Source organism: Triturus cristatus, chromosome 12 (assembly GCF_964204655.1).
Source record: "Triturus cristatus chromosome 12, aTriCri1.1, whole genome shotgun sequence".
NCBI classification, from domain to species: Eukaryota; Metazoa; Chordata; class Amphibia; order Caudata; family Salamandridae; genus Triturus; species Triturus cristatus.
The window spans coordinates 48,374,974-48,447,062 of NC_140595.1; the positions used below are offsets into that span (position 1 = coordinate 48,374,974).

General features: G+C 48.2%; 1 protein-coding gene across 1 annotated transcript; it reads left to right on the forward strand.

Annotated features, from left to right (window-relative positions):
- Nucleotides 1–364: 364 nt before the first annotated feature.
- On the forward strand, nt 365–29,025 carry TMIGD2 (transmembrane and immunoglobulin domain containing 2). The gene is made up of 5 exons (XM_085638525.1): nt 365–507; nt 6,033–6,422; nt 11,838–11,873; nt 25,145–25,252; nt 27,486–29,025. The coding sequence occupies exons 1-5, from the start codon at nt 459–461 to the stop codon at nt 28,313–28,315; spliced, it is 1,413 nt and encodes a 470-aa protein (XP_085494651.1). The 5' UTR covers nt 365–458; the 3' UTR covers nt 28,316–29,025.
- The last annotated feature ends 43,064 nt before the right edge of the window (nt 29,026–72,089 follow it).

Genomic DNA, 72,089 nt, shown 5'->3' on the forward strand with positions numbered 1-72,089 from the left:
ATTGGCTCCTCTTGTGAGGGAATGATCGAACCCAAGCAAGGATCCACCTACCAATCAGATGCGAAATAGGTGCCTCGGGTCTATTCATACAATTCACCTCCTCCTTCACACTCAGAACCCAAACATGTGTACAAGAGAGGACAATGAATACATTGAACAAGAAGAGACAAGAAATTGGCTGAAAAAAATCAGTTGAAATTAAAATTCAGTAGGTGCCAACGATGAAATTTGTTTGACACCCACATGTGTGGTTGAAATGAGGGCGGTGCAGAAGCTGGCGAGGCTGTCTGAGTTTGGGTCCTGTGGCAGGAAGCCACCATGTGCTGCTGTGGGTGCAGTGAGGAGGCAGGGACTCTGGCCCTCAGTGTGTCGATCAGTCAAAGAGCGAGCACCTCAAGAAGAACCATCGCTTCAGTGGAACGAGGCTGCAGCGGTAAAACGACCCCTCTGGAGGGGCGATGGCGAGACTGGCCAGGGGTCTGCTGCTCGGACTCGTCAGCTTCTCAGGTAAGTGTCCCCTGCACCACAGGCCTCATGACCCGCCTTGTGCAATGCCCAGATCACCTTGCCTCAGGGTTACCACTCGTCTATTGCTGCCCTGATGGTTGTACAACTGAATGTCGAGCCCACGAATATCGACCTACAAGAATATCGTGGCCAGATTATCGAGGGACAAAATATTGGAAGGGAGGTGCATATATGGAAGGATAGAATAATTATTCCGAACGCCACATCCACTTACCTTGAAGATGCATATATCATCCAGGTACATATATGTGGAGTTAGAGTTAGAAAATGTATAGTTTTCTGTTGATATTTCTGATTTTGTATTTCGTCCTCGACAATCTGCTGAGATGTTTTAAGGCATAGACAAAGTGGGCTCTGGCCCAGGGCCCCCACGTTTCTGGGGGGCCCATCATTAAGTTTCCAGGACAGTGGCATAATGCAAAAACGAGGGAGCCCCCTGCACAACATGTGAATGGGCTCTCCGGTTTCTAATAGTTCATATTTAAAGTCTGTGCACTGAATGGGGGGCCCCCTGAAGGACTGGGGACCCCTTAAAGGTTTGGGGGGCAAAGAAGAATGTTGTCAATGATCAGACAATAGTTGCTGAGGACGCAAATGAGCTAAAAAAAAAGGTGTAATGAATTCAGACCTGTTCCAAGCAGGGGGGCCCCAAATTATGTTTGGTCCAGGGCCCACAAAATCTTTAAGATATCCCTGACATTCTGTGCCATTGATATTCTGTTTCGATATTCAGGTGGCACGAGTGTGACTGTGCGCCAGCCCTGGATATCCACCTAACAGCACAAAGCATACTGGGATTTGTAGTTTCTTTGATACCATTATAGTGGTACTGACGGGAAAACCAGGACTGGCTGAAATAAAATGGCAGCGAATGTTCCTCGCTAGGAGGCACCGTCATGTGTAGCATAATTTGAAAATCTGTAAAGCAAACAACATTAGGACTCTAGCTACACATGTAGTAGCGGTAGTGCTTGCTGTGTACGCACTCTGAATACCGCATTACAAATATGGCGATACCACATCACAGCACAAAAAAAAGTGTGATATTCTAACCACAGCAAGTTATTCCTGATTTATGGCCCAAAAAACCCTAAACGCTGGAGAAAGAGTGCTTCCTGAGTGGTAATATTGCCAGTTAATGCAACTCTTTTAGAGTTGTGTCTCTGCAAAAAGCTGAGCTACTACAAGCTACTTGAAGAGGTGGGCCTCCATTGTTTTCCAGATTCCACATATGTAAGAAGGTGGAGCAGTCTGAGTGGGCGGGGCCTGCAGGAGGTTTGAAAGTGGACTCTCCTGTGCAAGGCCTCAGTGTGTTCTCCAGTAGGGACACTCACTAGTTGCCAAACTTACTGATGCCAAAGGGAGGCTGTTGTTATGGCAACAACGCAATCTACAGATTTCTGAGTTACCCAACTGCTTCTATGGAAGCTGTGGCGTTTACCTGCTCCCAGGTAAATCCCAGCTGCCTGAACATGGGGGCTAGCAGCGACAACACATGGATGCAGTGCAGTTGTTTGAAATGCAGGCCTGATAACTGCTACTGGAGCCGCACACAATGTGGTACTGATTTAAGGCTGGTTCTTACGTTCTGTTATTTACAGCCTGATCCGCTGGAATTATGGGATTATGCGGCTGCAGCATTTTCCGCATAAATATGGATTTGCCACATGAGCTGCATGTTTTACCCAAAAAATAGTTTCTAGCTCAAACGGATGACAACTTAATAAACATGCAGCAATACCCAGGGGGAAGGCCCTTGGCAAAAGTCGACGGGTCACCTTTAAATTGCCTATTGCTGTATGTGAGCGTTAAACTGGTACTAATGAGGTGGGACCTTTGCCCAGCCAGTGTTAACGTGTAAAAAAAACAAAATAATGCAATTATTCTGCCACAAAATGTGCCGCATTATGCCGCATATTTTGCCTTTTCTTGCTGTCAACCGTGCCGCATAAATTATTCCTCCCCTGGGGCATAACTCCAGGGGCCCTGTATATAGCTCGTGATGGTTTCTAGTTTAAAAGCTACAGTCGTTTCCTCTTATCTCAGGTCATGTGTTTTTTTTCTGTGATGTCACTGGGGAAGCAAAGGTCATGGTGGCGTGTAATTTCTGTTCACGTCATAAGCATGTTAATTAGTGGTTTAGAAACCAGAAATATTCTGCATTGTTTTGGTAACAAAATGTTGGCAAGTATCATGTTTACTCTAGTGTAGACATACACAAATGTTTTGTGCCCCAGGAAGGTTCCTGGGAAGCTCTGAATGCAGTGTAGTCTTATTTAAAATCCTACGTTTTTTTTTCTTCTTATTTTGTATTTATTTTTCCAATTCTGCTCTTAACACTGGAGACTCCATCAGTGCTTAATTTGTAAAAATAAAATAGTGCTCATCAGGAGGCCACTGTAGCTTGCACCACACTTTGCCGCTGCCAATGATAGTACCTACACAACTACTAACCATCACACTGCTACAAGTGTGACAATTCAGACTATTGAACACCCCTAAAGCTATGAGAATTGCTTGGGTGGCAAGTATTTAGGCGTTTTTAATGTATATTGAATTAATAAACAACGGTTGTTGCGCTCATCTATAAATTAGACAAGCAGCGCCACCATGAGGCAGATTGTCATAAGTGCCAATGTTGACATTTAAGCGCTGGTGCAGAGCGCCGGAAACCACTGGCTCAAATGAAGCACTGCTCCTGGTGCTGATGTAGGTAAACATCACGTGATCACACATTGGAAAAATCCTAGAGGTTGTAAAGTTGTGTCTTTGGGCCTTTCTTAAACGGATATTCTAGTTGTAGATGTATGAGGTTAGTGTTACATTTCTTTGCCCTGCTTACAACAATGTTTGTCACTCTCACATATTTGAACAGGGGTATGACTCACAGTCCTTGGTATAGTGAGCAAGCGCACATCTCTTTAATTTGGCTGCCTAAAACGGGGGCAATGGGATAGGACAATGATGGGGAGCCCTCACTCCAGACCACTATGGACACAGTCTGCAGTCCTGAATGTTCCACCCACAAATCATTGATTTTAGGTGTGTTTATCTAATAATTAAATGGAAGCTAAACAAGACTACAACACCCAAAATGCATTAGGCTATCTCAGAAAAGTCCATGATTGAAATTGTCTCTGTAATGACCTGGAGGTAGGTGTTCACTATAGACGATAATGGCTTCATGCATAAACACAAGCGTCGTTTAAAGGGTTCTGTTTTGATCGGCAGAGAGGCTGACACCTGATCGATCGATCAATCAATCAATCAATCAGGATTTATAAAGCACAGCTAATCACCCAATAGGGTATCCAGGTGCTTGCAGGTACAAGAGGCTTATTCGAACAGCCAGGCATTGAGGGCTATTTGGAATTCTGGAAGTGAACATGATCAAACTTGGATAAGCGTTCCAGTAGTCCAGCTCTGCCATTTTGCACCTGCTGTCTTCTCATAGAGGACAGCAACCATTACCACTGAATTCTGAGCTAGAGGGTTCCTGGAGACAAAGAGATGAGTGTATTGCAATTTCAATATTTATTGTCTAGAGACTTCATGATTAACAGCTCTCAGTGTGGCTACCTCTGGAGCATGCCTAACATAATGTAACGTACGATAAGAGCTGAAACACATCCTGTTTTTAATTGTAAAATGTTAATAATGATTTTTTAAACATAAGGTAACACAAGATAACATGACAACAGATCGTGAAGTCTGCTGTCTCTGGAGCCGGTGCTTCAGCTGCTGTGTGGATTGGTGTCCAGCTTTCCCCAGCCTGGTTTCTTGGGACACGTCCTGGGGGTGGACACCTGGAATCCTTCCCATCGCTGAAGGCTCTACTGGAGGGTCAGAGCTCCAGCACATTGGCTGGATCTGGACTGTGGGTACCCATAGAGTCAGGGATGCTGGAGCCTTAGATTATCATCCAGAGCTGAGCATGCGATACCCTGAGCTCAGGATGGACAACACCATGGAGCCGCAACCTGCACTTGGGTCCTGGGGGAGCTCAGAACAGGGAGACGCTTTCTCCACCTTTTTCTCCTGGTTTGATGAGTCAGAAGGACCGGCCCTGTCTGCCATGGAGTCCATGTTCCATTAGTGGGAGACACCTTGGGGAGATACCAGAAGATGATCTTGAGTAGACCCTCCTCAGTTCCCTCAGCCTCTGGTTTCAGCGGGGGGGGGGGGGGCGGTGCCAAGTCATGCTCCTCCAAGTTCTACCATGTCGGGGAGAGCGCCACTGTGACATACGCTTGGGCTCACACACTGGGGTGACATTCCAACAAGGCTGGTGCCACTTCTGTTCCTGAGTGACAGGGACAGGATGGACAGGGACAGGATGGACAGAGCCAAGTCCTCCTCAGTGCCTCCAGTGGTATGGATGAGGACGGGGAGGGCAGGTGAAATGTAACCACAGGGGGTGTGGCTCCCACGCTTCTTTATGCTAAGAGCTTTGTTGCCACTTTCTCAACAGCTTCCTGCACAGAGTGGGAACTGAGTTTAAACAGATGTGCAGAAGAGGGGCCAGGAGATGGGGCTGCTCGGTCAGGCTGGGACTCCGTTAAATACGCCGCAGGAAGATTTCAGCTCTGCTCTCAAGTGCAAATCTCCAGAGGCACTTAATCAAAGTGAGAATTGGTCACCAAGTGAGAGAGGCTTGCCTAAACTTTTGGTAAAAAGGGCCTTCAAACAAGGAAAAAAGGCCCCTATGACTGCTATTGGGATAGTAACATATAGGAATTTGTAGGATTCAATGGGCCGTGGTACTTGATCAGTGCATCCTTACTCTGCAGAAGGGATGCTTGAGTACCTGTACTCTCCTCATGACTTCTTCCTAAAGAGTAAGTACAGAGTCTGGTAAATGATCAGTGCATCCTTACTCTCCAGAAGGGATGCTTGAGTACCTGTACTCTCCTACTGACTTCTTCCTAAAGACTAAGTTTAAAGTCTGGTACTTGATCAGTGCATCCTTACTCTGCAGAAGGGATGCTTGAGTACCTGTACTCTCCTCATGACTTGTTCCTAAAGAGTAAGTACAAAGTCTGGTAAATGATCAGTGCATCCTTACTCTGCAGAAGGGATGCTTGAGTACCTGTACTCTCCTCCTGGTTCCTTCCTAAAGAGTAAGTGCAAAGTCAGGTACTTAGTCAGTGCGTCCTTACTCTGCACGCAAGCCTGGCTGCCAAGCAGGGACATCATAATGATAGTAGTACAAAGAATGCGACCCCATACCTGATGACTGTTTCCACAAACAAGAGATGCAGAGATTATGCAAGTCAGCTGCTGCAGACAGTTCGTGACACGTCACGCATGGCGTGCATACGTGTATGGAATGGAGGCATGCCACGCATGACATGAAGTAACGTAAGGTCCCACCACTAGGTGATAGGATTATTGACACATTGATATGTGAAAGGGTCTGGATTTCAAACTAGGGATGGTTACAGAGCTGTGAGATGTAACAGAATATTTGTTAACTAGTGTAATTTTTCTCTTTTTTTCAACAGTTTATAGTTTGCACGTTACATTTTCTCCTGTGAGTGGACATGGACTCAGTAAACGTGTGGTGCAGACCCATGAACGTCTCCAAGCTAACGTGAGTAGCTTGGTGAGAATCAAGTGCCAGGTGAACATCAGCCGAGGCGCAGAGAGGATCCGCGTGAAATGGATAAAAGATACGCAGTGGAACTGCTCTCACATTGTCAACGACAGCCATCTTAGAAGTGAGACAAGGTGCTCAGAGAGAATACACTGTACCTGGGAGGAGAACGTCTCCACGCTCATCATTGAGAATGCGCAGATAGAGGATTCTGGGAAATACAAATGCGAGATCCTTATTGAGCTGCCCCCGCCTTTCGTAAAGGAATCAGGACTGTGGACTATCCTCAATGTGATGGGTATGTTGAAAGGCTTACCCACTAATGATGGTGGCAGAGAAGGCTCAGTTCACAGTGCAAGATGATAATATACCTTTTAGGCAGTCACATGGGCTTCTTGCATTCTATTGAGACGTATTGTTCAATGGTGCACAAGTTTATAGCAACCATGTGAGATTTTCCAGCCATTTGTTGCCTCAAAAAGAGTAGCAAGGACTTTTCTCTGGGTTTATGGGAAATTCTGTTAACCAAGAAGTATTTGGTGACCTTAGGTACTATCCTCTCCAATCACATAATCTAGATACTCTCTTTGTGTGCTGAACTCTCCATGAGTAACAAGGATTAAGCCAGACACAATAATCACACTGAATAAACTGAATTTTATTCGGAGTATGCCTGTTAAAAAGGACAGGTCTTCACTTATAAGGTGGAATTGTAAGGTAGTTACAAAGTTGAACAACAGATAAAAATAGATGCACCTTGTGAACAGTTTTACCTCCCTTGTTCAGCAGGGCGCTATTATTCAAATAACACGGGTATCGGAGTAGTAACTTTATTCTAATGGCTGAAGGTCGAAAGTTCGCAGTTATCTTCACAACTACTCTTTTCTCTGGAATATGCTGTGGTCTTTGTCTATTAAACTAAAGGTGCCAGATTCTCTGGGGACTATTCGCAAACGTAAATCTACAGATGTAGATTTACCACAAGTACATGTATTCTTACACTTTGGAGTAACTTTACTACTTTGAGCTAGTCACCATTTACGAATGCAAAGTTACTCAAAAGTGCAGAATTACATGTCCCCACTTCCTGAAATAAGGGAGGAGTTAGTAAAAACATCAAATACAACTGTAAAGTTACTACTAGTAGTGACTTTAGGACCGTATTTGACATTCCGCACTCTTGGCTCTGACAAAAAATACAACATACATATAGACAAACTCAGGGAAGGCTGAGTCATTGAGGAAGTGAAGACCTCGTCTCCATCGTGGATCCATATGAGCTCTACCAGCAGCTTCCATCGTAGCTTTCGAGTTACACAGAGTGGACGGCTGACTTTAAAATGAATCAAGGCTCTTGGAAGGGAGGATGCAGATCTGGGAGAGTTGAGATATTACCCCACGCACCGATTAATCACAGCTGTGCACCTAGAGTGGTAGGTGGTGAGTGACACTCGTGTGTGCTGGTAAACTGCTGTTCTCCTTAATTCAGAGGCACGCTGTTAGAATGCACAGCAGACCGGTGCCTCTGAAAACCGGTGTACAGGGGCGTACCTACCAGTGGTGCAGCAGGTACAGTGGCACTGGGGCCTACAGCCCTGAGGGGCCATTGATCCCTGACAATGCTGTATTTTACAACCCTAACCGAAGACAAAGGGGTACATTTCCTTGTTTGCACCAGGGCTCATGGCATCCTTGCTATGCTACTGCCGGTGTGGAAGGGGAACACTTATGCAGGGCTTTAAATGGGATGAAAAAACTGTGGGTCTCTCAAAGGGGTGTGGCCAATGTAATTAAGAGCGTGACTTAAAAACACGTAAGCTAAAAATCTGTGCTTAGCATAGTGTGCCGCCCGACTTGTATTTTGCTGTGTCTGTCATTGCATCCTGATATATGCTACAACAAGTCAGGACTATTGGCTTTGTCAATGGTTGTTAGTTGCATAAGATAAATAAGAAGCAACTACGGCTTGTATGTTATGTTGAAAAAGCTTCCACTTAAAGCCCTAGTGACACCACGGCAATGTTGCTGCTCCTGAGTTTTAAAAAGAGAAGGGAAATCCAGAGAGAAAATGACTCTCTTTGAAGGATTTCCCTTCCCCTACACGCTCACCAAGCAGCAAAAGTGGCAAGATGGCGTTTTAACTTCTAAGACGCTTATGCTAACATAGCAATGCGTGTACCTGAAACTCCGTCTCCACTACAGTCATGCCGTAGCTTCTCCACTAGTGAGAAGTGAGCTGTTTAAGCACGCACACATCGATGTGCCTGCTGTCACTGCAGTCCAGAAAAAAACGGTCCGCCTGTGCCAGGGTCCAAAGCAGAGCCCGATAGAGACCTGTTTTGAGGCCCCCTTTAAAAAACTGCCGGTGCTCAGACCCGGTGAGACCCGGCCCACTTAAAGCCCTGCGCTTATGCCAGTCATCAAAAAGCTTAAATTCCATACAACTCCCACCAATACAGACGGGGCCATTGAAATTATGCAAATCTGCAACATTTTCTTCATAGTTACGGAATTAGCCCACTTGCCACATAATCTAACATCTGCAGCATGACTTGCATATTTGAATAAAGAATACATTTTGTTTTTAATTGAAATGATCATAAGTCACCTAACAAACCCAGTGCAATACCCTTATACTTAAACAGGAGACATACCCTAAGTTTTGTTCAAGAAAGTGATGCACCGAAAGACCCCTAGACAAATATAGAAACATCCCTACAGGCTGACAGCATTCTCACAAAACACACAATACGAAGCTCCGTGTGTGCTGCTTGCAAACAACAAACAGCCTTGTGGCAAGTAACCTTTATACGCGCAGTAGGTGCTGCCATTAATGTTATATCACTGAAGTCATAGGAATTGTGAAACAGTCAAAGCATCGCACAAAGAACAAGACCAACAAATGAGCCACACCCATTCAGCGGGGGGTGGTAAGGGTGTGTTATGTATCCTGTAGTGCTTTTTAGAGCACACAGTCGCACATATATTACTAAAGCATGGTGTGGTTGCACCCTATCATTTACAGAAAGCACATTTTCTGTTGAAATGGTCAATAATTTGCATAGATAGGCAGTTTTACTGGTAACACTATATAGCACACAAACCATAATGTGCAAAAACCAGGTTTCAGCGAATATTCACCATTAGCACATCACCAAGTAAAGTGTCTTGATTTATTTTATATTAAAATCTTTGCTTCCCTCACACTTCAGAATTACAAAAAATGTGCTTCATTTTTGCTTTCCTAATTGCTATGTTTTGAAATATTGTGTATAGTTAGTTTACAAGTATTTAAATGTTGTTGGGTGTTAGAAATAAACCAACATCCTACAGTCTTTCTTTTCACTTCCTACACACCAACAAGGTTGCCACCAAGGTCACTGTTACAAAATCCTCTCACTTTGCAGTTAGAGAAATAAAAGAAAACAACAGTTTCAGAACAAGCAACAACTTGTCAGAAGACAGAGTCTGACCTTTGAACGGACAGCAAATGTGAAAAGAATAAATCACAAACTCTAAAGGAATCTCGTTCACCCTCCGAACCCCACCATGGCTAGTTTTGAGGGTGCTGCACCACGTTACACACCCCTACTTCCAGCGTCAAAGCCGGATTGGCTATACCCCCTCTCTGGGATTCCTGCAGGGGGAATGTCAGAAGTTTTTGGTGAGATCCAGCACAACGGCGTTAAATTGGGCCCGTGTGTGAGTATCCGGCGCCCTCTAGTGGTACACGTCTTGTTAGCGGCCATGAATAAATAGCTGCTCCTTGTAATGGCGGGGCTGCAGGACAGGAGCGGATTTAAAGCAGGATAGATAGGCTGTCATGACCCAACCAGGCCTCCATAGCCTCATTCTAGTTTATTTTTTTGCAGTTTTATGTAGCGCAAACGTAACCCGAAGGTATTGGAGCGCTTTACACGAGCACCAGTCACTTTACACCAGAACACATCATATGTTTGCAGACACAGGGAGATTAAGCGATTTGCCTAGAAGCACAGGACGTTGAGCCAACGCCAATACTAGAACCTGGTTCCCCAGATCCAAAATCAGCAGCTCTGGCTGTTACGTCACATCCTCTCCCCTGAGATTAGGTTTAAGGAGGCCGGTCTGCAGCAGCACCTTACTTCAGTAGCGGCAGCAGTCATGGTTGGCTCTGCTCAGGCATTCAGCAGCTGCGGCCTGTAGGCCAAGTTCCTTGTGGTGATGTATCAGGAAGGAATTTGCAGTCTGTGGGCCAATTCGCACTTGTTGTTTTGGCAACATGGCGTTTTCCCATCCTCAGAGGCAGCACCTCTCTTTCAAGCTCACAGCGGACTGCTGCATTTCACAGGTATACACGCTTTAGTACAATCTTGATACAACTCACTTGTGAACTGCGGCCAGAAACTGGAGACCTTTTTATAGCATGAGTAATTCCTGTATCACTTTTTGGGTTGTCAGCTTTCTCTGAGACTCCTTACGATGGGAAAGTGCTACGCTTCTCGTCCTGGGCGGTCTCTTGTCCTGCAGGACCTGGTGCACTTCTTCCCTCTCTGAGCAGGCGGGCAGGCTTCTAGACTCTTTAGGCAGATTCTCAACTCCGTCAGCAGAAAGTGCGGACTTCATGTGATGTGCACTCACCTCCAGCAGACTGGCTGTTGGGCAGACACAGCACTAGTTGTAAAACATGCTCTTTGAGTACTATGTGGGCCACTCCATTCTTTGGTCTGAAAGAATTTAGGACTGGAAAAAAAGTGAGAGACTTTTTATCCCTCTTATATACATATGTTACAGACATGGGATGTGGATCCAGGGTATGAGTCGTAACGACTAGATACTGTTCTTTTTTGTACATCATTGTCTGGATGCTGACACAGCCTTTATGCAAAGTGATGTCTCTTACACGAGATAGGAACAGGGCTGGCTACAGGCAGGAATAGCCGCACCATGGACACAGTATAGTGCGAGTTCTCTACACCTGGCTGTTTTCAGCCTTCCTGAAGCAGTAATCATGGACAGACAAAATTTCCTCACCTTGAACAACATAAACTATAGTTTCACTCCTACCATCTACCAAATAGCAGTGCTCAGAAACAACAAATCAGCAGTCCTTTTCTAACAGGGCCACATAGAATTTCTAAAGGAGGTTTGTATCAGTCTCCATCACTTCAGTGTCTGGGTCTCCCTCATCGAGCCATAGGGATGGTGACAACACACTTTCTGGGGAAGTTGTCCTCTTTTTCCGTCTTGTACCATGCCAAACCAGTAGCATCTAAAATTGATCCCACTGACCCCAGGACTCAGACTCACACAACACACAGAGTCCTTCTGCCAAACAAACACACACAACATACACACACAAAATCACCACTCCTCAGCAGCAAACACAACGTACAGCGCTACATATGAGCGACTGTAAATAATGGAGTTATTTTCCACTGAGAGGTTCTATGTTACATCAGATAGATGAGAGAGAATCTTGCATTGTCTATGATGTCACTTGGCACCATCTGTAAAAGGTCTGACTCCATACAGTGCCTCATTGTAACCTGTCGCAGGTCTCTAACCCATACAATGCCTCGCCGTAGCCTGTTGCATAGTCTGACTCCATGCAAGGCCTCACTGCAGCCTTGACAGTTCTTTGCATTGAGTTTAGGGCATCCTTGCACACGTCTCTGAATGTATGCTGCAATCTCTACACAGGTCCCTGACTGTTCTCTCTTTTCTCTGACAGCACAGAGTGATCCCGGACTCTGGTTCAGCAAAGGAGGTAAGGTAACGAATGCTCGATTCGCCCAAAAATATGCTAGCCTTAGTGACCGGCACCAACAGTCTTGTTTCGACCACCACACTTTTCATTTATTGGTGAATGTGTGCTGATGAACCAGTGAGAGGAGTTTATGTTTACGTTTCTAAGCATCTAAGCTCTGCATGCTGAGTATACAGCAAGAGGGACTCTCACGGCAGGTGGGAAAGAACCCCAGCTCTTGTGGTTCTTCAGTACTCAGTGAAAATACATTACAGATGGAGTTTGTTGAGCTAGCAGAGGATGCAGGCCTACACCTTGGAGACATGGTAGAAAAACAGAGGAAATGGTAGAAAAACAGAAATGTACCCCCTAGAGATTGTGATTAGGGGCTGTGAAGAGTTTAAGGATGGTACAGTCAAGACATGTGGTGGAGGATACAGATGTTTTTTTATTTACACTAGATGACGCGGAGAGGTGAAAGAGCGCTATCAAGTGCATTTTGTAGATTACGTGAACTGTGTAGTGGTCTAAATTGCAAATGTGAGGTGTGCGTATCTCAAACACGGCTGTCCTTCCTTATACCCCTCTTCTAAACGCCATCATCATGGTATTTCAATTCCAGATATGAATGTTACCTTGAAATCAATTACTATGACACACATCACTGCATCACTTGTACCTCAACCTACTGCAACTTTGAGATCCTAAACCTTTAATCCAACATTACCACTTAATCCCTCTAGCTCTAAGAAAGCCTAATTATTATGAAATCTGTTTATTGGCATTTTGTTAATATAGACATAGCACATAGTACACATGAATTACCTTACAGGCAATGAGTCAGCTACTCTGATTATACGCCACCAGTCATGAGCATGGTAAACAACAGGATCAAGCGCCGCACCCGTGTGCTAAGCAAGATGAATCTTGTGGGTCTCCGGACCAACACCCTTATCTAAACAGTTCCATGAAACAATAAGAAGAAAGAGGCAAAACAACAAAGGCCCCAGCACAACAGCAGCAGCAGGTTCGGTCTTTTACCATATGATCCCCAAGGTTCCTCCCCCGACCCGACCCCCCCCACCAGCTCCCCACCCCCTGGTACACACAGTTCCATTAATGGCAATTTTCAGTGTCCTCACACGCCCCCGATTCAGCAAGGACCTCCGCGACATTCCCCATGTTGGACCCCCCGGGCCTCACCTCCGTTCCCCCCCTCCTCAGGGAGTGCCTCCACAGCACGTGTCCAACAGAGCCCCAGGGCGTCCCCATCCAGCTGCATCAGGGTCTGCAAATGTGTGCCCCACTGGTTCGCTATAGGTGTGCGCCTGAGGCCCAGCGTTTCCTCCCGCAAAAGGGCCGTACCCTCCGCCCCCGCCCACACCAGCACGGAACTCCGCCATGCTTGCGCTCGGGGGGGCTCAGCTGCCTTCCAGCGCTTGGTGAGCAACCGCTTCGCCACCGCCAAACCCAGGTCGAAGAAACGAGAGGCAACCTTCGTGGGGGGAGTTCTACGAAACAGGTGCAGCAAGCAAGCCGGCCACTCCCGCGGCGCCAGTGGGCCGTCGCATTTACTTAACGCTCCATGCACCGTCCGCCAATACGATTCTAGCGCCGTACAGCTCCACAACATGTGCACCAGCCCAGCATCCAGAGCCTTACAGCGTGGGCAGCCTGCATCCGCGCGATGGAAATATCGATTTATAGAGTCAGGAGTGAGATATGCTCTGTGTAGTATAAAATATTGAATTTGGCGAAACCGCGTGTTTCTGGGAACCCGCGTCGGCCCCCGTAGCGCATTACTCCATTCCTTGTCAGCCATGGGGCGATCCAAGTCCGCTTGCCATTTACGGCGCAATGGAGACAGGTCGGTCGCCACCTGTGTACGCAGGGAGGCCGCGAACCAACGGATCATGTGGCTCCCCCGTCCCATGACATGTAGGTATTGCATCATGAGGTGCTGTGCCAGTTCCTCCTGAAGAGCTCCCCACCGGCTCGTCAACGTCGTTATCAGCGAGCGGTGACGGAGAAATTGGCTGACTGGTAACCCCGTCTCCTCCGCCAATTGGGCGAATGGGATAAGCGCACCATCGCGGTAGAGGTCCCCCAATGTGCAAATATCCACCGCATGCCATTCCGTAAGTTCCGCCGAGCGTAGTATCCTCCGCCCGCTAGGGGAACCCTCAATTGGCATGGCGGGGGCGTAAGGGACACTCGACCGGGTCAAGTAAAGGGCACGCCGATAGCATTTGTAGGCCACTGCCACAAGGAGGGGACCCGGCTTGACCACTCTGGCCGTCGGGTGGAACGACGCAATGATATCCGCCAGGGGGAGAGGTGGCTCCGCGGACGCCGTATCGTCCCTCTCCCTATCGGCCAACCACCTGGCCACCCACTGCAGCTGCGTTGCTAGGTAATAGTGCGCAAAGCACGGCATCGCGAGTCCCCCTTGACCCGTAGGAAGGTATAACTTGGATAGTGCAACTCTGTGGCGCGCAGTACCCCACACAAAGTCCCGGAGTGAGCGCTCCAGGGTGGCAAAGAAGGATGCCGGGATGTAGATCGGCAGGTTAGCAAAATAGTAGAGGAGCCTGGGTAGAGCCACCATTTTGACTAAGGCAATGCGCCCTGTGACCGCGAGAGGGAGGGTACTCCAGAAACGCATCTGGGCCCTAACCGCCGTTACCGCCCTGCCCAGATTGCCCTCCACCAGGTCAGCTGGTTGCCTATACACTTGGATGCCCAGGTAACGGAAGGTGTCCGGCTGCCACTTGACAGGCACACCCCCCCAGATGATACCGGGGATCCAGAGCATCAGCCCGGAACGGATAAAGGCACAATTTGGCCGCGTTCACCCGCAAACCGGAGAGCGCAGCAAATTCCGTTAGGACTCACTCCAGGTCCCCGGAGATGTGCGCCACATCTTTAATGAAGACCAGGAGGTCATCCGCATATAAGGAGACCTGGTGCGTTGCGTCGCCCATGGGGATGCCGGCCGTCAAAACCTTCCGTAGGGTGGCCACTGAAGGCTCTATGGCAAGCGCAAAAAGGAGAGGCGAGAGAGGGCACCCTTGCCTGGTGCCACGGCCAACTGGAATGGCATCAGAAATGTATGGGCCGGTTCTCACCCGAACCACAGGGTTCTTATAAAGAAGCGCCGCCATTTGGAGGAACCCAAGGCCTAGTCCATAGTGCGACAACGCTGCCACCAGATACCCCCATTCAAGGCAGTCGAAGGCCTTTTCGAGGTCCAGTACTAAACAGCCTGCCCGTGGCCAATGCTGTGCGGCAACACGGAAGAACCGACGGAGGTTAAGTGAGGTGAGGTGCTGCGCTTCGGCACAAACCCATTTTGATCCATGTGCACCAGCACAGGTACAGTGGGGGCCAGCCGCTCCGCCAGGACTTTGGCCAGAATTTTATAATCGGTGTTGAGGAGGGCGAGGGGGCGGTAGGACCCCAGGTTGGTAGGGTCACGTCCTGGCTTGGGTAAAGAGATAAGGTAGGCCTCCCTCATGGAGGCAGGCAGGGTAGCCTCCTCAAGGGCTGTGAGATATAACGTGTGCAGTCTAGGCACCAGGGACTCTCGATATGCCTTATAATACTCCGCCGGGAGACCATCCGGTCCAGGCGCCTTGCCAGAAGCCAGTGAGGCCACCACTTCCCCTGTCTCCTCCATCGTGAGGGGACCTTCTAATGTTTCCTGGTGGGCACCCGGAATTTTCGGCAGGCAGGCGGCCTCTAGAAACTGATCCAGATCCTGTGCCTGTCTGCGCCCCGTTAAAGCGTATAGGGCCGTGTAATGCGATGTCAGTATCTGATGGATCTCCTGTTGCGTATGCACCAGCGTCCCATCCGATCCACGGATAGAGGCTATTGGTGCGTAGCCCGACTCCTGCCTGATCAACCAGGCCAGCAACCGCCCCGCTCTATCAGACGTAGCATGGACCCGAGCAGAATGTGCGGCGTAGTTGTGGCACCGCAGTGTCTCCAGCAGCTCAGCGTGTCGCGCCCGGAGCCGCGACAGCCGGGCTGAGTCCCGACCCCCTCCCTCACCATGGCGTTCACACGACAATAGCCGCGATTCCAAAGCGGTAAGCAGCAACGTAAGTTGCTTACGAATATTCCCTGTCGCCCCTAGGCAATGTCCCCGCATGGTGGATTTGTGTGCGTCCCATTCCATCAGCACGCTCCCGGCCGTACCCTCGTTTAGATCAAAGAACAGCTCGACAGCTGTGCCGAGCGAGGCACGAAACTCCGCATCCTCGGCCGGCTGCAGTCGCCACGTGGGAATGGGGGGCCTCCCCAAGTCCCAGCAGAGGCGCAGCCGAAGAGGGTTGTGGTCCGAGTGGGTCCGGCCCAGGTATTCCGCCTGAGCTATCAGCGGGTCCAGCGAAGAAGAGCCCAACACCCTGTCAAGGCGGACGTGAAGGTCATGTACTGCCGCATAATATGAATAGAGTCGATCAGTGGGGTGTAAGGTACGCCATACATCATGCAAGGCCCATCGCGACAACCAGTCAGTAAGGCTCCTCGCGTTCGAGACTGCCTGTGTGCTACGGAGCGGAGGATAGGACCTGTCAAGGCGCGTGTCTAGTACTGCGTTAAAGTCCCCACCCAGTAACCAGGGAAGACCCACATACGGGGTTAAGGCCACCGAAAGTTGATCTAGAAACAACGGCTGGTCGACGTTCGGGGCATAGATGGATCCCAGAAGCATAGAGTGCCTGTTGAGCCTCCCCCGAACCAGTGTGTATCGCCCAGCAGGATCGATCACTACTTCGGAGCATGTAAAGGGTGTACCCGCCCGTACCCAAATTAACGTACCCCGGGCATGTGCAGAATATGTGGTCCCAAAAAGTTGCCCCCTCCACCGAGCGTGCAATTTATCCAATTCTGGCCGTGTCATATGTGTCTCCTGGAGAAGGGCTACTGCCACCCCATGCCGTTGCAAGTAGGCAAAAACAGAGTATCGGCGGGCCGGCGTGTGCATGCCTCTAATGTTCCATGTGACTATCGCAGTGTCAGCCATCAGTGTTGAGTGAGGACAACGCGAGGCCCACGGCCAGGAGCGGGCCAGCCAGGGGGAGAAAGGGGACCAAAATCACAAATGCCCAGACCGCCTGCTGCAATAACATGGTGCACAAAAGAACTACAGAACACTGCTGAGTGCAGGTAAGCAAAGTTAAGAGTAAAATTAACAAAAGGAATTCCATAACTGCAAGGGCAAACCCCTGAACGGGCATTCGTCCAAACGTGTAAACTCAATCGCCTGTGAACTACCAGGCCAGATATGTGCTAGTGGGTGCCAAAGGGCAATACTGTTGGTCCCGGTTTTCAAGAGCCCAGTGTTACCCCCGTCTAAGCCTCGTGTGCCCGCAGAGTTGCCAGCCGTGTCAATCACTCCCCAGAGGAGCGTGTGTGGGCATCGCCGCCACCCCGCACCCCCGCGACTGAAGCATATGTGGATCTCCCGCCCCACCCCGTGTGTAAGGGATCCCACACTGTCCCTCCAGCCCCCGTGTCAACAGTGGCACCCCAACCAGCCCGTTTGTGTTAGCATAAAGAGCCACAGTGCCGCAAACAAGGAGGCAACAAGGTCAGTGACCCCCCCCCCAAGAGCAGTCCGCAGCACTCAATCCACCACCGCATGGCATCTGCACTGAGCACTGTGCAATCAGACAAGAGTTCACCCCATAAGGTCAGCCGTCTGAGGCGTCACCACTGGTAACACTTGGTCCTCTGAAAGCATGATGGACGGAGAGGATGACCGGTCAGTCTCAGTGTCACTATGTGAGCGGACCACCACTTCCCCATGACTGCTCACAGATCACAGGGTGGCCACCGCCTCAAGAGCCTCCAGCCGTTCCATTCGCATCCTCTCCGGGCCGGGTCCGCGGGAGGACTCGGCCCCGCTCCACCGCGTCGGTCCCTCTGCCTCCGTCGTCTCAGTCGTTTCTCCCGTCGCCCCACGAGGCCCGGGCCTGGGGCCACCATGCTGACCCGTTTCCTCCAGCCAGTCCCAGACATCAGACGGGGCATCAAAAAATCGTGTCCCGTCCTTCGTGACCACCCTGAGGCGCGAGGGGAACAACAGCGAATATGGGATCTGCAATTCACGGAGCCGGCGCTTCACCTCCAGATAGTTACTCCTCCGCCTCTGAACTGTCACAGTATAGTCCGGAAACAGCATCACTGCGCCACCCCCTACCGTCAGGGCACACATTTATCTCGTATCCCGGAGGATCACGTCCCTGTCACGGTAGTTGAGGAGTCGAAACAGGAAGGGACGCGGCCGTGCCCCAGGGACAGGTCTCCGCATCGGCACTCTATGCGCCCGCTCCACCACAAACTGCGGGGAGAGCACCCCCGGGGGGAGTATGTCCCGCAACCATTCTTCAATGAACTGCTCCAGTTGTCGTCCCTCCTCACCTTCCAATAGACCCACTACGCGTATGTTCTGGCGCCGAGAGCGGCCCTCTGCATCCTCTGCACGGTCTTCTAGGGTATTAACGCGGTCCATCAGGTCCTGTAAAGTTGCAGAGTGGCTGCGCACTATCGGCTGTACATCCTGTAGCGCCTGACATTGACTGGCAACAGTGTCCACCAGTTTACGATGGTCAGCATGGAGTAAAGTGAAATCAACCGTGACTTTGTCGATCCGGGATTCCAATGAGGCTCTGGTTTGTTCTAGGGTGTTGCCTAGTCGGTCTACTGCCGCCAGCATGGCATCCATCTTGGCTTCCAAAGTCGACGCAGGCGGCGCCGCAGGCCCAGCAGAGCGTCCCGGCGCCGAGTCAGGGCCCTCCTCCCTCAGCCGGCTCTCATTTTGCTTGTTCCGAAGCCGCCCCATGGCCAGTTGCTGCGCTGACGGCATTCGGAAGGTCCAATGGCGTGTCGTGATCAGTGGGGACCCCGGGCACCACTAGACGCTGGCAGCAAGGAGCCAAGTCCCGTCACCACGAGTGGGGCCCCCCCCCCGCAGTCGGGCAAACGCTGAGGAGTAGGGCGCAAGGCAGCCTCACCGGCGGGGGGAGTTCGTCGCGGTCCGTGGTTCAACTGGCAGCCGGTTCTGGGATCATGTCCAAACCCCAATCCTCACACCGCCGAGTCCACGACGGCCGGGCCAGAACAACGCGCCCAGCAGCGGACAAGCGACCAGCTACCTCAGCTCCTCATGTTGGGACGGTCCGTCCGGTTACTCCCACGGCGCCGCACTCAGGGCCACATCACGCTCCCCGGGGTCACCCCCACCGTCGCAGCAGTCCCCCTCACTCCCGAGGGCAGCAGCCAGGTGCTCACCGGGTCCTCGCTCACAAAAGCACAGCCAGAATAGGGCCTCTCGCCAGCTCACTCACCGGGCCATCGGGCGCTGCAGGGTCTCACGTCTGTCACCATCGTCCCCGCCTGTAATGGCCGCCGCCATCATCCACCGCAGTAAGCGCCTCCAGCCTCAGCGCTCCCAGACAGGCAGGGCCACTGTGCAGCCGGTCACCAGCCCCTCCGGGTCCCGCCGTTGTGTGGGAGCTCCCCCGCGAGCCGTCAGCCAGCCAGCCGCTGATCACCAACGCGTCGCGCAGCCCAGCCTCCTCGTGGCAGGCCCCGGTGCAGGGTGATTGTCGCGGCCGGGCGCCGCCTCCAGCGCGTCCCGCACCTCCCGCTGGGCAAGTCGGAGGCCGTCTCCGCTCTCAAATTGGGCCCCACAGGGTCGCCGGGACCTCACAGGTGGAAGCAGGCAGCATCGGCAGTCCCTGGGCACATCCCGGTCAGGAGAAACAACGGAGAACGGCTCTGTAATGCGGGAGCCTCACATGAACGCAGCCATCTTGGCCGCGCTCCCTCTAGCGCCCCCAAGCTCTAAGAAAGCCTAATGCTAATCCTAAAATCAATTAAATTAGATTTGTGTTAATTAATAATATAAGTAAATTTACCCAAATGCAAACCCTACCACCAGCCCTAATTTAAGGTAAATTCTATTCAATTAATCTTAAACCAAAACAACTTTATTTCAACCCCAATCCTAACCATAAGCCAAAATTAAATTAAATTGAAATAAACTATCATAGATTTTAAATCAAAACAGTACTTAAAGTCTTTAACTCTAATTGTCACTTAAACTAAACTAAATTAAAACAATGCAAGGTGTTAAGTAACCTTACCCCAATTGTAAACTTAACCTTAGACCAGCTGCTTCTTTAAATTAGATTACATTATTTTCAGTTTACATAACTCAATAGAATTATACTAAACGTTGTGTTAATCTTAAATCTATAATAGATCAAAGTAAATTAATTTAAATGAATTTAAAATAAAGTAAGTGAATCTTGACCCAACCCTAATGCATAACATAGCTTATTTGTACATTAAGTTGAATTACAACTTAGGTAACCCTTCCGGTACTCTAGTCCTTCATGCATTGATTCAGTGCTGATACACCTGTAACGTCAAAGTGCCAGTCCTTTGCAGTAAGTTTGCCAAAGTTATAGTGTGTTGAAGTAATGTTGTCAAATAAATATAGATAACCCCCAACAAATGAAGTCTTCCCCCCCCCCACTACCTTTGCCTTAATTCTGAAATAATTTTACAAGCTTCTTATTACACTTAAAGGTTTTAGAAGACATTTAGCAACAGGATGTAAGTACTATGATGCCCGGCAAATGGGCAGGCTTCGGAAACACACAAACTCATTTGTCCCTTTAAAAACAGAAGTTACCCCATATACGCAAACCTTCTGATGAAAGAATATGATTGTCAGAATGCCGCATGACATAAATATTGGCCCCTCAATATCATTTATGAAAGTATTACCCATTGGAGTTAATAATAGAAAATCTACACATATTATAACAATATTTTTGTAAAAGCTATTTCTTACACAATATATTTGTCGGACAAGATTTCTGTGTAGGATATTGTGACACGCAACGGTGCAAACTGGTGACCCCCTTAGCAATAGAAGAATGACCCTTATTCACTGTTGGCTGGCTGTTGCTACATACTCCATTATTACACGCCAGAGCTGTTTAATAACAGGTGCATCGAACGAGTGACCGGCCCGTTCTAAACTTATCACTCAGTCCTGTGTAAATCCCCTGTAGTAACAGCCTGGCAGCCCCAACTCGACATGGGCATTTACTATCCCTCCAAGTCGAGTAGAGCACTTAGCAGGTTATTCTGCATATTCCCCAACCAGGTCTTAATTTCTAAACATCCTAAGTAGAGGACCCAATGTTTTTCTAAGTAGCCGACTGCTGAATGCTGGGTCTGCCAAATACCAAGGCTGCTTAGTCTCGATTTCACCTCATGCCTTTTTCTTCCACTACCCTACACTTCCTGCCTCTTCATCTCATGAATCTCGAGGCTGCCTGGTCTTAATTCCACCCCATGCCTCGTTATTCCACCCCCTACACTTCCTGTCTCTTTATCTCATGAACACCGAGGCTGCCTGGTCTCGATTCCACCGCATGCTTCGTTATTCCACACCCTACACTTCCTGTCTCTTTATCTCATGAACACCGAGGCTGCCTGGTCAAGATTCCACCCCATGCCTCGTTATTCCACACCCTACACTTCCTGTCTCTTTATCTCAGGAATACCGAAACTGCCTGGTCTTGATTCCACCTCCTGCCTCTTTCTTCCACCTCTTACATGTCCTCTATACCTCATGAATACCGAGGCTGCCTGGTCTTGATTCCACCTCATGCCTCTTTCTTCCTCCCCCTACACTTCCTGTCTCTTTATCTCATGAATACCGAAACTGCCTGGTCTTGATTCCACCTCCTGCCTCTTTCTTCCATCATCCCACACTCCCTGTCTTTTCACTCTTCCAGGATTTTTCATCCCTCTTTCTCCCTTTGCCATTGTTTTCTTGTCCTTCTCCACCAGAGAGTGTCTTTGGTCACTTTGCTTTTAGAGTAATGGCACCAGCTCACACAGCCTGTCTATCGAGACCTATCAGTCAGAGAAGACTTTATCTTTCACCTTAAGGTCCCTACAGACTCTTTGGACACTCTTGCTTAAACCTTCTGGGGCAGTGAACCTTGATTTGAGAAGAGCCAGTCAATATTTTTGATCATTGGTCCAGCTTGGCTCGATGCAACACAGGGCAGGGTGATAGCACCGTGACGCAAGGGTCTACAGTGGAGCAAGAACATTTACATTTCATCTAGCTGGTCTAAATGGAAGTGGTTGGGGAAGTAAGCCTACTATTTTCTAACATTATGTATGTTTACAAGTATTAAGCCATGTACACCTCTCTGGCTTAAGGAAACTTGAGGGGGCCCCCCCTGCTAAGTACATGGAGGAGTCCCCTCCGGACTCAATCAGGAGCTCTTCAGCCAGAGTATTGTGCTGAGGGGCCACCTGGACCGTGGGGCCCCCCCACATCACGGGGGCCTGTGTTACACCACTGGTACACATGCTAAGCTTCAAGGCGCTTTGAGTTGGTGCAAACACAGGAAGCTCAAACACTGGAATGCAGTCTTCAAAGAGCTAAAACATCAAAACTTTTCATAAATTAAAGTGTTTACTAGTGGAATGAAGATCAGAGGAGGAGAGTTCCAAAGCGTAGGTGCCGAAACGGAGAAACTCCCGCTTCCCAAGCGAGCTTCTTTATGTTTAGAGATTCTTGCATATGATAGAAAGGAATCTCATAGGGATTCCTCCATGGGGCGAGTTCTCTGTTCAACAAAACACTGGTATTTCACAGCATGGCTCGATGGGCAGTGCTTGGCCCTTTAAAGATGGATGCCCCTAACAGGGAGCTAATGAAGAGATGCCAGCAGAGGTTTGGGTGGCTGAAAATTAACGATTTCAGATACTATTTTAGTATCCTGATTTTGAATTGCTTGAGTGCAATTTAGTAACTATTTGGTAAGACCCAAATTTAATGAGTTAAGCAAAGTCCAAGCATATGATGGTTGACATGAAAACATGTTTCCTGAGTCATTGAGAAAAGGTGGAATTTTCTTAAACCAGCGAAGACTGATGGTACAAGCCAGCGCAAAGAATTATGTGATTTTGTGGCCGTAGCATTTTCCGCATTATTATGGATTTGTTCCATTGCTACATAATACATCCTCTGCTGCAAATTTCAGCATGTTGTTTCTAACTCAAATGGATCAAAAGTTACTAAAAAGGCAGCAACATGTGTTGCGGCGCAGTGGAAAGCCCTTTGCGAAAGTAAACCAATCACGTTTCTGTAACTAATTTCTGTATTTGCTGTGAAAGTGATACTAATGAGAGGAAGGCTTTGTCAGAGAGTGGTAACATGTAAAAACAAAAGCCAAACTAATGAGGTATTACTAACACAAAATCTGCTGTATGACGCCACACAATTTGCCTTTTCTTGCCGCACAATTTAGCCAGCCCTGCAGCATAATTTGGTCGTCTCCTGCTGCATAATTCCAGTCGCCCTGAAGTGAAGTCATCCAGGGCAGCAAGCAAAAGATGTTGCAGCAACTTAATGCAAGAATGAACCTTGCCTTATTAAAAATTAGAAGAGTGTGTGTATGCTTGTTGTCGGATTGCAACAACATATTACAAAACTAACAAAGAAAAGATTGTGCCACACATCCTCTCTGCATACTTGCTAGATTTGAGCTCTGCATTCAGCAACATTATAGGAAGCAAAACAAAGCCTTTTCGGCATTTCATTTGTTTTGGTGTTGTTTTGTTTGAAAAGTCTCTTTGTAGAGCAATACCATGTTTACCAGATTCTTATTGTGCATTGTGAACTCGCTTCGTGTGCCTAACACAAAGACCAGCGTGCATCAACTGGATGCCAGCTCACTTCCTTGTTAGTCAGAGTTGATGCCACCTGTGATATTTGGCACATATGGACTGCATCACAACTTCCTGTTCAGTTTCACAGTGTTTTTAAGAAGTGAATCTCATAGCAAATGATACCAAAATCTTCAATATCTGGTCTGGAGTAGTGTACTCTCGTAGCCACGTGTATATTCGCTGCTGTGGACAAATAAAGCTATAAGCTACTCCAAATCTGAAGGGTCAGATTAATTTAGTAGTTCCCCTGTAGAAGTGTATCTAAAACCTGTGGCTCTTTGCTCAATTTATTAGATAAATGATGCTGTACAATGTACCATTTGTCAAAATAAAATCCCAAACTGTACTGGTGGGACAAGCCCCTCAAACCTCTTCCGCAAGGGTCTGGGGGTCCCATCTTATGCGTGCTCAGGGCGATGCAGGGCTGGTTTGAGATGCTTTTTTACCACAGTTCCTGTTCCATCACTGGCATGATGTCCTCTTAGATTGATCTCATGATGAGGTAAACAAGCAGTGCGGATCTCTGAGGATCCTGGGAGCGCGCGTCAAGACTAGGGGTGGGCGGAATTTGCATAGTCGCGCTACGCAAAGCTCCGCGAAACGGTAAAAAATCTCTGCAAGCATGCAGAGTTCCGCGAACACCCGGAATTGCTTGTAGCTCCCGTTTGGGATGCTTTTTTCCGATTCGCGAACGCTGTTTGCGTGCTCATGGGGAAATATCTCGCGAACACACATTTTGAAAGCGCAAACAAGCAAAACATTCCGCGAAGTCGCGGATCGTGGAATTTTTGGCAATTCCGCGGAGCGCGGAATTACCCAAATTCCGCAAGCGGAATGGAATTTACCGCCCAGGCCTAGTCAGGACCACTCATGCTTTAAAGGGGTAATGCCTCCAAGTGATAGTTGCAGGGGTTATTACCAAACAACCGAGAGGAGCTAAAACCCATTTTTAACATAGACATTTTAGGATTCCAATGCACATTTGGTGAGAGATGATGGCCTATAGTCTTCTCCCAGATTATAAAATCTGACCAGCGGTCCGTCTGCGATTGTCTCTGGAAACTTCCCCAACAACCAAACCCTAGACCAACTGTCCAGTCCCTTCTACAGGAAACCCCCCAGTCTGGGATCATGGTTAATGTTGTAACTCTAGGCTCAGGGTTTGCATTACGATGTTTACTTATATTTTTAATGTAAATAAATGTAATTTATTTATTTCAGGATTAGCATTAGGGTTAAATTAAGGATTAGTATTAGGCTTTTCACATTTTTCATATTTATTTATATTTTTTATACATCTAAATCATAATTAACATACAGAAAAGAGGGGATCCGAGGATCTTGGGAACGCTTTTTATAGACGTGAAGCTTAGGGTCATGACTGGCTGGTATTGAAAGGCGGGTGCCTTGCCTCATTTGTGAATGTTCTGTCAGCCACCATCTATGGCTCTTCTTTGGTTGAGCGTGAAAGGGCGGAACCCCTCAAACCTCTTCTATCTCTTCTGCAGGTTTGCCGCTGTGGGGGTGGATCGCGCTAGTGTCCATGGTGGTTCTCTTCGCCCTGATCCTGTCGGTTGTATGTTATCTTAGAGTGCGGCGGAGACGTGTTGCAAAAGGTAACAACATTTTCAAAAGATCCTCTGGTGGTGGCCCATCCCATTCTACTACACTGCAGTGCATGCTGGGATCAGACCCGTAGATACAGCGACAGAGGGACAGAAATGTCAGGAACCCGATATAGAGAGATGGCAACAGGTGGGCACGAGAATTCTTGCCTATATGATCCAGGAACCCCTAACTTCTGAACTCATCAAACTCACCTGTCAAGTAGTCCTCAAGACCCTTCACCTGTGAGATTAACCTATACTTAGATGAAAGACTTGAACCTTTCATGCTCGACTGTCCATGGACCAGAGCTCGAGACCCCTAATCTGTGCGAATTACTTGTCCGCAGGTCAGAGTTCACTGCTGTAGATATGCAAGACTCACTTGTCCAGACATCAAAGTCCAAAACTCGAACTGTGAAAGCCACTTATTGAGGGATTGGGGTCTCAAGAGCTCTAACACTTGATAGTCACCGGTTTAAAGGTCCGGTGCTCCAGGCATGTAGCCTGTGTAACATACCATCGAGGAATTAAGGCCCCAAGATCGTTAACCCGTGACACTCGCCTGTCCAGCAATCATGGACCTCAAACCCCTAACCTGTGAGGAGCACCCATCTAGGGTGAAGGACCCAAGTGTCCTAATCTGTGAAACTCACCCGTGTAGACCTCAGGGTCTCAAACCCTTAACGTGTGGCCCTTGCCTGCCAAGGGTTCACGAGCTCCTGTCGCTTAACTGTGAGACCTTCCTGCCTGAGGTGTGAGACCATCAGACTCTTAGCCTGTGAAAGTTGCCTGTTTTAATCCTATTACACTTGCCCGTCCTGTCATCCTGAGCACAGACTTTTCACCTATAAGAATGTCTGTTTCTGTGATTTACTCATTGCTTGCCTCATACAAAACTCCTGCCTGATCTTCTAATGTAGCAATATCTAGCATGGAAGGGGGTGCTTAGAAGGTCCTGCTAGGCACTATATAGGCAACAACGGCAGGAGCGCAGCGTCCAGATGCAGACATCCTATAGGAAGAATCCCAACAGTCCCTTGGCTCTGAAAGCCTGTAGGGGTGGGGCAGTCAGTCCAATATATAGCTAACATGACCTGATGGACCACTCTAGCCACTAGCCAATCAGGAACTGCCTAAAGGCTCTTGCAGGCCTGCCTGAGAACAGTATATCAGGAACCTTGGTGAGTTGGTATGTGGGAAAGCGGGAAGTATAACATGTGGCTTTGTCTTTCTATATTTAGTAATTTATTAGAATAGTACTGGTAGAAAAGCAAATTGAAAAAACTGTGGGCAAAAACAATTTGGTCAAAAGTTATTTTTAGAGAAAACAATTTGTGGCCAAATTATATTAAAGCTACCAGACTAGTAGTAACTCAATGTGAGCATGTCCTTGTGGGTTATAACGTGGTGAACACTACTACGCCCACAATCTGTAGCACGTCCCTTGCTATAAGGCTGGATTTAGAACATGAATGAAATCCATTTTGAATAACAAATTAAATGTTTTCAAGCAAAACATTTTTAACAAGACGTACCACGCAATGTAAATGTTACATTTTGGATGGAAAGGTTACAATCAAAAACTTTTTTCAAAAGTATTCAGATTGGGCTGGGAAACTTTCACTGACATTGACTTTAGTGAATGTCTGTGTGGATGCATTAAATTCTTTAGAAGAAGGTATTTTACAATGATATCAAGGGCTAGGTAACAAGTAACCCCGGGCGGGTAACTCCGCTCCGCCAGCGGAGTTTGCGGATTTTTGCCTACTCCGCGCTCCGTTGCGAATGCGGAGTTTAGGCAAAAATCCGACTCCGTGGCAGAGCGGAATTAGCCAGTCCCTCCACCCTCCCAAATTAATTTTAAAAAAGAAGTAACTTACCTGCGTGGCTGCCTCCTCCTCTGCCTGCCCGCACTCTTCAAGACATACAACGTAGGAGTTTTTTCATAGAAGGACGGCGAGGAGCAGGAAGGAGAGCGGCCAGGCAGAGGAGGAGGCAGCCACGCAGGTAAGTGCCTTCTTTTTTTAAAATTAATTTGCGAAGGGGGATGGAGCGGGGCGGAGTCTCACGGAGTTTTTTTCAAACTCTTTGGAACTCTGCGTAGAGGCACTACGCCAGCTCCGCCCGCCCTTAGTAACAAGATGGATGGAAGCCATTGCCTTGATTGTAGGTGTAATCTTTTTTTTAAAAATGGGAAAATCATTCTGATCTGTAACTCATTGTCATTGTGTATTACCCCCAGATGATTCTTTCTACCTAAATGTGATATTCGGCAACAAAAGACAAATGGCAACCGAAAATCTCAACCGTCCTGAGAGATGCTCGCACAGCCATTATACCACCAATCGCCGACCAGGTGGCGCACGACAGCATATGGTCTCCTGGCGGAGAACCAAAAAGCCAACACCAGCACAAAGAAGTCCAGAGACACCAAGAAGTGCCATCAACCCAGGAGCTTCAAGTGGCACCCGAAAACACACAAACCAACAGGTGGACAGGCAAAGGCCCGGAGGCTTCGAGATACGGCGTTATCGAAGAGATGTCACAGCACATACTGTACAAGAAGCACCAACAGAGCCAAAGAGCAGGCCAACTTCAAGCCAAGCAGCTTCAAAGAAACAAACAGGACCTACCAGTAATCCATCTGTAAGACAGAAAATAACCCAAAAACAAATATTGCCAATGAGTAGGCCCAGATCAAGCCAGGCACCTGCACAAAAGCCAACAAGGCCAAAGAGTGAGCCAACCACAAGACTGATAACAGCATATAAACCATCAGTACCAATGTGCAAGCCAGTTTCAAGCCAAGTGGATCTAGAAAAACAAAGAATGCCAATCAGCAGCCCAACCTCAAGTCAAGTGACTGAAAAAGCACAATCCGCATCCAGAAGCTCCTCAAGCGCTATATATGCAAACAGTGCAGACCAACCACAAGCAAAGACAGTTAACGCATCAGCAGCAAAAGGTGTTGCGGGACAGGTTGTGGCACAAGCATCAAACAGTTATGTTAATGCACCAACAACATCCCCAAAAATGAATGCCAACAAGCAGCCCGCAAACCAAAAGAGTTGATCATATTCAGATTTGCAAAACGGTCAGTGATTAGCCAGCCAGCAACACAATTACACAGCGGGACATAAAAGAATGTGATTATACATGCCACCAATCACCAAGCCACGATTCTTGTAGAGCAGAGATACAGAACGACAAGGATGTGGCACGATTGACGTTGAACGGCAGAAAGAGAAGAATCAGCATGCCATGTAATAGCAGTGTCTTGTAGTGTTTTGAGGAAGAGTAGTGTGGTACTCAGAAGGATCCCAGTATTATTGATTTAGGGTCAGATGTACAAAGCCATTTAGCAATAACAACCCCACTGATTTGCTAAATCACAGGGTTTGCGACCGCAAAATGGCCTAGTGACGTACTAAAAGCATTTAGCGATTTGGTACTAGGGTAGAGAATCGCTGCATGGGTTTGGAAATGTATTCCAATCGCTGTTTGGAAGGGGCGTGTTTAGGGAGTTTCTTCCTAATAATGATTTGCAATGCAATGCATTCATGTTTTTTTGACTGAAGTCCATTACAATTATACCAACACCTGCCCGTTCGCACATCGAAAGGGGTTCCCTGTGCAGCCCTCTGGTTTGGGCGCAGGCATGATTCTGAGGAAGTTGTGATAGTATTGTACTCAATTTAACTCCTGCATTGTTTTTTTTTACTGATTAATATTTTGATTTGCCAATTCTACTTTGTGTATGAAATAAAATATTGACTACCCATACACCATGTACAACAAACTTTAAATTTATTCTTTGTGCTCCAATAATATGCAGGTGTTATTATTTAAAACTTAAGACTAAATCAATTCATTGACATTAGAACATGAAAAACTGAGACCTGTAGATCTCAAGAGCATTGTGCAGTATTTATTAAATAATGCAACTTAAAATTGATTTGTACGTTTAGTACTACTAGTAGCAGCTGCGGCCGTGTGCAGAAAGGCCATGAGTGACTAATGTAAATAACACCAAGCCTACTAACAACTTTTCCCATTCTTATTTTATGAACTAATACCCCACTGTTGATGTAGTGTAATTCAGATGTAAGAACAAAGTGATTTTCTTAAGGGAATTTAAAAATGTGGCAGTTTTCTCCTGTGTGTGAATACCAATACTTTCAGAATTCAAACAGTGCTCCTGGCATGGAGGGGTAGTTTTGGGACTCATCTACTCTCACTGACAAACCTTTGATGACTTTGAATGTCAGATTAATGTTTGACTACGTTTCGGCTTTTTGCATTATTGAACAGTAGTCTTCATCAGGACTCACTTGCTGAAACTAAGAAATCAATCAAAGCAAACGGGCATTGTTGCAACATTCCAAAGCTTTGGGGATGTAACACTAACATCAGGACTTAAGTTGGACAATGTTGCAATATTTTTTCTAGAAAAGAGGGGGCCTGTGCTTCTGTGTTATCTGGCTAGGCCTGTTTAAGGTAAATGAATAAGCAATATTGGAGGCCTGGGTGAATGTATTCTAAAATGTTCAAGTTAGTGTTTGGGAAGAGTCATTCCTTTTGAAAAGCGTAGAAGATGTTGTTTGAGTGATAGATTCTGTCTGCCTAGGGGGTCAGTGTACATGGCTCTAAGTTTGTTGCAACAAAAGCAGCCAAAAATATGTGTACAGTGCTTATTTATTGGTGATTAGACCTGACACCTTTCTGTAGATATTAAAATCTAATCCTTCACTTTCAACTGGCCAAAAAAGTCTGAAAACTAGTAATAAAGTCCAGTTTGCAGAGCTGGGCTGCCTCTATCTAACCCTCAATGCGCTGAGTGAATGTATTTGAGATAGTGTGCTGTAATTTCAAATGTTTAGATCACATATTTCAGAAAAGGTATCTGAGTGAAGAAAGAAGACCCCTGCCCAAATCCAGTATTGATGCTTGCGCTTGCTCATCGCGTCAACATAAATAGTGCAGCTTGAATATGAGCTGAACATTTTGCCAGGAATGATTCTGGTGCCCCTTTCTGTCCTGCTAGGAATTGCTGGAGCCACTTCACTTCTTTTAGCCAATGTTTGTTACCTCAACAACAGTCTCAACACAGATGCACAGCTAACTGCTAGAGACAAGACATAGCTGCTAGAGGTGAGAGACTGTCTATCAAAACACTCTACGCTCAAGCTGTGAGATGCTTCTCTCCTTCGCTAAACCACAGGCCATCCCTTCATAGCTACACGCTAAGGGTGCGGAATGGGATTATACAAAGACCTTCCTGTGTCTTTGCTGCTTAGGCTTCTAGCAATGCCGTGGCTCTCAGAGGCAAAGACGAGCACATCACCCCAAGCGTCTGTGATGTGCACTCTCTTCCTGTGGTCTGAGAGGCTAAGACGAGCGCATTACTCCAAGGGTCTGTGATCTGCACTCGCTTCCTGTGGTCTCAGAGGCTAAGATGAGCGCATCACCCCAAGGGTCTGCGATCTACACGCGCTTCCTGTGGTCTGAAAGGCAAAGACGAGCACATCACTCCAAGGGTCTGTGATGTACACTCGCTTCGTGTGGTCTGAGAGGCTAAGACGACCACATCACCCCAAGGGTCTGTGATCTGCACTTGCTTCCTGTGGCCTGAGAGGCTAAGACGAGCGTATCACTCCAAGGGTCTGTGATCTGCACTCGCTTCCTGTGGTCTGAGTGGCTAAGACGTGTACGTCACCCCAAGGGTCTGTGATCTGCACTCGCTTCCTGTGGTCTGAGATGCTAAGATGAGCACATCACCCCAAGGGTCTGTGATCTGCACTTGCTTCCTGTGGTCTGAGAGGCTAAGACGGGCGCATAACCCCAAGGTTCTGTGATCTGCACTCGCTTCCTGTGGTCTAAGAGGCTAGAATGAGCACTTCATCCCAAGGGTCTGTGATCTGCACTCGCTTCCTGTAGCCTGAGAGGCTAGGATGAGCACATCACCCCAAGGGTCTGTGACCTGCACTCTCTTCCTGTGGCCTGAGAGGCTAAGACGAGCACATCACCCCAAAGGCTGTGATCTGCACTCGCTTCCTGTGGTCTGAAAGGCCAAGATGAGCACATTATCCCAAGGGTCTGTGATCTGCACTCGCTTCCTGTGGCCCGAGAGGCTAAGACAAGCACATTATCCCAAGGGTCTGTGATCTGCACTCGCTTCCTGTGGTCTGAGAGGCTAAGACGAGCACATCACCCCAAGGGTCTGTGATCTGAACTCGCTTCCTGTGGTATGACTGTCACGGATACTCAAGCTTTTCATGGTACTGGGCCTCTACGTGCAATCTGAGTTGACTTATCCAGGGTCATTCAGTGCTGCCTCCTATCTTCGCGCTCTGCCAGCCTATTGCCCCACAGAATTCAGGATCCCTCGTGAAGGGGTGAGGTGGTCTCCTAAATGGAGCATGCTCAAATCAGAGCTCAGGCCCAGTCAAACATCTCAGGCTACCAGTCTCACATACCCTATTGGAGGAAGAGGGTGAAGATGACCAGGAGGAAGATGAAGAGGACTTGGAAGTGGAGAGGGAAATGGGGGAGGGGGATGACAAAATAGAGGAAAAGGGATGGGAGAGGAAAAGGGATGATGGAGGAGGAGGAACATGGCAAAACAGAGGGAGAGGAAAAGGGATGGAGGAGGGGGTGGCAAAGAAGAGGACAGAATGCCGAGGTGGAGGTGAGGCAGATGATAAAGTGAAAGGAAGGGAAAGGAAACAGAAGAAGAATAAGAGAAGGATACATGAGAGAGGAAGAAAAAAACGGAGGATGGAGAGAAATAGAAGGTAGGAATGGAGGGAAAACAGGTGAAAGAGACAGATGAAGAGAAAGGGGGTGACGAATTGGCGAGAGTAAGGGGTAGATGAGAAAGAGGGAAAGAAATAAGAAGAGGCAGAAAGATAGGAAGAAGACAATGAGAGGGGAGACGGAGGATAAAGAAGAAACAAATGAGTTAGTGGAAGGCAAATATGAGAGAAACAGTGAGAGGGTGCAGGGGAGGTGGTTAGATGAAGTGCGGGGGTGAGAGAACATGTCAAACAGATGAAAATGAAGATTGAAAGACACAGGGAGGGACAGAGATATAGATGGCCACAGGAACTAAAGTACAGAGACAGAAACTGCAGACAGACCAAGTGATGAAGAGTGTGATAAAGCCCTCTACAGTTTAATTTGTTCTTTTCAGCAGTTTCCTCTTTGTATTTGTTCTTGTTGATTGTGTCTTTGACCTTTGAACCTGCAGAACGCTCCGCTGCCTTTTGGCTAAGTTCACACTACACTAATACCACATTCTTTTTTTTTTTTTAAGAATCTTTCTTACATTTTCTAAAAACAGTGAAGCAAACAAACGACAAAAAGCATTGCAAACAATACATGCCAAAAGAGACAATTTGGAAAGCAGCAAGCATGAAGTGTCAAGAAACATCAGTATCCATGAAACATTACATAAAGGGAGAAATGTCTCCCAAAACAACCTGCATAACATGTCAAACGACGAGGCAAATAAACACCGCCAGGCTAGCCAGACCCTTTACCATCCTAACCAGGCAGCTCGGACTCGGTAGCCACAGCTTCCGGATCCAAGACGCCAATCACATCAATCGCAGACCCCAAGTCATAGTAATGCATCCAGGGTCCCAAGACTTTGCCAAATTTGTGAGGGCATCTCCTGCTCCTATACATAACTCTCTCACCCTCCATACACTTCTTCCATTCACCCAAAGCGGAGGCCCCCATCACCCCTCAATACCCAGCCACGTCACTCTTTGCTACAATCAAGCCCAAGTTACAGAATATGAGATTGGCCCTCAAGACATTCAACGCCGTTGGCACCCCCAGGAGGACGTATTTAGTGTCAAGTGGAATATCCACCTCAAAAATAGCCTGAAGTACCCGGAGTATCTCAGTCCACTAAATCTGAATCACAGGGCAACTCAATAGTGTGTGTAGGAAATCACCCCTAGTCCCCATACATCTCAAGCATTCTGGGGAGATAGCCCTCCGCATCCTATGCAGCCTGGCTCGGTCATGATAAACTCAATGCAGGACTTTAAACTAAACCGGCCGGAGTCGTGATTTGATAGCGGCTTCGCGGGGTGCATCGAGGCTGCCACCAACCAGTGTAATCGAACTCACCAATATCAGACACCCATTTCTCTCGCAGGGGACCTGAGGTGTCAAGGATATTGTTATTTATAGTTTTATATGTATATGGTCCTCCATAGCCAATCTACCCTTAAGCGGGGCATAATCGGGTATGTCAGCTCCTGTCATCCCCTCGGCCAGCAAGGCATGCCGAAATTACGCATATTTCAAATTTTGGTTTGGACGAAGAGGATATTCTTGTTGCATAACAGAAAAAGGCATTAAGTCACCATCTTCGAGAAGGTCACCTATCTTGGCAATGGCGATCAGGTCCCAAGGCTCGAACCCTCTCAACTTGCCTAGCCTTCTCATCCTGGCCCCTTCCCACAACGACCAGCTCAAAAGGCTGGCTGCACATTTCTATATTCCCAATGTAAGCTGTGTGTCCAGGAGCAACCTGCCTATACCAGACCCATCATAAAGATAATGCAGAGGGGAGCACGGTAGAAGCCGGGCCCTCTTCAACATTAATGCAGAGGGCAGCGCCGCAAACAGCCAGTCATTAATGGGAACGAGGTGTGCTGCCAAATAGTTGACCCGCAATGATACGCCATTGTAGGCATTCCTTTGGAGCGTCCACAGTGTCCCCCGCTCCATAACAACAATGGTATCTCCCTAGCAATTTTGTTAAACCATTCCTCCGGAATTGTACAGTATGTATTTTGTAGGCAATACAACAGTTTGGGGAGTGTAATCATCTTAAAGATGGCGCACTCCTCAGAATAGTCAGGGGCAAGCTACGCCAGCATTCAACATCCTCCTGGAAGGAAGTGTAAACTCTTTCAAGGTTCACAGCCAGACAGATCTCTACTAGGTGTAACATAGGTCCCCCAAATATTTCAAACCCTCAGTTTCCACCTGCCACCTATCCAGCAGAACGCCCACATCAGAGGCACCATACGGCTGAAACAACACTCAATCAATCATGGTTCTTGTAAAGCACAACTACTCACCTGTTAGGGTCTCAAAGTGCTGAGGAGGGGAGGTGGATCTGAGGTTCAGTCAAAGAGCCAGGTCTTGAGGTCCTTCCTGAATTGAGGCAGCGAAGCAGGGAGTTCCGGGTCTTCGCAGCGAGGTATGAGAAGGATCTTCCTCCAGCTGTGGACTTGCGGATCCATGGGATGGTGGCCAAGGCCTGTTGAGTGGAGCAGAGATGTCTGTTTGGTGTGTGGAAGGAGAGGTGGCGGTTGAGGTATGCAGGTCCTGCGTGGTGGAGGGCTTTGTAGGCATGCGCGAGGAGCTTGAAGGTAATTCTTTTGTTGATTGTGAGCCTGTGGCGGTCTCTCAGGTGACCATTGATGTGGCTGTGATGGGGGATATTTAGGATGAGTCTGGCGGAAGAGTTTTGGAAGTTCTTTGGTTTCTTTAGGAGGTTTTTGGTGGTACCTGCGTAGAGTGCATTGCCGCATTCCAGTCTGCTGCTAACGAGTGCATGGGTGACAGTTTTTCTGGACTCGGTGGGATCCACTTGAAAAATCTTCTGAAGCAGATAGATACAGATTTCCCCCCAATTTATTTTATAGCCGGAGTAGCCCCCAAAAGAGTCAATGGTGCAGAGACGACATTTGGTTCTGTTACCGAGAGAAGGAGATCCTCCGCATAAAACAATTTTTTTTCTTCCTGTAGGGTAGACTCGGAAGCCCCGAATGCCAGTGTGCGCTGATCATGCATGCCAGCGGCTTCAGCCTGAGAGCAAAAATGAGAGGGGACAAAGGGCACCCCTGCCGCATCCCCCACTCAATCGAAACATTTCTGAAAGAACCTCATTCACTCACACCGCAGCCGTCGGTGCCTGATAGAGGAGTGCGACCCACTGCCGAAACTTAGGACCAAACCCGAATTGCACCAATTTCTGCTGCAGATGGGTCAATGAATAGCATCAAAGGCTTTCTATGCATCCAATTAAAGAAAGACATGGGGCGACTCCCCGCCATGAACATCCGCCTGTCAATTGTGTAATCTTCATAAGTGAAGTTGAATAGATCTACCTGGCATGAAGCCAGATTGGTCGCCGTGAATCAGTGAGATGATAACCTTCAACAACCTATTCGCCAAAACAGTGGCCAATACCTTGGGCCCTATATTTAGGAGCGAGATCGAATGGTAGGAGTGGCAGCTAGTCCTGGGTTTATTAATACTATATTGATGCATTCATTCATTTTAATTTATAAAAAGCACTATCCATGTCTGGTGCAATTAGAAGAGACCTCCTTTGCTGCATTGATCTAACATGTAAAGGCTCACCCTCAACCATGCTTCTCCGCTCTGGCGGGGGAGCACACCCCCCTGCCCCCCAGCAGCCTTAAAACGTGAAAAATAAAACAATAATAAACCAGGTTTATTATCGTATTTGTTTTTCTAGCAGCTGAGTTGGGGGGTGGGGGCAGGGCCATTGCAGGGGGGGTCAGGAGAGGAAGTGTTTCGCACTGGTGTCAGTGCACATGTGGGTTTGGCCGGCCGTCTCAGGACGGCCAAACTGACATGCGCACTGAAGCTGTCTCCAACCCGAACTGTGTTGCCAGGTTGGAGACAGCAGGCACAGGCTCCCAGATTAACTGGGAAAGCAGATTCATGGCACTCAGGCCAATCCTGACACTGCTTTCATGCTGCCACCAGCAGCATGAGAGCAGCGTCAGGATTGGCTGCAGTGGAGTCTTGGAGTCTGTACTTGCAGTGGAGAAGAGCTGAGAAGAACGTGATCCAGCGATGCAGCACGCAAGTTGTTTTTTTTTGTTTATTTGTATCACCCTCCTCCCCCGCCCCCCCCGCCCCTCTTCTGAGACACCGGCCGCTACTGCAACCAAGTGGTATTTTTCTTCTAATGTGCTAGCTGTAGTGAGTGAGAAAATTTGTACATGACAAACAACTATAATAATTAGCAGCCACACTGTGCTAAAGGCTAGCTTTCTGCAAAAGAGCTGTGTGTGAAAAACACATAACTTCATATAAGAAAATAGCTTCCATCCCTCTGTTGTTGTCTGCTTTGGTACTCACAGCAGACTGATATAATGCTACCACTGGCATAATAATATTTTTACCTTTTTCATAAATATAAGAATTTGTTTGGGAAACTGAGTTTATTTCTCTGAAACAAAAAGCATACATTTTATATTAAAATTTGCGCGCATTCATTGACAGATTGATGTTAAGGGTAGAAATGAAGGTACATCCATATATGCATTTAAAGCACACATTAAAGCGATGGCCACATCTGCTGTCGGAAACCCTAATATACAAGATTATTGTAACCCATCTGCTGTCCGAACCTGTGGCGTCTTTCTAACTGTAGTAAGTTGACACCAAACGAAATGTAGTTAAATTCAGTGAGCCTTTTTAGGTCTCGGCTGCGAAGGCTGCGCTTGCGCAGTCTCGCTCCGAGATTTAATGACTTGGAGAAGAGGGGCTTGAACCCGCCCCTCTTCTCCCCTGTTCTCCATTGGCTGGCCTCTTGAATGCTGGCCAGCCATTGGAGAAGAGGTCAGTCATTCCTATTAGGCCCGTCCTTTTCGGATCGGGGCGTGTTTTTTGCGAGAAGTCTCAGGGAGGAGACAACAGCAAAACACGCCCCCGAATCCGAAAAGGACGCTGCGTTTCTCCGAGGCATTTCTGCTCTGCCTCGGAGAAAGGCGGTGGTGTCTTCCGGTCGGCTTGTTTACATAGAGTTGGGCGCATAGCACGAACGTCGAGAGACAGCTACTGCACGCGACTTATCCACGTTCCTCCACTGACGTCACCATAATTTCTTCAGCCTGACAGACAACATTGGTACGCTCAGCTTCAACTCGCTCACACTGCCAGCCGCACCTTGGTTTAAGCACTTAACTGGGCGCCAGAAAGTAAGGAGACTCAGCAATATGCTTCTTCGCTGCTAAAATCCATTTGAGTTACGAAAGGTGGTTCTTTAGTCCAGAATCGGTAGTAGTTAGTGAAGGAGCCCAGGTCTAACGTGAAGTAGTGTCTGGGGCGGTTTCCGCTCGTCTGCACTTTTGTAATGAGGATAGATGCTTCAAATAAGGGTTCAGGTAAGTTTTATTGTATAAGCCCCCAGACACATCTGGTTCTCATGAAGGCAAAATGGAATCTTATCGGTTAACCGATCTGTAACTATGGAATGTACAGAGATGGTGTGACGGGCAGTGCCAATGAGGTTTGAGAATCATATTGCATCACAATGGGACATATTAGCATGGCAATACATCATCACAACACCAGTGCTCTCTGAAAGTCAAGTCACACTTGACACAGGGATACAAAGCAGCTATTAACAGTCATGCAACTGCAGGGCCACCTCTGTGTAGGTATATGAGGAGAGGGAAACACCAGCAGGGAAGATGAAAGGATTGCAGGTGTTTGGAAAAGCGGGGGTACGAACTGATCCGCTGCAACAGAGTTTAAAGGTTCCAAAAGGTAATATCGTGTAGACAAAGGTGACCATAGAAATACAGCTTTCAAAATTTACATGGGATTAGGTGAATGAACACCAACCATGGATAAGCACTGGTTTCTTAAACAATATTTGAATATAAATCAGTTTTGGTGAGTCGTTTTGTAAACCAGTCTCGCCAGAGTAAAAGTGTGAAAGGAAATGAGCATGAAAGTAAGAGACAGACAGAGAAAGAGACAGAGGGGGAAAAATAAGTGCAAGATACGAGAAGATCATTAAACACACTGTCAATTGGGAGAACATCGTATAATTGGTCATTTTTCTCTTTTGAATAAAATTACAAAACGAGGTGGCTTTATTGCTGTGCATGTGCTACATATGTAAACACCGGAAAAGCAATTTTATGAATTATTTTGAGTGGGGTAAGAGTATAGCCGCTACTTTCCTAAAATCGGGAGATAATGAGAACACATTTTCAAAATACCCCAAAAAACATACGTTTTGGCAAAGCCAATAGGTCCCACCTTGCTGGCAGGTTGGCTTTGCCAATGCTTTTTGCCAATGCTGAATAGAAGGGGGTAAAAAAAAGGAAAGAAAGGGGTGATTCTCTATGAGCACGCATGTGCGATGACGTGCACAAATGTACGATGACGTGCATAAATGTGCGATGATGTATGTACTAAGAATATATATATATGTACACACATATATATATTTATTTTTTTAACTCGTTTTTTATTAATTTCCGGGCATAATAAAATCACATGACATAAAAACGTATTGCTGTTCGTTGGTACAAATTCCGTTGACATTTTGCACATCATCAGTAACTGTAGTACAAGAAACAATTCTTCTGACAATTCATACTTCCTGTTCCTTCCCCCCTCTTTCTCAGTCGGAAGAATATATCTTTTTTTAGTTAACGTTCTAAAGGTAGCAGACACCACTTGGATCAATAACTGCGTTTTGGTTGATTTTCTGGCTCAGGGATCCACGCGGTCGGGCCGATTCTTATTGATTCGTTGGTTTACGGCCCGGTACGGTCGTGTGGTTTCGGATTGGTGAATTGGTTCTTAGACCTACGCAGTCGGTAATTTTTTTAGTTGATTCTCTTGTGCTCAACCTTCTGCGGTCGGGCAAGTTCCGTTCGTTTCCCGTGTCTCGGGGCCGCCCGCGCACCCCGTTGTCTGGAGATGATGGCGGAGACTTTGCAGCTTTTTCTTCGAGGTACAAAACGGGAACCAGAGGAAGAGGAGGAGGAAGGACAGGGAGGCAAGAGGAGGCGGAGCGAGGGGGAAACCGTAATGGGCAGCATGCAGATACAGTGAGACTGGAGGGGAACAATAGGTATTCTGAAGGTCGGGGGCGCCGGAATGGGTATTGAGGGCCACATTACTGGATAACGGGGACAGGGTTACTGGGGGACTTCGGGGATGGGTTATGAGGGGTTGTATTGCTGGGTGACTTGGGGGCCTGGGACACTGGAAGACTGCCCTGCTGGGCAGCGTTAAAGGGGCATGGTGGATGCGCTGTGTATTGGAGTCTGATGTCGTGGGGTTGGGGGCTAAAGTGCTGTTGTTGCCCGATACCTTCCTAAGTATTGTAAATGAAATTGGGCATCTCTCATGCAGTGTTGGTGTATTGACAGGACAGTGTGCCTGAAAAACAAAGAGTGGAGCAGTGTTGAGGTTTTGGGGTTTGTAGTGTTGGAGTACTGCTCAGCACAACGCTGGAGATATTGTGAAGCTTTTTTGCTGGGGAATAAAGATGTTTTTATTGGCAAACTGCAGCTCTGGGGTAGGAGGTCCGCAGTCATGTTATTGGGAGTGCAGTGCTGCGTTTTGGGGGCTGCAACACTGGGAATTTGGAGGCTGCATGGTAGGTTAATTAAAGGCTGCGGTGCTGAGTTTTATGTGGGGCCTGGGAGTACTGGACTGGGTGTGGACACCGGACTGCAGAGTGTTCATGGGGGCTGCGCAACCTGGGTTGTTGTGTGTGCATGTGCGGAGTTATTGCGGGGGCGGCCCTAGTGTCGGTTTTTAGGTCTCGGCTCGAAGGCTGCGCTTGCGCAGTCTCGATCCGAGATTTGATTAAGCTATTGACATTGTAAATAACAATGCCGTTTCTTTAAATGTTTTAAAAACAAAAAACATAAACAAAAAATAATGTCATGAGCAATGCCAATAGCTCTAACTTTAACAATGCCGAGACCATTGCATTGTAAATGCTTGTTAGTAACAGGTGCTGAGCAGCAGCCAGCTGCGAAACACATAGGACAGCAACAGCTTAAACAATTCAAATCCAAACTTCTATATTCCGAGGTTTAACGCACACAGCAGGAACGTCACAGCGTGAGCATTCCACACAGCAGTAACACCAAGGATAGACCACTACATTATCCTCTTCCTCTTAAATAAATTTTTAAAAGCAATAAGAGGCAAAAAGATGAGCAACTAAAAAGAAAGAAAGAGAACAGAGCCAAAGAGAGAAGAAGAAAAGATTAATGAAATCTACTTGGAACACAACGTTGTCTCTCACTCCTGCGTAAACGCACAGGTGAAGGAACATTAGAGGACAAATTATCAGCATCATCAGACAGAACACAATGTAAGTTTTTGTTGTTAGAATGCCCAGACAATTTGACAACCCTGGACACATTCCACCAATGTTTGTTATTCACCCTGACAGCATTTCCACAAACTCTATCCACAACCAAGAGATCAGGGAATTTCAAATTTCGCTTTTTGCTGTGTACAGGGATCTTAACACAAACAACATCACCAACAACCAATGTGTGAGGAACAGATCTTTTTCTAGCATCAAAATATGTTTTTTGATGAGATTGAGCTCGAGAAACATTATCTTTAACGAAACCATCCACATCAATCACAGAATCCATTTTCACCCACTTAGACATCCACCCAAGACACACCTTAGAACATGTCTTTCTTCCACTTTAAAGTTCAAAAGGAGAAACTTTAGTTGCCGAATGTGGTGTAGTACGGTAGAACAACAACATGGACCGAAGAGCGTTTTGAACATTGCACTTTCCAGCTAACGCTCATTGCACACAATTGTTCAAAACCCTATTCATGCGTTCCACCAGACCATTCGTTTGTGGGTGATAGAGAGAGCTTTTGGAATGATTTATTCCACCTTGTTGCAAAAAACGTGAAATCCATGACTGGCAAATTGTACCCCATTGTCGGATACAATGGTGGAAGGAAAACCTTCACGCAGAAAAATCTCTCTTAGAAAGTCTATTACATTTTTGGAGCTAGATTCAGCAATGAAACGTACTTCAGGCCATTTAGAATAGTCAATGGCAACAACAACAAACCTTGAGGAAGTTGGAAGCAAATTAAAAGGACCGACAAGGTCAATACCAATATTCTCCCAAGATCTTGCTGGAAAGTCAATAGGTTGAAGAGGAGGAGTTCGCAATTTTTTAAAAAATTCAGCATTGGAACACACAACACACTCACCAATGAAAACATCAACATCCTTGTCCATTTGAGGCCACCAAAAATATTCTCACAACCTTCTTTTAGTAAGTGTTTTTCCCAAATGCCCTTCATGAGCACTACAGACCAATCTAGACCTCACCTTTTCTGGAGGCACTAATCTGTCACCATGCACCAACAACCCATCTTCCACAGAAAGTTCCATAGAAACTTTAAAAAATGTTTGTAAGGAGAATGGTATGTTTTTCTCCCTTGGCCAACCACTCTTGATATAGTTAACAACTTGGCAGAGCAAGACATCTTTAGACAATTCACCTCTCTATTCCTTTTCATTCACAGCACACGTCATTCAAACTCAGAGGCAATAAAACAGTTGACCTCATCTTCATCATTGTCATCGCCAGAAAGATAATCAACTTCCTCAATCGGAAACCTAGAAAAACAATCTGCTCTACCATTCTTGTTGCCAGGAATATATGAGATCTCAAAATCGTACTGAAGCAACTTAGTAGATAAACAAGCAATCATTGGGGTTTGTTCTTTAATCTCGTCTCCTGGGAGGATAGAAACAAGAGGACTGTGATTGGTGCGTAGTTAAAAATAATTACCCCAAACGTATGGATTAAACTTTCTAATTGCCCACCAGCACGCTAAAAGCTCCCTTTCAATGAGAGCAAAGTTAAACTCAGGTCCACGTAAAACTTTAGAAGCATAGCCCAATGTGTATTCTGTACCATTAATACACTGGGTAAGAATTACACCCAAGCCAACATGACTTGCGTCCATTGTGATGGTGCACATTGCATTTGGATCAAAAGGCTTAAGAATCTTTGGACTAACCAATTGGGTCTTAATCCACTCAAACATCTTCTGACAATTTTCATGTCAAACAGAGGCCACGTTTTTTTTTTAACATGTTAGTCAAGGGTTGTATCCTTGAGGCATACTCAGGCACAAACCGTGAGTAAAACTCACAAAGACCAACAAACGATTTCAGACCAACCTTGTCCTCAGGACAGTCAACAATAGCCTTAACAAGACCTGGCCTGGGCTCTACACCATGCTCAGTCAATACATGACGTAAGTATTCCACCTTCTTTACCTTAAATATACACTTTTCATTCTTTAAAACGACACCCCTTTCTTGCATGACATCCAGAAAACGATGCAATGTCTCATCATGAGACTCACTTGATTCTCCGTAAATCAAGACATCATCTTGGAAAACCGCAACACCTTGGATTCCCTTGAGTATTGAACACATGATCCTCTGAAACACTGCCGCTGCAGAGGCTAACCCGAAAGGCATTCTGCAGAACTGAAAGGAACCAATAGGTGACACGAAAGCAGTGAGATGCCTAGAGGAAGGATCCAAGACGACTTGATGGTAAGCCGATGCTAAATCCAACTTACTGAACCATTTCAAACCATTTATCATGGACAACATATCAGAAATTTTGGGTAGGGGATGAGAATCAGCCCAAATGTTTTTATTGAGACTGCGTAAATCGATGCAAACTCAAAGTTCACCATTCTTGCTCTTGGCGACCACCAAAGGAGAAAGCCAAAGAGAAGACTAAATCGGCTCAATTATGCCTTTCTGACATAAACCATTGAGTTCCTGTTCCAACTGATCCTGAACACTAAAGGGAACATTCCTGAGCCTGTGTTTTACAGGAATGGCACCATCCTTAACTCTAATTTGATGAGTGAATCCTTTCATCTGTCCTAAGCCCCCACCAAAAACAGAAGGATAGTGTTCAAACAGATTTACATTGAAATCATCAGAGCAAACAATAAATACTTGATCCTTTGTTCCAGGTCTGAGCACCATTTTGAAGAGTCCTTGATGGAACCATCCGAGAATAGACAACCCCTTAATTGCTACGTACACTTTCCCATGACTTTTCCTCCCTCTGAATTCCAGAATATCGTTAAAAAAAATAAACCTGCAAGTTCAATCCTTCTCCCTTCGTAAGAAACAGGACATCTATCAGGAGGTTCTAAAGGTCGATTGCCCCAAACCTCATTGAACAACTCTTGGGTGATCATGGTTATTCTTGCTCCTGAGTCAACAAGCAAACACACTTTTTTTTCTCCAATAGTGATATCAACATATGGATCCACACATTTAGTAATATCACCCTTGGTAACATCTTGCCCACCAACAACCACAACCATGTCCCTCAGGTCATCCTGAATAATATTGTAATTGTCAATACCACACTCCATCACAGATACATTAGCTACAGAAGAGGAGGAAGGAGAGACAAGCTTTCCATCTTGAGTGGAGGTACCACCTCGTTTTCCACTCTGGCAAACTTTTGCAAAATGTCCTAATTTTCCACACACTCTGCAAACAAAGATTTTAGCCGGACACCCTCTACCCGTCTTCATGTTAGAAAGAGTCCCACAACGGAAACAGACATTGGTTTGTTTAAAGAACCTGTTTTCAGACCGTGATGCAACAATGTTCTTAACATCTTTTAATCTAACAACACCCACTGTATCATTTGATTTGTCTTTCTCTTCTAACTCCTTCACAGATACCTTGGACAACTCAATACTCTTCGCAGTGCGAATAGTTTCTTCTAGAGAAGGATTGCCCATAGATAGTAATTTGAGTTGAATATTTTTGTCTGAACATTTACAAATAAACTGGTCTCTAATTAACTGCTCTGTGAATGTCTCAAATTGACAATCTGCACTCAAGTTCCGTAGAGCAGAGATAAAAATATCGACATCCTCTCCAGGTCTCTGTCCATGTTTGAATAACTTATGTCTGATAACTACCAGACTATGTTGAACATCAGAACGTAACTTCAACTTCTTAACAGCCTCCACAAACTCATCAATGTCTTCTTCATCTTGTGCCCGAACCAAATCTGGCAAATGTTTGAAGATTGACCTCCCTTCAAAACCCAATGAATGTAGAAGGAGGTATTTCTTTCTTTCTGCTCTATATCGAGATGCACCTATGGCACCTAATTAAGTGATAAAAGCATCATACCAATTCTTCCATGAAATGGGCGGATTACCTGGCAGTTGGAGAAGAGGCGGAATGTAGTAAGTTGACACCAAACGAAGTTTAGTTGAATTCAGTGAGCTTTATTGGTAACAACCAACTCCGAAACACATAGGACAGCAACAGCTTAAACAATTCAAAACCAAACTTTTAGATTCCGAGGTGGAACGCACACAGCAAGATTGTCACAGTGTGAGCATTCCACACAGCAGTAACACCAAGGACAGACCACTACAGTAACCTCAGTGAAAGCCGTGCTGTAAGATTATGGCAAACATTTCTAGTGCTGCTGTGTAGTTCCTGGGAATGGGAGATTTTTTTATAGTATTTTTTATTTTCCTACCCAACCTCTTCCAGGGATATTCTTGTATATAACATATGCTTGATAATCTACGTACAAAGGGTAGGATGGAAAAATTAAAATGAGTGTAGATAGATGCTATCAAAAATGAAAGGCCATGCAAAATGGCTTTTTCAGAATTTTCGTTTAATACCAATAGCTTTGTAGACAATTTTTCCAAAATTGTGCTGGAAAATGCACCAATATTTCAAAATTATCTTTGGCTGGGTCGATAATGCAACACCCTTAGGGGTGGGCAAGCTTGCTTAGTAAGCATTGAAAAATCTGGAATATTTTACGAGTGCCTTTTCGTGACCTTTCAATGTTTAGCAAAATTAGGTGGAAACTATTCTGTGAGTCTGTGACCCGATATTTTTGACCCAGTATTATCAAACTTTGCCGAAGAGAACTCCTACTTCTCTGTAGGAGAAGGATGTAATCTGTTGTGGGAATGAACAGCAGAAGATTCAAGACTTGAAAAATTAAAAGAACCCCCATGGATTTCCTCTCCCCACCGAATAACTTGTCGATGTGTGGCGCGAGACCCAGAGACCTTCAGCGCGGTCACAGCAGGCACGGGCGATGCTGGACTAAAATAATTCGCAAACTTGCACCCAAGCATTTATGTTTTTTAAATAATTAAGGCAGGGTTTCGGACCACAAACAAAAAACGCATTCGGTCTTCGGCACAGGAGCTTTTAACACTTTCATGTGTGACACAAATTTGCAGTTCTTAGCTTCTGACACTGGAGGGCGACATTTCCACGCGGTTAACTTTGTCGCTCGCCCTTCAGTGGAGCTATCCGACCTTGCACGACAGTCAGCCATAACAATACAAACGTTCGACGGTGCATGTTCACTGATGATGACAGGATAATTACCAATAACTTCTACTGTCACAATACAAGGACGGCCCAGTGTAATAATAACGCGTAGTGAGCTGGAAGTGACGTACTACCGGCAGAGGTGATCGGCTCCCCCCGCTCGATCAGCCCTCCCTGCTGCACATACCGGGCAGACGCAGCGCGCTGAGGCCCCACTCAGAATTGTTAGCGCTATGTAAATACAAGCTGAGCTATCCGTTCTCGCCCTCCCTTCTCCTCTCCATCCCAGGAGACAAGGAGAACTTCCCGTCTGTGGTTCCCTCTTAGAGGTGGACTGGGCCAGAAAACAGGCAAAAGTTTTACAAGAACTAGGTGGTTAAAATAGTAGCTCACGTTGATGAACTGGCAAGGGACAAGGGTGGTCCCACATCTGTAAATCGAGGAACTCTTGACTTTTTAAGACATGCTGTGTCTGGGTGGTCTCTCGGGGTGGGGGACCACAGGTGTGCGTGCTTGGTGCGGGCAACGTGTGTAGTAATATTCGGGACATGTTAAAGTGAAATTCAATATGTTTCTCTCCTATCAAAAAAAGGTGAAAACATTGAAACGTCACAGGTCTTCTACCCACAAAGTGCGATTGCTCGAGCGACGCAACAGCCGCAACACGAGCCCAAAACAGCCCAACACGAGCCCAAAACAGCCGCAACACGGGCCCAAAACAGCCGCAACACGGGCCCAAAACAGCCGCAACACGGGCCCAAAACAGCCGCAACACGGGCCCAAAACAGCCGCAACACGGGCCCAAAACAGCCGCAACACGGGCCCAAAACAACCCAACACGAGCCCAAAACAGCCGCAACACGGGCCCAAAACAGTTGCAACACGGGCCCACTGCACCACAAGACTGGAACACTGCGTCACACAACCAGGCCAAACACAGCCACAACACGGGCCCACCACACCACAAAACCAGTTCAAACACATCTACAACACGGACACGGCACACCCCAAAAACCAGCCCAAACACAGGCCCACCGCACCACAAAACTGGCACACCAGAAAACCAGTTCAAAACACAGCCACAACACGAGCCCACATCACCACAAATCCAGCCCACACACAGCCACAACACCAGTCCACAGACAGTCACAAAACCACTCCACAAACTGAGCTCAGGCAGGCCCAGGTGGCACTGCCATGTGTCCCTGTAGGCCTGTCCCTCCTGCCCCCTTTGGAAGGAAGGGGGCGGCATTATGCAGATTTACCATCAGGGAGCCCTGCCCACTTCCAGTCGCTGCAGGTGGCAGTATAACGTTCTGCTCCAGTATGTATTCTGTGGCAGATGGAGGTGGTCAGGGGTCCAGATCCCTCAAAAGGCAAACATTTTTAACATTTGGACAACCGACTGGAACGTCAAAAAGTGTTTTTTCACGCGCTCCCTTGTGTCAAGCTGGGATTGGGCTTGAATTCTCATTTGTGGCCTAAACACTCACATCTGCAAGAAGGGTGAAGGACTGGGTGACAAGGGTGCACCCACTGTGAGGGCACGGCTTTAAGTGGGATGAAAAAACTGGGGGTCTCTCAAAGGGACGTGGCCAATGTAGTTAAGGGTGTGGCTTAAAAGCACGTAAGCTAAAAATCTGTGTTTAGCACAGTGTGCCGCCCGACTTGTATTTTGGTGTTTCTGTCATTGCATCCAGATACATGGTACAACAAGTAACACCATCACTACAACAAGTCAGGACTATTGGCTTTGTCACTGGTTATTAGTTGCATGAGATAAATAAGCTGCAACTATGGCTTGTATATAATATTGAAAAAGCTTCCACTTAAAGCCCTGGTGACACCACGACAATGTTGCTGCTCCTGAGTTTCAAAAAGAGAAGGGAAATCCAGAGAGAAAATGACTAAAGGATTTCCCTTACCCTACAACGCTCACCCGGCATGACGTCATGCCGTAACTTCTCCAATAGCAGTGTCAGCAGCGCACATCGATGTGCCGCTGTCACTGCAGTCTAGGACCGCCTGTGCCAGGGCACAAAACAGAGCCCGATAGAGACCCGTTTCGAGGCTCCCTTTAAAAAAACTGCCGGTGCTCAGCACCGGTGAGACCCTGCCCACTTAAAGCCCTGTATGAGGGTGACAAGGGTGCACCCACTGTGAGCAAGGGTGTCTTTAGGGCTGGACAGGAGAACCAAAAGCTGCCCAGCAAAAATGCTCAAACAAGCCGCACTCGCTTCATCACCTTGCATAAGCTCTCCCTTCCCATCCACCCACTCTCCCTCTCTTCTCCCTTTCTGTGGCTTTCTCTCTACCATCCTCCTCCTCCCTCCCTCCCTCCCTCCCTCCCTCCCTCTCTCTCTCTCTCTCTCTCTCTCTCTTGAAGCCTCCCAGTGCCTTCTGCAATCACCCTTGGGGAGCTGGAAAAGGTGATAGAGGCACCAGGGGTGGCCCTGGGCTTAGAAACCAGCCAGAGGTGGTGTTGGACTTGGCCCTTCTGGCAGGTTCACCCCTGAACTTTTTTGCTTTTTACTGGTGACTTGGTGTGGTAATTTTTTGGTCTCTGCGCACTTTCCCTGTGTCCCAGGGTAAAGTGCGTGCGCGCTCTGAGTGCATGTGGTGAGATAGGCCTGCCCTCCCATAGGAATGCATTGGGAATGTATGTGTCCCTAGTAGTTCCTGATGCGTGGGGTGTGCAGGCCCGAGTTTGGTATGTGCGGACTCGTGGGAGTGAATGCTGCGCGATGATGTGTGCGGCGTGCATGTACCTAGTGTGGAAGTGCCACTTCTAGAGGTGGGCACTTCTGTGTGCAGTGTGTCTGTCGCGTGATTGGCTGGTCATGTCATGTGACGGGCTAGGGATTCCCCAGAGTCAGGATGAGTCACCCAGTGGTGAATGGGGAGATCAGCAGCTAGATGGGTGGGAGGAGTACACCTGGGTCCTGAATAGGACAGGGTTTTCCACACACAATGCTGGCCCCGCCCCCTGTGGTGCGACTGACGACCCTAGCCCTGCCAGTGAATAGAGTGAGGGGCTGAGCACATCAAGGGTGCTCCCCAACCAGCTGCGACTGGTTTTCCCCCTCACCCTGAACCCAGAACAAAGGGTTTTGCTGTATAAAAATGGGGCTGTGTCCCCACAAAAACTGTTCTCTGCCAGGATCTTACCTGAGGGGGGGCTGCTGCTGCTGGACCAGAGGACCGCCACTTGGATTACCTCCCTGCCTGGAGGCCCAGTGAGCTGGCTCTGGGTCCAGCCTTGCCCCCCACCCCTGCCCTGCTGCATGCAGGGAAGAACTTTGCTGGACTTTGTGGTGTTTTATTTTTATGCCTAAGCGCTGGGAGCGCTTTGTGTCCCTCAAGCGCCTGGAAGTGCTTTTATTTGCCGTTTAGCGCCGGAGCGCTTTATTTCTGAAAGCCGGTGCCCACCCGGCGTTTGCCCCGTCTTTTCAGCTTCTGAATTCCCCTGGCAGGTGCCCACCCTGCCAGGGACATTGCCGGGGTCGTTGGCGGGTGCCCACCCCGCTTATTTGTCGTAATTCCTACGGCGGGTGCCCACCCCGCCGTATATCACGTCGCGAGGGAGCTTACCCCTCTTATTGCCGAGAGAAATCACCGCCGCAGCCCTTGGGCGAACCGGAAGTCAGGCGTCCGCTGGGGGCGTGTCGCGGGACGGAAGCCTCATCCCGGAACCAGGAAGCGGACGGGAGCCTACCCCGCGCTCCTGTACCAGGTGATTTCAGCCGGAAGCCGACGGGAGGCCACCCCGCGCTCCGGTGCCGCCAGAAGAAGTGCCCGGGTGAAGTCTGCAGGGAACGAGCCCCGCAGACCGAGTGCTGCCGTCGCCACCTCTCCCCCAGCCGGTGAGTGAAAAAGGGAGTCCGGGTGGGGAGAGGCGGGTGCAGAGCGGCCCCGCTCCACAGCGGACCGCTCCAACGGGGCACATTGTTTGATTTAGAGCCTGTAGGCTCCAACGTCTGGGGGCATTGGTCTCTCGAGTCCCTGAGAGGGACTCCGACCACGTGGGCATCTCTCTGGTGCTACGAGCGGCCCCGGAAGGCAGCGGGCCGCTCCAACGTGAATGGGGACATATTTGTTTAGGCTCCCACGTCGCAGCATTACGTTCTCGAGCCCCTGAGCGGCTCCAACGAAGGGGGCAGTGTTCCGGAGCCCCTGAGAGGCCCCAACCTTACGCTGGGCAAAATTGTGTTTTAGAGCCCACGAGGCTCCCACGCTGTTTTGGAGGCATCCTTCTTTTAGAGCCTAGGTGGCTCCAGGGCTGTATATTGTTTGGGAGGCACAGTGGTGCCCACGCTAATTTTCCCAGCTGCCCAGCACTTAGTGGGCAGCTGCAACGTTTAGGTTGTGGCCCTCTGCGTTTTGCCTTGCGCAGCCTGCGCTGCATGGCCCTGACTTTCTGGACGCAGGGCGTCTTTGCCCCTTCAGGGCCAGTTGGCCCAGGGATTGCCACAGATAGTGGCTAATGTGAGTTTTTGCGCCATTGTACCTTTCCTGCACCTCTGAATGTGTTTATGCGTCATGTGCTTTGCCCTACACCTCTGAATGTATTTTATGCATCCTGTGTTTATGTGCTTAGACCCCTACAGGTATTGTGATACTTAGGTGGTTGTTTTCTCCCTAGTACAGGTGGTGCTAGTGAGGTCCTGATTCCCTGCGCAATATTTTCCTAATGTGGTTAGGGTTGCGTAGGTGGTACTTACCTGATACCAGTAGTTACTGGTTGTGTGCTACATATGGTATTTTGTACTACAGTATTATTCCTATGTTCTAAAAAGTGCTAATTCCTGACAGTGGTCCAGGTGGCCCTGTCCCCTGTATATATAATCCCTTGTAAATTCTGCCCGTGCCTGTTGGCACATTGTAGAGTGTGTGTTTTTATCTAATGTGTTGTGTATAATACAAAGGCTATTTTTATAGAATACCTTGTGTGGAGTTTCCTTTGTGGTGGGCCTTGGGTGTTGTTGCTGGGTGCGCGCGCAAACGCTTTACACATCGCCTCAGGGATAAGCCTGTCTGCTCGTGCCAAGCTACCAAGGGGGTGAGCAGGGGTTATCTTTGGCGTGTAACTCCCCAGCCCTGACTAGAGTGGTGGTTTCTGTCTGGCTTTGGCGCAAGCCCTAGCCAACCAGAAATCCCATTTCTAACATTGGTGATCAGCGGTGGGATTTGGACTTGCGTTTGCGCTGTACCGCAGCGGCAACTGGCCGCACTACAAAACTCTGCATTAGATAAATCACATGGTATAGGGATTATTGTTCTAAGTTTGTTTTTAATTGTCATTTCTTTGGAAATGTGTTCTTGTGCACTGTGAGTTAGGTGTCCCTAGCTCGGGAGGGTAGATCATCCCCCTTAGTGCATTGTGTTTTCTGGATTCACCAGAGGGTGGGATCCAGTGGTGGCAGCGTAATAGTGTCCAGTACATTTGTCCCCCGCCATGCGCCCAGAGTTGGTACCTGTGTCACGTGGTGGTCAGGTTGAGGAATCAGGGGTGGTAGAAACTGCCTTACCAGTCCGAGGGGAGGGTTGTGTGTGTGGATGAATGGTGTGTGGCACTAGGCAAGTGAGTGTGAGTTGTCTGGGTTAGAGAGCTTGCTGAATCTTTTTGTGAATCGTGTGCTCCTGTTAGGCTCAGACCCCTAGGTTCCCTGTGTAATCTTTCACCAGAACGTCTGCCAGAATGGAGCCTGCTTTTGATCTCAGTGATCTAATTTATTACAGTAGGCAGGAGTTGGAAATGTTCTGTAGAGAGAGAGACATAGGGGTGAGAGAGTCAGACACTGTGTACGAACTTAGGAGCCACATGATCCAGTGGGTTAAGAGGCAAAGGGATCTTGAGCGCAGTAGAGAAAGGGCCCGGGCCTCACACCTGGAGGGTGGTGGGTCTGTGGGAAGCCCTGGAAATTCCGAAGAGGAGGAAGAAGATGACAATACCTGGACGCCAGTAGAGAGTGAGGACCCCATAGGTAGGGCGTCCCTTACTGGGTACAGCGTAGGAGGCAGCGCCTCATCCCTTTCCCTGTCCCCAGAGGAGTGGGAAGATAGGAGGAAAGAAAGGGAGCACCAGCTGGCGTTAGAAAAGCTCAGGTTAGAGCATGCTCAGGCTATGGCGCAGCTGGAGGTCAAGAAGCAACAGCTAGAGACTGAGAGGGTCTTGGCGCAGGAGAGGATAGAGAAGGCTGAGAGGGCCTCCACCAGAGGCAAAGTAGCTCTGGGGGGTAGACTATCCCCTGCGCGCAGTCTTAGTTTTCTGGGCTCCCCAGGGAGGGTTGAGTCCAGTTGTAGTAGCCATATAGATTCCAGTGCAGGAAATCCCAGTCCCAGTTCCCCCAGTCTGGTACCTGTTCCCCAGGAGGAGGAGTTAAGGTTAAAATTCAGGGGCAGTAGGAAACTGTCTCACCAGTCTTGGGAGGAGTTTGTGGATGGATGTGAGAATGCACTGTTTGCGTGGATAGGAGATCCCACAGGAGCTGATTATGATAAACTGTGTGATCTGGTTCTCAAAGAACACCTGCTCAGTTGTTGTGTGCCGGGGTTGCGCCAACACCTGTTGGGGTGTGGATTGTCTGAGCCATTTGAGCTTGGAGATGAAGCAGAGCGCTGGGAAAGTGCTAGAGGTCCTCTAGTGTCATTAGTGAGTGATTCCAACAATAGTGGGTCAGAGATCCTCCAGCCCAGCGTGGTGGAGGAGGCTCAGTGTAGCCCAGCTAGGTCCCAGGATAGCGAGGAGGGTGTAGGGGCTCACTGCCTGGCTCAGTGGAGCAGGAGTGAGGGGGTGACCGAGGGTCCCCAGACGCCCGAAACCCTGCCTCAGGACTTGGATGGTTTCATGAGGGAACACCAAGTTGGGGACCTAGGCTGTCCTGTTAGTCCACTTGAGGAAGATCTCTTAGTGAGTGGAGGACCTGGAGTGCCTGTAAACAGGGCTCCTGTGGTTCTAGAGTCTGGCAGTACCGCTCCGGTAGGGAGGGTACAGGAGTCCAGTGTGAGGAGTGATTGGGGGATGAGTTTCCCAGTGGAAGAGCCTGTGGGTCAGGGACTACCCAGTTGGGCTAGGATCCCGTGTAGTGACCAGGGTGGCACCACTTCTGTTCTGGGGGATCTCTGCGCACTGTCAGGTGGACAGGGGACGGGAGATCAGCGCCAGACAGACAGTCACTCGACATATGTGTCATTTGATAGCCTCAGGGGGATGGAGTGGAAATCCCCAGAAGCCCTGGAGTGCCAGGCAATTATTCCACCAAAGGTTCTAGGCCGGAGGTTGGGAGGCCAGGTTCAGGATCAGCCTGACCTGAAGGGTGGGACGTCTGTAACCAGCGTCCCGACCAGTTCTTCTTCCAGAGGTACAGCCCCAGTTGGTAGGGAGCAGGGCTCTGGAAGGGGGTGCAGAGGGTGGGAGAGCCCACCTCTGCCCCCGGTACAACCTGGGGGGTTAAACCCTGGGTTGGAATGGCGTTCTAGGTGTACCCCTCGCCAGAGGAGGAGGAACCCTAGGAGAAGAGGTAGGGGGAGGAGAGCCTTCCCTGAGACTCCTGGTCCGCCTGAGGGTGTAGACCCTAGGCTGGAGAACCAGTGGCAGTCTAGTCCTGTCTTGCAGAGAGGAAGAGTGGAGAATGGCCGCTATGTGCCAGGGGTTACTACCCCCCACTCTGTGATTAGGCAAAGACCGGTGGCACCTGGGTGGCCTAGGGCCTGGTCTTGGCCGCGGACAGCTTGGGAGTACCAGTGGGGTAGCCCAGTTGGTCCAGACAGTGGTGTTAGAAAGAATTCCATGGGTTCACCGTGGCGTAGAACCGGAGGGTGTCCCTGCAGTTGCGGGCCCGCGTCCGTGTTCTATCGCCCCAAGCAGGGAAGTCCATCACGGTGGTGATTGGTCTGCCCTGCGTTTTGGCTGGAAGGGGGTTGTGTTGGACTTGGCCCTTCTGGCAGGTTCACCCCTGAACTTTTTTGCTTTTTACTGGTGACTTGGTGTGGTAATTTTTTGGTCTCTGCGCACTTTCCCTGTGTCCCAGGGTAAAGTGCGTGCGCGCTCTGAGTGCATGTGGTGAGATAGGCCTGCCCTCCCATAGGAATGCATGGGGAATGTATGTGTCCCTAGTAGTTCCTGATGCGTGGGGTGTGCAGGCCCGAGTTTGGTATGTGCGGACTCGTGGGAGTGAATGCTGCGCGATGATGTGTGCGGCGTGCATGTACCTAGTGTGGAAGTGCCACTTCTAGAGGTGGGCACTTCTGTGTGCAGTGTGTCTGTCGCGTGATTGGCTGGTCATGTCATGTGACGGGCTAGGGATTCCCCAGAGTCAGGATGAGTCACCCAGTGGTGAATGGGGAGATCAGCAGCTAGATGGGTGGGAGGAGTACACCTGGGTCCTGAATAGGACAGGGTTTTCCACACACAATGCTGGCCCCGCCCCCTGTGGTGCGACTGACGACCCTAGCCCTGCCAGTGAATAGAGTGAGGGGCTGAGCACATCAAGGGTGCTCCCCAACCAGCTGCGACTGGTTTTCCCCCTCACCCTGAACCCAGAACAAAGGGTTTTGCTGTATAAAAATGGGGCTGTGTCCCCACAAAAACTGTTCTCTGCCAGGATCTTACCTGAGGGGGGGCTGCTGCTGCTGGACCAGAGGACCGCCACTTGGATTACCTCCCTGCCTGGAGGCCCAGTGAGCTGGCTCTGGGTCCAGCCTTGCCCCCCACCCCTGCCCTGCTGCATGCAGGGAAGAACTTTGCTGGACTTTGTGGTGTTTTATTTTTATGCCTAAGCGCTGGGAGCGCTTTGTGTCCCTCAAGCGCCTGGAAGCGCTTTTATTTGCCGTTTAGCGCCGAAGCGCTTTATTTCTGAAAGCCGGTGCCCACCCGGCGTTTGCCCCGTCTTTTCAGCTTCTGAATTCCCCTGGCAGGTGCCCACCCTGCCAGGGACATTGCCGGGGTCGTTGGCGGGTGCCCACCCCGCTTATTTGTCGTAATTCCTACGGCGAGTGCCCACCCCGCCGTATATCACATCGCGAGGGAGCCTACCCCTCTTATTGCCGAGAGAAATCACCGCCGCGGCCCTTGGACGAACCGGAAGTCAGGCGTCCCCTGGGGGCGTGTCGCGGGACGGAAGCCTCATCCCGGAACCAGGAAGCGGACGGGAGCCTACCCCGCGCTCCTGTACCAGGTGATTTCAGCCGGAAGCCGACGGGAGGCCACCCCGCGCTCCGGTGCCGCCAGAAGAAGTGCCCGGGTGAAGTCTGCAGGGAACGAGCCCCGCAGACCGAGTGCTGCCGTCGCCACCTCTCCCCCAGCCGGTGAGTGAAAAAGGGAGTCCGGGTGGGGAGAGGCGGGTGCAGAGCGGCCCCGCTCCACAGCGGACCGCTCCAACGGGGCACATTGTTTGATTTAGAGCCTGTAGGCTCCAACGTCTGGGGGCATTGGTCTCTCGAGTCCCTGAGAGGGACTCCGACCATGTGGGCATCTCTCTGGTGCTACGAGCGGCCCCGGAAGGCAGCGGGCCGCTCCAACGTGAATGGGGACATATTTGTTTAGGCTCCCACGTCGCAGCATTACGTTCTCGAGCCCCTGAGAGGCTCCAACGAAGGGGGCAGTGTTCCGGAGCCCCTGAGAGGCCCCAACCTTACGCTGGGCAAAATTGTGTTTTAGAGCCCACGAGGCTCCCACGCTGTTTTGGAGGCATCCTTCTTTTAGAGCCTAGGTGGCTCCAGGGCTGTATATTGTTTGGGAGGGACAGTGGTGCCCACGCTAATTTTCCCAGCTGCCCAGCACTTAGTGGGCAGCTGCAACGTTTAGGTTGTGGCCCTCTGCGTTTTGCCTTGCGCAGCCTGCGCTGCATGGCCCTGACTTTCTGGACGCAGGGCGTCCTTGCCCCTTCAGGGCCAGTTGGCCCAGGGATTGCCACAGATAGTGGCTAATGTGAGTTTTTGCGCCATTGTACCTTTCCTGCACCTCTGAATGTGTTTATGCGTCATGTGCTTTGCCCTACACCTCTGAATGTATTTTATGCATCCTGTGTCTATGTGCTTAGACCCCTACAGGTATTGTGATACTTAGGTGGTTGTTTTCTCCCTAGTACAGGTGGTACTAGTGAGGTCCTGATTTCCTGCGCAATATTTTCCTAATGTGGTTAGGGTTGCGTAGGTGGTACTTACCTGATACCAGTAGTTACTGGTTGTGTGCTACATATGGTATTTTGTACTACAGTATTATTCCTATGTTCTAAAAAGTGCTAATTCCTGACAGTGGTCCAGGTGGCCCTGTCCCCTGTATATATAATCCCTTGTAAATTCTGCCCGTGCCTGTTGGCACATTGTAGAGTGTGTGTTTTTATCTAATGTGTTGTGTATAATACAAAGGCTATTTTTATAGAATACCTTGTGTGGAGTTTCCTTTGTGGTGGGCCTTGGGTGTTGTTGCTGGGTGCGCGCGCAAACGCTTTACACATCGCCTCAGGGATAAGCCTGTCTGCTCGTGCCAAGCTACCAAGGGGGTGAGCAGGGGTTATCTTTGGCGTGTAACTCCCCAGCCCTGACTAGAGTGGTGGTTTCTCTCTGGCTTTGGCGCAAGCCCTAGCCAACCAGAAATCCCATTTCTAACAGGTGGGCAAGCCAACAAATGAGCTGGGTGAGTCGACGGTCATACATCATATAAAATATGATAAAGTCTCTTTAAAATTCAAAAAAATTGTGTTTCTTTAACACTGGAAAGCGCTGATATTAATCTGTCACATTATAGCCCTTCACTGAGAAGATGAGCTTAGAACCACCCCTGCCCCCGCTCGGCGACAGTGCCATTAGTGAACTAAGAGGCAAGACAGTTGTCATGTGAACCCTGGATGTGGCTCAGATTCTTACAGATAAAGTAACATTAAAGTCTATTAAATCAAACACAACAGGCTTTTGTGCAGCCAGTATTCTGAACTCACTTATTTGAAGGTACTCTGTACAAATCAGTCACTAAATGGGTATCTATCTGTCTCTCCTTTTTACCTCAAACGTTAATGCTTTGTTTTTAGCTCTTTGCGCATGAGGGTACAGCGAGGGTGGTAGGCAGAAGGCACATGAAAGCTCGGCTCATTATGGGCTCGAGGTTCCAATTGGACCGCGAGCTGAGCCACGCCCGAGTCTGGCTTGAGCTTTCAGCAATTCGCCCAGCCCACTGGGGAAATGCCCAGTTGAAATAAAGGCCTGACTGGCCCTGGGTGTCTACGAAGATGGAATCATGGAAGGATACAAAACTACAGATTGCCATCGTGCTCACAAGCAGCCCAGTCGTCATCCTTTGACCAGGCAACCAGACAGCAAGCTTTTTGATTCAGCTGGAGGCTTTTCCTGAAGCACTCAACCATGGATTTATGTATAGATTTTAGAGCAAAGCTTCCCCATTTATTAATGATGAGACGGCTAACAAGGCTAATCTCACCAGATTTTGAACCCACCTTGTTATCTCCTCCCCTCTGGTGCATACGTTTTTAAACAGAACATCTTATGAATGGCTCCACTTCAGTTTGTTGACCTGGGCCCCGTAAAAATAAGTTGACATGCTGGTGTGAAAGTGTAGCATTTGGTGGGTTGTCCCTTGTATGGTGGTTTGGGTCCAACAGACCTGTGGCATCTTTTGTTATGGGATTGCAAAGCTGTGACAGTGTCATCCTTGTAATTTCAGGATTTTTGAATTCATGAAGTTTGCAAATTTTACAAAGCTTTTTAGAAAAAGTGGCTTCTTCAGCAGCCCCATTCCCATCACAAAGTCCAACACCCCACTCACATCCCAAAGACAAAATCTAGCTGCCGTCTCATCCGTCCTCAAGGAATCCTGTCAGGTTCCACTGTTCTCCCCAAAAACACAAAGTCCTGCTTCTTCCCTCAAGACAAAATCGCACTGCGGAACCCCCCACTTCCTAACAGCCGCCCTAAAGGCCTCCTGACCTTGCCCAACTAGTCCATGTGCAGTCCAGCTGAGAGCCACTCATGCCCCAAACAAACCCCCACTGCCCAACCTCTATCCACCGCTTACTCGAGGCGCACTTCCGCAGACCAGGCCCATCTGGCCTCCACCAGTGGCCAACTGCACGGCCCCCACCACAGGCAACCTCAACTGGTCCCATCCTGAAACCTGCCTGCACCCCTCAAAGAAACCCTGCTGCAGCCCTCCCAGCCTACCTAAACAGCACAGTTGTTCTTAAAGGGGTCGCAGTCTGGCAGCGGAAAGGACTTTGTACCTGTAAAATACAAGAATTTATAAAACTTAGAATGTTTTTGCAGAAGTCTAAGTTTTCCTACTTCATGTATGTGAGGTAAAAAAAAATCCACTCATATACTTGTTCTCCTGAGCCAAGTTTGATTCAGGTGGACCTCTTACAGCCAATGGGCTGGGAGTTGGCCTACCTTTGTGGCGCTGATGAGTTTGTTTCGAGTGTTAAGAGGTGTTGCATGGGGAGTTGTGGGGTGTTGCCAGTTTTGACAGATAGGGTTTGTGTTGCAGACCATCTGGAGGTGTGTAGGGGTCGACTATAGTTTTGTCGTGTGTAATATTGTGCCCAAAGTTTTGGTGGTGAGGTGAGGGGAGGAGGTGAGGTGAGGGGAGGAGGTGAGGTGAGGGGAGGAGGTGAGGTGAGGGGAGGAGGGGAGGGGAGGAGGTGAGGGGAGGGGAGGAGGTGAGGGGAGGGGAGGAGGTGAGGGGAGGGGAGGAGGTGAGGGGAGGGGGAGGGGGAAGGGGGAGAGGAGGGGAGGGGAGGAGGGGACGGGAGGGGAGGGGAGGAGGGGAAGGGAGGGGACGGGAGGGGACGGGAGGGGACGGGAGGGGAGATGGGGACGGGAGGGGACGGGAGGGGAGGAGGGGACGGGAGGGGACGGGAGGGGACGGGAGGGGACGGGAGGGGAGGAGGGGACGGGAGGGGAGGAGGGGACGGGAGGGGACGGGAGGGGAGGAGGGGACGGGAGGGGAGGAGGGGACGGGAGGGGAGGAGGGGACAGGAGGGGAGGGGAGGACGGGAGGGGGGAGGGGAGGACGGGAGGGGGGAGGGGGGAGGGGAGGGGGGAGGGGGGAGGGGAGGGGGGGGAGGGGGGAGGGGAGGACGGGAGGGGAGGACGGGAGGGAGGGGAGGACAGGAGGGGGGGAGGGGAGGGGAGGACGGGAGGGGAGGAGGGGAGGAGGGGAGGACGGGAGGGGAGATTGGGGGATGGGGGAGGGAGGGAGGTGGGGTGGTGTAACCTAAAGATTAGGAGGACACTGTCCATATGGCGTAAAGTGGAGAGAGCTGGCTTTGGGGATGTTGCAATCTTACTTTAGATTGTCTTGTATTTAATGAGGGTAGGGTGCACTTTCATGAGAATCGACTGGCGTTATATTGAGTGTAGAGTGGTAAGTGAAGTTCACGATTAAAACACATCTAAAGCAGCCAGAAAATGCTAAAGCTTTTTAAAACAGACCCAAAGTGTGTATGTCGCACAGTGAAGCAAAGCCAACTAATATGGCGGCTCTGAGGTCACAGTTCGCCCCTGCCACCCACTGTCCAATCACTGCTCAGGCTGTTCTCCATCCTCTATCAAGCCTGGATATAAGTTAGGGTTTAACCTGTCTTGTGCTCTGTGGCACATGTATTGTTGGGGAGCACTGTGAGTAGAAAGGTGAGTTCATGGCAAGCTTCTGAAGGGGACGGACTGAGGGTTCCTCACACCTTTCTGAGTAAACTGGGCAGGAAGGGATGTGTATTTGACCAACGTCACCCAAACCAGGAAACTAGAAACAAACTCCTTTAAAGGGAAGCCATATGCTGTCAAGGCTCAGAGGATGAGAGAAGGCTCCATATTCGCCCAGTGACTTCGGAAAGGGGTGGCGGCGCATTATCGCTGGGAAGACATGTGGAGTCTCTTAAACTACACTTGGATATGGTGGCTTATGTGGCAGTGCTTAATTTGTGCGGGTGGTCACAGGTGATAGGCTCCAGAAATCTTTTTTGAGGACTAGGACTTATTTTTCATCATCAGACTTTGACCGACAGCAAGAGGAAGAAAGACAAACAAGAGAGAAGGAAGGAAAGAGAGAGAGGTACAAAGCAAGACTGGCAAAAAATCCACAAGAGTTATGTAAAGCCCAGGGCCGGACTGGGAACCAAAACCGGCCCTGACAAAGTGCTCGGCCGCCCCCCCCCCCCAGGGGTTGGGGGTGCGGCCGAGGGCTTTGCCAGGGCCAGTTTTCGGCCGATCTTGTTACATGCTGCAAAAACGGCCCTGTAACAAAACCGGCCCCCACCCGTGCGGCGCACCGGGGGGATTGCCCGGTGCCGCTACGGCCAGTCCGGCTCTGATAAAGCCTCAAACTGTACAACAGTGAAAGAAAGAGGCATGAGGTGGAATCAAGACCAGGCAGCCTCGGTATTCATGAGATAAAGAGACAGGAAGTGTAGGGGGTGGAAGAAAGAGGCATGAGGTGGCATCAAGACCAGGCAGACTCGGTATTCATGAGATAAAGAGACAGGAAGTGTAGGGGTGGAGGAAGAAAGAGGCGTGAGGTGGAGGCAAGACCAGCAGCCTCGGTATTCATGAGATAAAGAGACAGGGAGTGTAGGGGTGGAGGAAGAGGCGTGGAACTCAGCAATTCCACCATTCAGCAGCCCTGGCAGCCGGCTCCTTTTTTAAAAGAAATTAGGCAGACATCAAATGGGGCAGGGGGTTCCATGGTGATGAAAGAAATTGATAGTCGGGCAAGTTAAACACATAACTCGGTGCTTCCATCCTATCACTAGCCTTTTTTGTAAATTCTGGGTTCCAAATTCGAGTCTCAGGGGTGATTGCCAACTTCACCCATCACTGTTGGTGCCCCCTCCACCCTCACGGATTAGATTTGTGAAAAGCAGGCATGACTGACGTATGCAACTGGTGACCTGACGCTACATGGAGTGGTGGGGGCCCGTCAGGGAGGGGGGGTGTCACCATTCCAGCACGCGGGGGACGATCATAACGAAATTGCCTCTTTCCTCTGATTTAAAGCCTCCCCCTGCCCCTCCCTGAGGCCAGTTAGCGGCTGTAATTGGATTCCTGATGGGGCTGTAATTAATTGGGAGATTTCATTAGTGTCAACTCTGACGTGTGGCTCTGGCAGACGAGGCCTGGGGGTGCACAGAGATAAGCAAGGGGCGGAGGGAGGGGGACCCCTAGGTGTGGTTTTCTAAGGCAGGAGGGAGCGAGGGTGAGACAGAGAGGAGCGAGGGTGAGACAGAGAGGGGGCGGTGGGACAGTGGCGGTGCTCAGAGAGGGGGTGGAGGAGGGAGACATAGGCGCAAGTAATGTTGATACCGTCTTGTTTTTAATGAACTCAAGATTAAAAAAACAGATGTAGTGATTTCACGAGGATCACACAATGCCATCAAGTGAGAACGCCAGGATTATTACTTAGTCCATCAGAGAAAGAAGACTCCAGGCGACCAGTGCGCAGCCCCAGCTATCCCGCGGTTCCACTAGGCACCCAACCGGCTTTCATCTGTGGCCCTTGTCGTCAGCGTTTGCCACATTCTTTAGCCCCACCCCACACACTAGTCCTCTTGCCTTGCAGCCTCCGAACTGGGTGTGTGGCCCCCTACCCAGCTCCGGGCCTTTCACTCAAACATTGAAGTAGACATCATGGTCATGTGGTCTCCAACACACTCTGCCCAGGCTCTGTGCCCTCCACCCCAACTTGGAAAACTTCTTCCAGGCTCTGTGCCCTCCACTCCTGCTCGGAAACCACCTTCCAGGCCCTGTGCCCTCCACCCAAGCTCGGAAACCTTCCTCCAGGCCCTGTACCCCCCACCCAAGCTCGGAAATCTTCTTCCAGGCTCTGTGCCCTCCACCCCAACTCGGAAACCTTCTTCCAGGCTCTGTGCCCTCCACCCCTGCTCGGAAACCTTCTTCCAGGCTCTGTGCCCTCCACCCCAACTCGGAAACCTTCTTCCAGGCTCTGTGCCCTCCACCCCTGCTCGGAAACCTTCTTCCAGGCCCTGTGCCCTCCACCCTAGCTCGGAAACCTTCTTCCAGGCTCTGTGTCCACCACCCCTGCTCGGAAACCTTCTTCCAGGCCCTGTGCCCTCCACCCAAGCTCGGAAACCTTCTTCCAGGTCCTGTGCCCTCCACCCAAGCTCGGAACCCTTCTTCCAGGCCCTGTGCCCTCCACCCCTGCTCGGAAACCTTCTTCCAGGCCCTGTGCCCTCCACCCTAGCTCGGAAACCTTCTTCCAGGCCCTGTGCGCTCCAACCAAGCTCGGAAACCTTCTTCCAGGTCCTGTGCCCTCCACCCAAGCTCTGAAACCTTCCAGGCCCTGTGCCCTCCACCCAAGCTCTGAAACCTTCTTCCAGGCCCTGTGCCCTCCATCCAAGCTCTGAAACCTTCTTCCAGGCCCTGTGCGCTCCACCCAAGCTCGGAAACCTTCTTCCAGGCCTTGTGCGCTCCAACCAAGCTCGGAAACCTTCTTCCAGGCCCTGTGCCCTCCACCCAAGCTGGAAACCTTCTTCCAGGTCCTGTGCCCTCCACCCAAGCTCGGAAACCTTCTTCTAAGTCCTGTAGCCTCCACCCAAGCTCTGAAACCTTCCAGGCCCTGTGCCCTCCACCCAAGCTCTGAAACCTTCTTCCAGGCCCTGTGCCCTCCATCCAAGCTCTGAAACCTTCTTCCAGGCCCTGTGCGCTCCACCCAAGCTCGGAAACCTTCTTCCAGGCCCTGCGCGCTCCAACCAAGCTCGGAAACCTTCTTCCAGGCCCTGTGCCCTCCACCCAAGCTGGAAACCTTCTTCCAGGTCCTGTGCCCTCCACCCAAGCTCGGAAACCTTCTTCTAAGTCCTGTAGCCTCCACCCAAGCTCTGAAACCTTCCAGGCCCTGTGCCCTCCACCCAAGCTCTGAAACCTTCTTCCAGGCCCTGTGCCCTCCATCCAAGCTCTGAAACCTTCTTCCAGGCCCTGTGCGCTCCACCCAAGCTCGGAAACCTTCTTCCAGGCCCTGTGCGCTCCAACCAAGCTCGGAAACCTTCTTCCAGGCCCTGTGCCCTCCACCCAAGCTCGGAAACCTTCTTCCAGGCTCCGTGCCCTCCACCGAAGCTCGGAAACCTTCTTCCAGGCCCTGTGCCCTCCACCCAAGCTCGGAAACTTTCTTCCAGGCCCTGTGCCCTCCACCCAAGCTCGGAAACCTTCTTCCAGGCCCTGTGCCCTCCACCCAAGCTCGGAAACCTTCTTCCAGGCCCTGTGCCCTCCACCCAAGCTTGGAAACCTTCTTCCAGGCCCTGTGCCCTCCACCCAAGCTCAGAAACCTTCTTCCAGGCCCTGTGCCCTCCACCCAAGCTCGGAACCCTTCTTCCAGGCCCTGTGCCCTCCACCCAAGCTCGGAAACTTTCTTCCAGGCCCTGTGCCCTCCACCCAAGCTCGGAAACCTTCTTCCAGGCTCTGTGCCCTCCACCCAAGCTCGGAAACTTTCTTCCAGGCCCTGTGCCCTCCACCCAAGCTCGGAAACGTTTTTCCAGGCCCTGTTCCCTCCACCCAAGCTCGGAAACCTTCTGCCAGGCCCTGTGCCCTCCACCCAAGCTCGGAAACTTTTTGCCAGGCCCTGTGCCCTCCACCCAAGCTCGGAAACCTTCTTCCAGGCCCTGTGCCCTCCACCCAAGCTCGGAAACCTTCTTCCAGGCCCTGTGCCCTCCACCCAAGCTCGGAAACTTTTTTCCAGGCCCTGTGCCCTCCACCCAAGCTCGGAAACCTTCTTCCAGGCCCTGTGCCCTCCACCCAAGCTCGGAAACCTTCTTCCAGGTTCTCTGGCCTTCACCAGCCTCTACAGCCCCTACCCAGGCTCTGTTCCCACCCCCAAGCTCTGCAGCCTTCAAAAAGGTCCTTGGCTTTCACAAGAGGCTCCTTGTCACTACCCAGGCGCTGTCACCACCGCCAACCCCTGTAGCACCGAGGCAGAGTCTTCTGCGCCCACCTGGATCCTATTAATATGATAAGCCCCCTGCCCATCCTCTGTACCAGTGGCATAACTTGACCCGAACATTGGGGGGGCCAACAAACCAAATAATGGAGGACGAGGGGCTAACACTTCAAGCAGTGTGGGCGGAGCTCATTTCAGAGCCAATATAAGAATGGGAGTGATAAACTGTGCATTTTAAACATAAGGGCCAAACTGTCTAGAATTAGAACAAACCTATACATCCAGGTATCACCACAAAGGAGAGCCATAGGATCATTAATGTATGCTGAACTTTAACCCGGAGATGCTCCAGCACGAGGGAGGCTTAAGGCAGTGTTACCATTGCTGCAAAAGCTCTCAAAAACAATTTCTGCACAATTTTCAAGACTATAAACAACAACTAAAGTCCAATTCTACCAGTGAAGCTCCACCTCATCATGAAGGGGAGGCGACCTCATCATGAGGGGGAGGCGAAAGAAATCTTTGCTGGGCTGACGAGGTCACGCCCATCAGGCTGTGAAATCTTCGGCTCACGCAGCCAGGCACCTGTTCATTTAGTGTTTGTACAGCACCTGGATCCTTGAGCCGAACATAAAGCGTGTCTGTAAGGCTGACCTTTGCTCATCCGGAAGGACACTCTTCATGGGTCGGAATAAAGTGGCGAGACGCAGCACCTCCGCCCTTAATGATGGGCCGCTGCTGTCCAGAAGAGCTCCAATGAGCCCTGTAAACCCAGTGAAAACGAATGCCTAGGGCCGGAGGAGTTATGTGACTGCGGCGTCCACATTGGCTCTGCACTTCCAGACACAGCCGCCTCCACCTCGGCTCAGTTGCTTCTGCTCAAAGAGCTAGGTAGCCTCTACCCAGGCTCTGCCACTCCAACCAAGCTCTGCCCCTCCCATGCCATCTGTCGCGATGCCAGGCATAGTCAGCGCATTGCGTGCAGGACTTGCCGCCACCTCGCTATGCCAGAAGCACGGACCTGGTGCCCCAGCACGGAGCCCATCTCAGTGCCATGTGCTTTCAGTCTGACACCTCCGATGGCGGCAGCTGTTCACTCACTGGCAGCTCTGCGTGTGAACACTGCCAGGCTGCTGCTAATGAGAGGTGCCATGTCATCACAGTACCCTTCCACAGACCCCCACCCTCCTTGGACCCACCATTAAAGAATCAGGGATGGTTCATAATACATGAAAATCCTCGTCAAACTGTTCATGCCGAGAAATCACCTCTGCAAAGCAGACCGCCCTCCACTAGTTTCCTGTGGAAAGCCGCCACCAACATTCACATTTAAGACCTGACTTAGAGTTTGGCGGACAGGTTACTCGGTCACAACTTGACAATTATCCTATCCACCTTATTAGAAGTGCCGTAGGATATAATGCACATATTATAAGATGCAGGATTGGACTGGGACATCAAATAGCCCGAGGGACCACATTATATTTTGAACCCATTAGTGAATTAGATAGCTAAAAAACATAGCCCACATCTGCAAAATAAAAATGTTTTGAACTTGCAAAGACAAGCTGTGTAGGTGTTTTACATGGTATGATAGACCGCATAACTTATCCTTGCGGCAGGCAATATATGTGGTATTATCAGAGAAATTAACAATAAAACCCACCCAGTAGACCATAAAACAGGCTAATAAACAGCCAAAAAAAGGCCCATTCATAGACCAGTCAGGCCAGCCCTCCGGGCACCACCCGACTGCCCCATGGGGCAGTCCAACCCTGATAAGGAGGCTATATGCATCTGTCACATTTGTGGCGGCGAAAACGGTCCTACATGTTCTATATCAGGCCCTTCGGCTTCTCTTGTGCTCAGTCCTTTGGCGCTCATGAGCAGTGTTGTGTCCAGTACTTTATACCCCACCGCAGTAGTTGTGTGCAATCGTTGATGCCATAGCTGAAAACTGCAAGAATTTTATTTTGAAATGACACATGGGTAATTGATAACGGTTTTGGAGGTCACACATGCAAGGATGGGTCCAGTTTTAAACCCCTATATGAGACCAAGCTACTTACCTTCGGTAACGCCTTATCTGGTAGATACTGTAGCTAGCCATATATTCTATTTTAGGATTATTCCCAGGTGTCAGATTGGATCCGGAAATTTTTTGTGAGCAGTATCCTTGTGCGCCGGTAGGTGGCATTGTTCGGCTCCGGAAGTGACGTGCGTGGTGCCTGTATAGGCACCACCCCAGGGCGCTAACATCAGTTTCCTTTTGCAACTTTCCACGTCAGTAGCGCGGAGCCACGAAGAACACTGACCACTGGTGTGGACAACTAGGCTCTGAAAGGGAAAATCTCTGTCCCGAGAAATTCGTTGGTAGAGCGGGGAGGATGGGTGGGTTGGCAAAGAATCTGCAACTAGATAGAGTCTCTACCAGATAAAGCGTTACCGAAGGTAAGTAGCTTTTTCATCTGATAGAGACTTATAGCGGCAGACTCCTTACCTTAGAATGCACATCCAAGCAACACATTCCTGTGAGGTGGGTGTAATAAAGTAGTCTCCACGCACGCCGCAGCTGTAAAGTATGCTTTATTAGCACAGAGCTTCATAAGAAACGTTCAAGCAAGTAAACCTGGGTCAAACCGTCTTCTCTAGAATCTGAAACACGGGCAGTGTTCCAGATTCTAGATTCCACAAGACACCACACATTTCCCTCCTTACAAAACAAAATACAATAAAAAAAAAACATTTTTTAAAACAAAACATTTTGATATATATACATATTACACACCTAACAAATGAACAATGTTTATACTGTATCAGAATGACCAACCACAATTAGTGCCATAACATGAAACTGATCATTTCCTACTTACAAAATAATCCCTATATCTAACAGGCATTTGCCTTGTCCTGAGCGCACGATCTTTTATCAAACCCCTGACTTCCGGTGAAACACCACTTCTCCAATTGGAAATATTATCAGACAATTTGGGTAATACAATATCATCTGATCGAGATGCCTCTTTATCCGGCCACAAGAATTTTGGTACCTTAATCACTTTGGATAAACTCCCCACATTTCCATCAGACAACTCAACCACCTGACGACCCACTCGAAGTACTCTTAATGGCTGAGAATAACGCGACTCACCAGCTCTAACCAACCTCCCTTTCTTCACACGAACCCAATCGTTAATTTTAACTGGCACACTAACACCTTCACTCAAACCACTTTTATCCATTCCAACCCTGTCATCCTTGTATGAACCTATATCTCTCATCCAACCTTGACTCAAATTAGATATGCACTTCCTCCCCCTCATCTTCTCAAACGGTGACACATCACCCGCACTCCTAGGAGTATGCCTATAACTCCACAAGACTTCACTGATAGCTTGACTACAATTTTTCCCATTAGAAATTGCCAATTGTAAGCCTTCCTTAAAAACTTTGATCCACCTTTCAACAATCCCATTACTTTGGGGATAATAAACAGAAGCACGTTTGTGACTAATACCATGTCTCTCCAGAAAATTCTTCATTTCCAAAGAAATCAACTGAACCCCATTATCTGTCACCAAAATTTCCGGAAAACTCTCTCTCTCAAATACTTCATTCAAAAATTTAATCACCACACTAGAAGTTACCTGGGGCACAATTTTAATTTCTGGCCACTGTGATAACTGATCAATTAAAACAATAGCAAACACTGGATTGTGACCTAAACTAATTGGACCAGCAATATCCAAAGACACACACTGCCAAACCCTAGTTGGCCTAGACACTGGTTGATGAACATAAGACAAACTTTTTTGTGATTTATCACTTACACTGCATTCTACACAATCCCTAACCTTACGCTCAATGGCTTTGTCCATGGCTGGCCACCAAAATTCACATCTGATTCTTCGTTTCATGCTTGTCATTCCCGGATGACCCTCATGGGCCATGTCTAACACTGTTTGTTGTAACTCAACTGGAACCACAAACTGTAAACCCCTCATTAAAATATCCTCTTTAAGAGACAACTCATGTGAAACTTGCCAAAATGGACGTGCCCCTTCCGACACTTCGGCTTTCTTAGGCCACCTGGATTTGACGTATCTAAACACTTCCCCAAGAACAACATCTTTCCCACAAGCATCTTTCCACTCCTTCTCTTGAGTACAACCATTAGACACCTCACCAATGGAAACCACCTTCTCCAGATCATCATCCTCTCCTACAACATTGTCATCCCCAACTGGCAACCTTGACAAACAATCTGCCAAAATATTCCTCACGCCTGGAATATATTCAACATGAAAATGAAAATCTTGTAATTTATACTGCCATCTGGCAATCCTAGAAGTGGCTTTACCACAACCTTTCGTTGTGAAAAGATCTACCAACGGACGATGATCGGATCTGACTTTAAATGTGGTCCCATAAACATACTTCCGGAAATACTCAATTCCCCACCAACAAGCAAGTGTTTCTTTCTCTAAAGTGGAATACTTGCATTCTGCACCCTTCAATGGTCTCGATGCAAACCCAATGTTGACTAAACGCCCGTTCTGATCTTGCATCAACACTGCGCCTAACCCAACATTGCTAGCATCAGAAACAATTATTGAGTCAAACGCAGTATTGAAAGTGGCCAACGCAGGTGCAGATGAAATATCCCTTTTTAACATATTAAATTCATTTTTACAATTGTCATCCCAAACAAAAAAAACATTTTTTTTTAATAAATTTCTCATGTGCTCCGTCTTATCAGCAAACAAAGGTATAAATTTAGCATAGTACTCAGCTAACCCTAAAAAAGACCTCAACTGATCTTTGTTCTGTGGATCAGGAGCTTGTTCAATGGCTCTAATTAAATTTTGTTTGGGCGACACCCCACGTTTGTCAATTGAATGCCCCAAATACTCAACAGACTCTACACCAAATTTGCACTTTTCTTTGGTTAAGGTTAACCCATTATCTTGGAGAATGCACAAAGCCTTATGTAATATCTCTGTGTGTTCAGTGGAATTGGCAGCAAAAATTAAAATGTCATCTTGGAAATACAACACATTATCCATGTCCTTAAACAATTTGTGCATCAATCTTTGAAATACAGAGGATGCCGAAATTAGCCCGAAAGGCATTCTCTTGTATCTAAACGCACCTTCAGATGTAATGAAAGACGTTAAATGTTTACTTTCCTCATGTAATGCAATCTGATGGTAAGCATTAGACAAATCCAAGGTAGAAAATATTGTTGCACCCTTCAATTTGGTAAACATCTCACCGATATTTGGTAACGGATGTCTATCCACCCAAACACTGTCATTTAGATCCCTCAAGTCCACACATAATCTAACTTTGCCATTAGGTTTGTGCACGACAACCACTGGACTTAACCACAAAGAAGATTCAATCTCTTCTATAATATCCAAATCACAGAGTCTTTTAAGCTCCAGCTTAACAGCCTCTCTTAAATGTAATGGCACATTCCTAACTTTATGTACCTTAGGTACAGCATCATGCTTTAACAATATTTTATGCACAAAATTTTTTAATAGCCCCAACTTTGTTGTAGAAAACACACTAGGAAATCTTTTCTCCCACTCAGACGCCAGATCCATGTCAATTTGCCCAATTAAATCCGAATAACCCTGAACCTGATCCGGATGATTAGGGTCTAACCTAATCATCAGATCTCTTTGTTGAGGCCACCCCAACAGACACGAGCCTTCCTTGGCCACATAGATTTTTGATGTAATGGTCTTACCTTTGAACGTAAGAGTGGACATAAAATAACCGATAACATCAATGGGTTTCTTACCATAGCCAACCAATTTGATATCTGGAGGTGATAGACACACATCAGGGAATTCTTTAATCCATTCATCTCCTATGAGTGTATGTCTAGCACCCGAATCAGCCATAACCCTCACATCTTTTCCTCCAATAGACACCGTACAAAATGGAGCATCTTTCAAATTGCTATTAATTTCATATACCACTAACACAAATTCATCATCATTATTGGCATCCTCAACTTCTTTTATATGCTCATCCTTCTGCGTCCTATGTTCAAAACTCTTACTTCGTAACCTATTTTTGTTTCTGCACATCCTAGTATAATGCCCTTTTAATTTACAGTATCTACACACTTGACCTATAGCAGGACACCTTTTGTCGTTAGCCAAATGACCTGGTATACCACATTTAAAACATATATATTCTTTCTTCTCTTGTGTAACTTGAGGTTTAACTTTATCTTTGCTAGCTGTCAAATCGGCAGTGTTCATGGCTTTGACCGCATTAACTTGTGATGCTTTTTGTTCAGCAAGTTCTTTCAAACCCAACTCCATATCTTCAAAACGATGAGCGATATCCAAAGCCTTATCCAAAGTCAACTCTTCTGCAGCCAGTAATTTTTCTTGAAGTTTCACATTGGCAACTTTATGCACCATTTGATCTCGCAGCATTTGATCATGAAATGACAAATAGTTACATTTGGATGCTAAAATTCTTAAGTCATTTACAAATGTGTCTATAGATTCATTTACCAGCTGACCTCTGCTAAGAAATTTATGGCGTGAAACTACTTCGTTAATTTTCTTTATGTAACGTTTATCCAACTTCGAAATGGCTTCTTCATAAACATCAGCATCTTCTTCTGATGATGAAATGCTCCATTTTTGACATCACCTGGTGAACCAGCGCTAGAATGGAAACGTTGGAAAGAAGGTTTTGAGGCGTATCTTGAAGCCATAGGCGGTGAAGCCTATACTGATAAAAGGAAACTGGCTATATTAAAGCATTGTTTAGGTGCTGAGGGAAGATATGTGTTGAGTCATCTTCCACCTTGTTCAAATAGCATTTCATCATCAGAAGAAGATGCTGATGTTTATGAAGAAGCCATTTCGAAGTTGGATAAACGTTACATAAAGAAAATTAACGAAGTAGTTTCACGCCATAAATTTCTTAGCAGAGGTCTGCTGGTAAATGAATCTATAGACACATTTGTAAATGACTTAAGAATTTTAGCATCCAAATGTAACTATTTGTCATTTCATGATCAAATGCTGCGAGATCAAATGGTGCATAAAGTTGCCAATGTGAAACTTCAAGAAAAATTACTGGCTGCAGAAGAGTTGACTTTGGATAAGGCTTTGGATATCGCTCATCGTTTTGAAGATATGGAGTTGGGTTTGAAAGAACTTGCTGAACAAAAAGCATCACAAGTTAATGCGGTCAAAGCCATGAACACTGCCGATTTGACAGCTAGCAAAGATAAAGTTAAACCTCAAGTTACACAAGAGAAGAAAGAATATATATGTTTTAAATGTGGTATACCAGGTCATTTGGCTAACGACAAAAGGTGTCCTGCTATAGGTCAAGTGTGTAGATACTGTAAATTAAAAGGGCATTATACTAGGATGTGCAGAAACAAAAATAGGTTACGAAGTAAGAGTTTTGAACATAGGACGCAGAAGGATGAGCATATAAAAGAAGTTGAGGATGCCAATAATGATGATGAATTTGTGTTAGTGGTATATGAAATTAATAGCAATTTGAAAGATGCTCCATTTTGTACGGTGTCTATTGGAGGAAAAGATGTGAGGGTTATGGCTGATTCGGGTGCTAGACATACACTCATAGGAGATGAATGGATTAAAGAATTCCCTGATGTGTGTCTATCACCTCCAGATATCAAATTGGTTGGCTATGGTAAGAAACCCATTGATGTTATCGGTTATTTTATGTCCACTCTTACGTTCAAAGGTAAGACCATTACATCAAAAATCTATGTGGCCAAGGAAGGCTCGTGTCTGTTGGGGTGGCCTCAACAAAGAGATCTGATGATTAGGTTAGACCCTAATCATCCGGATCAGGTTCAGGGTTATTCGGATTTAATTGGGCAAATTGACATGGATCTGGCGTCTGAGTGGGAGAAAAGATTTCCTAGTGTGTTTTCTACAACAAAGTTGGGGCTATTAAAAAATTTTGTGCATAAAATATTGTTAAAGCATGATGCTGTACCTAAGGTACATAAAGTTAGGAATGTGCCATTACATTTAAGAGAGGCTGTTAAGCTGGAGCTTAAAAGACTCTGTGATTTGGATATTATAGAAGAGATTGAATCTTCTTTGTGGTCAAGTCCAGTGGTTGTCGTGCACAAACCTAATGGCAAAGTTAGATTATGTGTGGACTTGAGGGATCTAAATGACAGTGTTTGGGTGGATAGACATCCGTTACCAAATATCGGTGAGATGTTTACCAAATTGAAGGGTGCAACAATATTTTCTACCTTGGATTTGTCTAATGCTTACCATCAGATTGCATTACATGAGGAAAGTAAACATTTAACGTCTTTCATTACATCTGAAGGTGCGTTTAGATACAAGAGAATGCCTTTCGGGCTAATTTCGGCATCCTCTGTATTTCAAAGATTGATGCACAAATTGTTTAAGGACATGGATAATGTGTTGTATTTCCAAGATGACATTTTAATTTTTGCTGCCAATTCCACTGAACACACAGAGATATTACATAAGGCTTTGTGCATTCTCCAAGATAATGGGTTAACCTTAACCAAAGAAAAGTGCAAATTTGGTGTAGAGTCTGTTGAGTATTTGGGGCATTCAATTGACAAACGTGGGGTGTCGCCCAAACAAAATTTAATTAGAGCCATTGAACAAGCTCCTGATCCACAGAACAAAGATCAGTTGAGGTCTTTTTTAGGGTTAGCTGAGTACTATGCTAAATTTATACCTTTGTTTGCTGAT

What these genes read in the sequence shown, in the direction of transcription:
- TMIGD2 (XM_085638525.1), top strand. Translation starts at nt 459, where the DNA reads ATGGCGAGACTGGCCAGGGGTCTGCTGCTCGGACTCGTCAGCTTCTCA. An exon ending in CGGACTCGTCAGCTTCTCAG is followed by an intron (nt 508 to 6,032) that starts GTAAGTGTCCCC and finishes TTTTTTCAACAG; the next exon opens with TTTATAGTTTGCACGTTACA. An exon ending in ACTCTGGTTCAGCAAAGGAG is followed by an intron (nt 11,874 to 25,144) that starts GTAAGGTAACGA and finishes TCTCTTCTGCAG; the next exon opens with GTTTGCCGCTGTGGGGGTGG.